The following is a 72,089-nucleotide window of genomic DNA, read 5'->3' on the forward strand; positions in this document are numbered from 1 at the left end:
AGTAGGCAAATTGCAGTGGGTCCAGGTTTTCTGCGTGCCATGACCAGCTTCTTGAAGCACTTCATGGTGGTGGATATCAGAGCCACCGGCTGGTAGTCATTAAGGCACATTACCTTGTTTTTCTTGGGTACTGGGATGATAGTGATCTTCTTAAAGCATTATTCTGAGATTGCTATGCTTGATTATATTCACTGTAATGAGTAGAAAAAAAAGTCTTCCTTGTCACTTGCTGCACCTGCATGCTGGCTTTCAGTGATGTGTGTACATGAACACAAGGTTCAACTTAAATATCAACATTACCCAATTTGTCACCATGTTAAAACTTCTGTTTTTATTATGTGCACTAAAGTTGATAACTTAACATCCTTCCACATTATTTTGCATCTGCAATATTCTTCTCTAATCACCCAACTTGTCCGTATCCCCTTGAAGTCAATTTACATTCTCCTTCCTAGTCACAGTCCCATATCCCATAGCAGACACGGTAGTGTAGCAGTTAGCGTAACGCTATTAATGCGCCAGTGACCCGGGTTCAATTCCGGCCACTGTCCATAAGGAGTTTGTACGTTCTCCCCATGACTGCGTGGGTTTCTTCTGGGTGCTCCAGCTTCCTCCCACATTCTAAAGACATACAGGTTCGGAAGTTCTGGGCATGCCATGTTGGTGCCGGAAGTGTGGCAACACTTGCGGGCTGCTTCCAGAACATTCTACACAAAAGGTGTATTTCACTGGGTGTTTCGATGTACATGTGACTAATAAAGAGATCTTATAGTTCTTATATCATCTGCAAACTTGGCCATATGATACTTGATCCCCTCAGCCTGATCCTCCATATAGGTCATGAATAACTGTGGCTCAAACACCAATTCTCTAATAATCTGAGAAGGGTCTGTTTTGATCCTCCTCTTTGCTTTTTTGTCTGACGACCAAATCTCCACGTACTTCCCAATTGCGTGGACTCTAAACTTGGTGACCAACCTCCGGTGTAAGACTATATAAAAAGACTCATAATACAATGCCTGCCTTAGGTCGTCTTTTTTTCAAGGCCGGGTAAAGAGTTTTTTTTTTTGCAAACGCCTCTATTATTTAACCTTTTCAAGTGTTAGTACATTTAGGTACTCCGCACATAATAGCGACCAGCCCAAGTGTGCCCGCAACACCCGGAGCGGTCATCACACCCCCTGCGTGTCTGATTGACAGGCCGGGGGAGTGGAGGTGAGGACTCTCCCAATCCCAGGGTATGAGGGATGGACAGTTTGGAAGCTCTCGCTCGCCCACTGGTCGCCGCTCAGCAGGGTAGCGGGCATCCTTTTATTTTTGTCATGTTGGAGGAATAGGGCGCGTTTTTGTCTTTGGGTCGTCTCCATACGTGTGTAGGGTCGGTGGTTGATACTTGGTTCTCACTGCTCACCACCCCACCGTCCCCCGGCGGCCGGGACCTCTGACGCTGCTGTCATGGCGCTGGCTGCGGGGGCTGGCGGCAGGAGGAAAGTTTGTTATTACTATGACGGTAAGAGCGGCCGCTCTGGGCCCGGGGGCGCCGGGGAAGGGGAGCGGTTGTCGCTGCTCCGCGGCCCGGCCACGGGGCCAGGGGCAGGCTCGGTGCCGCCGGTCGGTGGTACACGTGTGGAAGCGGAGCGGATGGCGCCGAGCTGAGCCGGTCCCGGGATGGGGGCCGGGCCGGGCCGGGCCGGGCGGGGTGGGGCGGGGCGTGGGGATTCGGGGGCGTGTCTTCCGGGCTGGCCGGGACCGCCGGGCTGGCCGGGGCAGGGACCGGTGAGCCGCTTGCGTTCCGGCGGCGGCCTCCGCTGTCGGAGCCGGGTAGCTGGGTCCCCGAGTCGGCCGCCGAAGCCGGGTGGCATGGTCCCCGTCCCGGATGGCCGGGTCCTGATCCGAGTGAGTTGGGATGGGGGGGGAGGTATCTTGAGTGGGCTGAGTCAGGTGCTAGGAAAATTTCCCAAATTTCGCACAGCCAGTGACAATCATAAATTTGTATTTTCATGAATTTATTCTATTCAGTGACTTTTTTTTTTGTTCTTATGACATCCCCATTGGAAAATCTTTTAACAACTTGCATTAAGAAGTTGCTCTTCACTGTAACACTATCTCCTAAAATGTGTTGCATCTGTCAGCTCGCTGGTACTGCTGCTTACGGGGGCAAATTGCAGAGATACCAAAAAGACATCGTTTATTGAAAGCAATGAACTCCGAACCAACAGTAGTGACTGGTATCAAAATATTTTGAAAGTCATAGCCCATAGTATTCTTAGTTCTTAAAAATGTGTAACCGCCTATCCTACGTTGTTTCTCCTTAAAAACCAATACACCCACAGAAACTGTCAAATATTTACATAAATAAAATGACACCATAAGTTAATAGAATAGATGTTAAATTATGCTATAATTTAATCTCTTGTGTACGGTTGTAAATTAGGATGGCCTAGTGGTGCAGCTAGTAGAGCTGCTGCCTCATGTTCTCTATGTGACCCAGGTGTGTTTCCTTCCACATCCCAAAGATGTGCAGGTTCATAGGTTAATTGACCACTGTAAATTGTCCCTAGTGTAAGTGGCTGATAGTGTTGTTGGGAACGAGGAGAATTAGTGGGGAAATGGGATTGCTGTGTGAGCCAGTGTGGACTCAATGGGCCAAAGGGTCTGTGGAAACCAAGTAAATATGGAAACCATACATGCATTAACTCAGTCTCTTAGTCCTGTCCACTACTCTCTCTCCTCTTGTCCTGTCCAGTCTTCTCTCCTGAGCTATACTTAGCACCTCTAGTCCGGGCAAAAATAATTTCAATGGATCACTTTGCTGGATAGCCTTTTGTATTTATCTGATCTCAATTTTGTATCACAGTTGTTACCTTAATATGGATTTCCCCCAAAAATGAAGCATAACCATAACTACTTTGTGTTTTCTAAACATCAACTGATAATAGAGACCAATAACATTGATTGACTACCACAATTGTACATTGTATTTGGTACATTATTTGGACACCACAAAATGAATTGCTAAAGCTTCCACTTCGGTTGAAGACTTTCCATCTTTGTGCTTCTGCTTTCACTCTGTCTTGTCTGCAGACTTCCACGTAGTTCTACTTGCTGTCCTTTTTTAAGTCAGAGGGTCATTTCCTTTGACTTTTCCCTCCCCTGGATTGTCTCCAATGCTTGTGATTCAGCTTGACTATTTTTAGCTTCTCTTTCTGTGTGCTGGCTATCTACCCAATCTATGGCCCTTGTGATTTTATATAGCTTTATAAGGTCATCTGTCAGCTTCCTTCGCTCCAGGGAAAACAGTCCAGTTTATCCAGTCTCTCCCTATAACTCCAGACCTCCAGTCCCTGCAACATCCTTGTGAATCTTCTCTGAACCATTGCTAGCTTAATCACATCCTTGCTATTGTATGACGACCAGAACTGTACACAATACAGTGCAATTTCACCATTGCCTTGTACAGCTATAACATGACATACTAACTCTTGTACCCCATGTCATATGCCTATTTCACCACCTTATCTACCTGTATCACCACTTTCGGGGAACTATCTACTTGTACTCCTAAGTCTCTCTGTTCAGCAACACTCCCTGGGGCAGTGCCATTCACTGCATATGTCTTCATCTAGTTTAGCTTCCCAAAATGCATCACTTTGCACTTGACTGAGTTAAATTCCATCTGCCATTCGTTTGCCAACCTTCACAGTTGACTTAGATCCTGTTGTAACATTAGATAACCTTCACTGTCCGCCACCAATTTTGGTATCATCTGCAAACAGACATTATGTTGAAACTTCTGTGAACCATCCCTCTTGTATTGTCCAAACTGATTACACACTCTACCCGTGCACTTCTTACTATTGAGGATCACAGATGTTCCCATTGCTTTGGCTTGTTTTGCATCTTTATGTCACTCCACTAGTGATTCAGCAGTGAACACCCTGTTTCCTAGTATCTTGCTGTCATTATTAAAATCAGTTTTAAAGTCAAGGAATGGTTCAACACGGAATGCAGTCACTCAGCCATTGTGAGTTCCTCCTGGCTCAGCTAGTCTCACTCGTGTGCAACAACCAAAGTGCTGGAGGAGCTAAGGAGGTCAGGCAACATCTGTGGAGGAAAATGGACAGTCAACGTTTCGGATTGAGACCCTTCACCAGTCAAGATCTTTCCTAACACTCTTCCTAACATACGACATCCAGGACTAGACACAGTTGTGGTGAAAACAGTGTTTTATAAAAGTTCATTGTTAATTCCTTGAACTTGTTCAGTATATCTTAATTTGCAAAGCTCAGGATTCCATATGCTCTCTCCACATATCTTGCTGTTTCAGTGAACAATGCACCGGTAGCTTGATTTCTCTGTCCTTGTGCCCTTTTAGAATTGCGTCCTCCAGTTTATATCGCCTCTTGTTCTTCGTACCAAGATGTAACACTTCACATTTCCTAGCATTAAGTTTCATCCCCCACCTATCCACCCATCGCACCAGCATGTCTTCATCTCCTTGAAGCCTGTTACTATTCCTCTCCACAGTTCACTATACCTCAAAAATTTTATGTTACTTGCAAATGTGGAAATTACCACCTTTGCGCTCAAGATGATATAATTAATATATACTGAGAAAAGCAGTGGTCCTAGTACTGAATTTTGGAGAACTCCACTGCACAAATCCTCCCAGTTTGAAAAACAGCCTTTCACCACTGCTCTCTATGTCCCACTATTTAGTTAATTTTCTTCCTTTGCTCAATGGTTCAAGATTACTGATAAGCCTATTATGTTATATTTCATAAAAAATCTTTTGGAAGTTCATATGTATCACATCAATCACACTTCCCTCATTGATCTTCTCAATTACATAATCAAAAAACTCTTATTAAGTTAGGTGCAGTTGGTAATGTGGCTGAAAATTGCACAGTAAGTTTATGTTTTAGTCTGCAATTTAAGGAAATTAAAATTTATACACATACAAATGTCATGGAATATTTTAATGTAAAATTTTACTAATACTGCTATAAGTGAGTTTATCGCAAAAAATAAGTTTAATTATTATCTAGCCCACCATCTGTGAGTAACCTAATTTTAAATGATTGAAAATGAGTTCACACAAACTATACGTCCATTTACTCATTACCCTTGAGTATAACACGTTCTTGGCAAATTCATTGTCTCTTAAAACATGCTAATTAGTGGCTTTGCACTAAGTTAGCTTAATATTAAAAGCCTTTTTGGAAGAGCTGCAAATATTACTGGAATCCTTCAATGGTGGTTAATTCAATTAAGGTCTGGTCAGTTTTGTGGATGATATATGCTTCAGGTGCAATGGTTTTTTAAACTGGCGAAAGATCATAGAAGCTTGGAAAATAAATTGCAATTGAAATTCTTGATCTTTGTTTCAGCTTGGTTTACTTTTGGCTAATTGGAATTGAAAATTCTAGTTTGACTCTAGGCTTGTGTATGAAATCTAATCCATAATTGGCTTAAGCACATTTATTTCATGACATGGAAAGTTTTTCATATCTCACCAAGAATAATCATGCAAAACTTCATACTGTACCACCTGATTGGACTTCAGCTTTAACCTCATATCCACTTCATTACCAAAGTTGGTTATTTCCATGTAGCATGGATCCCTGATTGTTACTATGTCCCCTATCCCACATCCCAAGTGCTCCTCTCTAACTTCTCCAGAACTTTGTCTGCACTAGAGTCCACTCAGATATGGCCCAGTATACTGATTTTTTTAAAAAAATTTATTAAGAAATCTCAACATCAAATTATTTGAATAATTTAACAACTTCAAGACCTGCACTACAAATTTTACGCTCTGACCTACACCATTTTGTCATTACAGCCCTATACCCTGGATTATCTTTGAGCTCATTTACCTTGTTATTTCTTCCCATCTTCAAAAATATTTTCTTTAAATCTTTTCTTTGCTGTTGAGTATATGCCTTATCTCATCTTCCAGATTTTAGATCAATGTCCATTGCCCTTTCTCTAATTGTCCCTCCCACTATTGCAGTCTCATATATTAAGGGGCTATGAAAGTGTTAAGTTTATTTTGTTTTCTTTCTTTCACTTGTGGTTCATTCATTTTTCTCAATCACCTTTTGTTCTTTATGTCTTTAGGCTTCAATTTTGTCTTGTTGTTTTATTTAATGTTAGTATATTTTCATTGTTGTTAAATTATTTCTTACAGCATAAGAGGAGGCCATACAGTCCATTGTGTCAATGCCAGTTCTCAGAGCAATCCTCTCAGTTCCATTCCCCCACTTACGCCCTGCAACCTGTTCCCCCTCGCGTTCCAATCAGCTCCCCACTGATTCTTCCACCACCCAGCTAGGCTGGGGCAATTTACAGTAGCCAACGAACCAACCAGCATGTGGTTGAGATGTGGGTGGAAACCGAGCAATCAAAGGAAACCCTTGCAGTCACAGGGAATTATATCTACAGTGCTTTTTGAGCAATCCTTCTGGCTAAAGGTTGAGAAGCTAGATTTGTGCTACTCATAATCCATAATAGAATCTTTGTTTTTTTGTATTTTTATACTCTTTCCTCTGGAAGACTAGTGCAAATTAGTGGAAGAATTCACACACTCTTAACAGCATGACTGAAACATTAACCTGCTTTTCTATAGCAGATCATAAGATCAAAATAGTTTTATTATTGTTTGGTTTAAAATGTCTAGATTCTATTACTAAGGGAATTACTGTATGCTACAAAGCAATTTTCGTTCTACTGTTATCATTATGAAAGGATAGCACATTTCCTCATGTTTCTCCTTTGTGTGGATATCTGAGGATTGAAAAATGTGTGATGCTTGAAGATTAACCTTATCCTTTTAAAACAAATTCAGTAAGATTTGTTTGGTGTGCACGATCCATTTCATACTGATAATTGTTCCAGCTCCCTGTCACCTTTGTATACTTTTTCCAGTTTTGGTTTGATTCCAGACAAGTACAATACATTCTCCAAAGCTACAATTTGAATAAAATATTATCCATCAAAACTCTTGATGGAACAGGAACAAGTCTTTTCAATGTAAACTTCTGATATAAATGAAAAAAAATTGACAGAAGGTTGTTTCATCTATGAATGTTAAAACAGACCGTTGAAAGGTTAGATTAGTGCACGTTTGGATGGAATTGTAAAATTTTAAGTGTAGTATCCATGTGAAGTTCTTGCACCTTTTTGTGCTCCAGAAAGCACTCTTTTTTAGTTCTTGTTAAGCCTTAATTGAAAAGTTGCACCTGACTACAGTCCTGGCTTTAGAAGTAATTGTTCTGCTAATCTCTGAGGGACAGCTCATTTGCTGGCTGTCAGTGACTGTCGGTCCCTTTACCCTAAGATAAGTTAAAGCCCGGTCATTAAATACAGTTCTGGTATACTCAGTTAATTTAAAAGAATATGAAACAAGAATTTCATCCTCTGAAGGGAGAGGTAAAGTACAATTCAGTAGTAGTGGTGGTGTGCTGCTTTTGCCTATCACAATCCACTTCCATGGATCAAATTTTAGAAGTTGAGTATAACATGCAACTATACAATATGCATACAATATGTTTTATGCTGATGATTTTGATGAAAGTGAGCAATGGTCTTCAGTATTGTTTTATTAAACCAAGATAATTATGGATAAGTGAAGGACATTTGCTTATAATGGAATGTTCTGTATGTTCTCTTATACAGTGAGCATGTGAATTGTGTTTTTGGATATGCGTTGTAGTTATATTTTCCCATTCTGAACTTAGAAAGTATAACATTAAGAATGTAGAAGTTTTGAGTTTAGTGGATTTTATTCTTCCAAGCTTTGTTTGTTAGATTATTTTCAAAATAATCTTCTATGTTAAAATCAAAATAAAGGCTGGAAATACTTAAGTATTTCAGCAGCTATGGAAATAGAAATAAAATTAACATTTCAAATTGGTGATCTTTCAGAAGTGCTGTGAATAGTTAGAAGCAGAAATACAGATGGTGGGGTAGAAAATATGAAGAGATTAAATGACAAGACGAGTGATACCACAAGATAACAAAAGTCTAGAAAGACAGATGCAGAATAATTATCGGAAATTACTAAATATGAAAGACAAGCTGGAAAACTAAAATAAAAGTGCTGCAAATGCCCATTATCTGAAAACTATTGAATTCCTGTTGCGTGCAGGAGGCTGTAAAGTGAAGAGAAGGAAAGTGGGGTGCTGTTTCTTGAGGTTAACGTTGTAGGAAACCAAAGACAGTGAGGTCAGAGTGGGACTGAGGAAAATGGTCACTTAATCTGCATTTGGTTTCCCTAATTTAGACAAGACCAATTTATGGGCAGAAAATACAGTACACTAAAGTGGAAGAAATAGAAATGTCAGTGCTTCGCCTGTAAAGCCTTGGAAGGTAGGAAGGGTTGGGGGGTGAGGGGGGGGGGAGGACTCAAAAGAGTAGGTGTGTCATCTCCTGTGTTAACATTGGAAGATATGTTTATTGGTGGATGTGGAGGAGTGAACTACAGCATCCAGAAGAGAAGGAGAGGGGAATATATGTTTGGCAGTGGCATGGCTTTGGAGGTATTGGAAATTATTTAGGATGATCCATTGAATGTGAAGGCTGGTGGAATGAAAAATAAGGATGAGGATTCCTATCCTGGTACTGGGAGTAGGAAAAAAAGTGATCAGAGATAGGTAGGAAATGGAATGGGAAAGGTTAAAGGTCTTGTATGGAAAGTAGTAATGGTGGAACAGATCTGCGGAAGAAACTGGAAAACCAGAATGTATTCCTCAGAAGAAGCAGAGTGGGAGGCATCTGTGGGAATCTGTGAGCATGTAGTGAGTTCTGGCCATGAACATATCCCCTAAAGTGCAGGTAGAGATGTTGAGAAATGGAAGAGTCAGAGATGACAATGTGAAGGTGGGAGGAGTTTGGAATTGGCACTGAAAAGTGGTTAAAACTTTCCGGTTCACAGCGAGAAGAAGTGGCACCAAAACAGTCAGCAATAAACCAATAGAAAAGGTGAGGATGGATATGTGATTTGGAGTGAAAGAGCAAATTCAAAGTTATTTGTTTCAAATTAGTGGAGAGGTCACCATTTTTTATGCAATAAATATGCTTCAGTTAGCAGAAGTAGACAGATATAAAGTCCTAATTTTTCTGAATTTCATGAAGAGATTAATTTTGGAAAAACAATATATGATGTACTCTCAGCTATCTGGCATCTGTGGGAAATGGGGGTTGCTGGTTTCATGAGAATTCCTTAAAAATTAACTATACATCACACTAGTATTGTATGCATAAATCTTTAGATACATTGCCGAACTATATGTCATCTTAATCTTTTTAAGTAACGCATCAATTCTTGATTTAAGGCTAAATAGTACTCGTGTAAAATCTAACAAAGTATTCTTAGAAAATTTTGCCAATTGCATAAGAATTCTAGATGTATAAATACTAGATAAGCAAGAGTTTACTGTACAAGAATTGTGTGTAGAATATTAAAGTACACTTCTTTTCCAATTGCAAAATATGGTGATTTTAAAAAACTGAGATTTCCTGGACATTATTCAATGTTTATATTTAGCCTTAAACATGCATTTTAAAGTGGAATTCTGTTGCAAGTAATAAATTGTTTAACTTTACTGACTGTTATCCTTTTTGTTCTCCACATACCCATAGAGTATTTTACCCTGACTTTACAGTAAGGGGAAGGGAGAAGTAAATATGCAGTACTTATACAAATGATTCTTTCTCTGAATGTATTTCATAACATTCATACATGTATATGGCATTCAAAGTATGCTTTTTCCTTGCACAATGTATCACAACCTGTTTAATTATAATACCATATTGTCTTTAATGTAAATCATTACCAATAATGCCAATCTATTCAAACAGTACCAATTTAATTGCATCATACTAATTGTGTAATAAAAAGATGGATTCTATTTCGGTAATAAATATATTTAAATAGAAGTTAGTTTAGGCTTTTCAATCAAATATTAATGGAAATGTTTATAGTAATATCAGTATGTTTCAGCTTTTGACAAAATGACTGAAGAAGCATTGAAATTTGTGTATGATCTGTGGTTTGAAGCAATATATCTGAATATGGCATGTAGACATATAAATAAACTTAGTTTTTGTTTTCCTTAGCTTGTTGACTCAAGATCCTTTTTCTGAGGTTCTCCATTTTCATAAATAAAAATGCTGAAGACAGCGAGGGGCAGTTCTTTTGGTTCAGGACACTTGCCAGTCTCTCCTTGTTAATCAAAACAATAAGAAAAAAGTTCACATTTTTTTTAAAAAGCACTTTTTTGTTGCCATTTTGTATTTCTTCATGCCAAATAACTTCCAGTGTAAAGTGACTCCCAAAGAAAACAAATTCTGACATTGTTTGCCAATATTTATTTGGTGTAGGTACAGTGTATCATGGAGGGTTTTTATTTGAAATACAGCCACAACTAAATCAATATAATTAGATGTGTGTTGTACATCAACATTATGTATTTTGCATACTGCTTGGGTTTATTATTCTCATAGACTAGCTGAATGGAATGGTGTGAACATATGTTTTCAGAAAAGCTACACCTCAATGTAATCACTATTATGGTTCACTCTTTTCAATACAGTGATTGCTTATTGATTTTTTTTCCTCTCCCATCTATGTACTCTCTATTTAGCTCAAGTAAATTTACATGTGAAAGCAATTCAACTATATTTGGCAATTCCAAGCAACTAAAATAACCTTTTTGAGATTGGAACAAAATCAACTGTGTTTAATTTCCCTTCTTTCTTTTGTAGTCTCTATACATTTACTTCACTGTGAGAACCAGGCAAAGGCATGTTTTGAGGCTTTTGAAAATATTGAACTTAAACTGATTCTAAATTAAATTGCCGGGGTTAGGGCTAGCTCCTTTGGATGAGATTGCAGAAGACAGGTGGATGTCACGGAGGCAGTTGTGATCTCGGGGGAATGGAATTGTTCGGGGAAGAACACAAGCCATTCCTAGAAAGGTGAGATGGGATGTGTATGATGCGGTGCCTGGCAGGCAGCTGGGTGTGAGGTGTGGTCATTGAGGACATCAGCAAGGTAGCTTGGTGGGCAAGGGGGATGTGTTCCTTTCTCATCCAGGCCCATAGATAAAGCTGGAAAGGTGTTTGTTTGTTTCATACAGAAATTCTTAACTTCAACTGTCTGGTTTGCCAATGCCTGGGAGACCCAGCCTGCTAATGATAAAGTTAGGGGACAGATAAAATCTTCCTGCAACACCATTTAAAAAAAAATTAATTAAAATCTGAAAATGTTTTTCGGAAAGCTAAGATTCAGTACTGAAATATATGAATTTATGGCTTCTCGTCTGACCCAAACTTGCTCATTTTGGTGTGATAATTGTCTGTTTTATTTCTATTCCAATTTTGAAAACAATATTTAACTAGGAAAGTAGGAGACTGATGCAGCAGAAGTTGTTCATTCAACTCATGATGTCTATGTCAGTCAAGACTAAGCTACCCAACACTAGATCCATAGCCTGCAGTAATCAACTCAAGGACACATCCAAATACTGTTTAATATGATGAGGATTCCTGCCTCTATCACCCTTTCAAATATGGAGCTGCTCTCACCTGGGTGAAAACATTATTCCTCATTTCCCCTTAAATCCTTCTACCATTTACCACACATCTGTGCCACCAGATTTTTGACCCCTCTGCTGATGAAAATAAGTCCTTCCTATTTATTGCATCTAAGCCACTCATAATTTTATGCACAAGAACATTAGAAAATAGAAGCAGGAGTAGGCCATACAGCCCCTCAAGTCTGTCCCGCCATTCAATATGATCATGGCTGATCTACTCCAGGACTCAACTCAAAATTTATCTCTCTCCACTTCAAAGATTTTTAATGAGCTAGCCTCTGCAACTCTCTGGGGCAATGAATTCCAAAGATTGACCACCCTCTGTGAAAATATATGTCTACGTACCTTGATTTTAAATGTCTGACCCCTTGAAACTCTGTCTGCTTGTTCGAAATTCTTCCACTGGTGAAAACATCTTGATCTATTCTGTCTTGTCCCCAAGGATCTTGTATATTTCAGTAAGTTCATCCCTCATTCTTTTAAACTTCAAAGAATACAGACCCAACCTGTTTAGAATATCTTGATAGGGCAATCCTCTCATCCCAGGATTAGCCTGATGAATTTCTTTTGGACTGCCTGCAACATTATTATATCCTTTCTTGGGTAAAGGGACCAAAGCTATTTACAATACTCTAGGTGTGTTCTTACCTCCACTATGTACTGTATAATCGCAAGAAAGCTTCCCTATTTCTAAATTCCAGCCTCTTGCAATAAAGGTCAATATGCCACTCGCTCTCTTAACTATTTGCTGCATTTGTCGATCTTTTGTGATTCATGCACTCCTCTGTATTTCACTCATTTGCAGTCTTTTTTCCATTTATATAATAATCTGCCTTTAGATTCCTCTTACCAAAGTGAATGACCTCACACTTCCCCATATTAAATTATTGCCAAGTTTTTGCCCAATCAATCTATCTGTATCCCACTGAAGAGTCTCATTATCCTCATAACAACTTGCCCTGCCACCTATTTTCATGTCATCAGCAAACTTGGATGCGTTACGTTCTATCTCCTCAATTAACTCTCCCTTCAGTTTTTTCTATTCCAAAGAAAACAAACCTAGTTTATTCAGTCTTTCCTCAGCAACTTGATTTATCTCTGCATCCTCCTTCATATCCTTCCATTAAGGCGGTGACCAGAAATGTATGCAGTACTCAAATTATGTCTCAATTAATGTATGTTTTATACAATTCCAGCATAAGCTTTGAAAGTGACAAACTGCAGATGCTGTAAATAAAAAACAGAAAATATTGGAAGTTCTAAGCAAGTCAGGCTGTATCTGTGCAGAGAGAAACAGCTCGCATTTCTCGTCCATGTCCCTTCATCGAAATTCTTGTCATCTAGTATTTTCTGTGTTTTTTTTAAGCATATTCTCCCTGCTTTTTCATTCTTTGCCTTGATTAATAAAGGAAAGTATCCCCTATGCTTTATTAACCACCTTAATAAACTTTATTAACCCCTGCCAGTGGGCATTCACTCCCAAGATCTTTCTCTTCCTCCACACCACTCAATATCTTCCTGTTTATATTCATTTGCCTTCTTGCACCTCTCCAAATGCATTACCTCATGCTGGATTAAATTCATTTGCTGTTTTTCTTGCCCATCATCAATATCTTGTTTTCCTCTCTCAGTCAACCACAATCCTAATTTTTGTATCATCTGCAAGCATTTTTATCATTCCCTCTACATTTAAATCAAAATCATTTAATATAAACTATATAAGCAAGGGACCAAATATCGATCCCAGTGAAACCTCGGCCTTCTATTTTTAAAAAAATCTCATCGATCATTACCATTTTCTTCATACCACTGAGGCAGTTTTAGATCCTCTAGATCCTCTTTGCAACTTCCCCAAGAATCCCTGGAGCTTTTATCTTTTCAACTAAATTTTTTGCCATGTTGGACTTTGTCAAAAGGCTACTCAGGCAATAATAATTGCACTGCCTTCATAAGTGCTCCCTATTACTACATCGTAGATTTCAAACGGGTTAGTCAGGTATTACCTTTAACAAATCCATATTGTTAAAGGAAGGGAGTGTCCATATCTTTCTTTATGAAGGTTTGTTCTGTGCCATATTTCAGTCATTTGCCTACCACTGAAAGTAAACAAATTGGCCTGTAATTGCTTGGTTCATCCTTTCTCTTTTCAACAATGTTAGTTGCCCTCATACCCCACCTGAAGCCAAAGAGGACTGAGAAATTCTAAATGCCTCCACAGTCTTCTCCCTCACTTCTTTTAATGGTCTGGCATATTTCATCTGAGCCTGGTGGTTTATCCATTTTAAAGATAATGAACTCCTTAATATTTCCTCTTTTACTTTGATTATCCTATCCAATATTTCACAGTTCATTGTCTTAACTGCAACTTTGGCATCTTTTGAACTGAGGAGCAGAACAATGAATGTCAAACTCTGCTGTCTATAAAGGAAAGTAAGAGCACTGTCTCTATTTTCCCATTTATTTCCAAATTCACTTTCGTAAAGAGTTCCTTCTGAAACTGATAATCACCGGTTTATTTGAGAGAAGAGCAGTAATGAGAATAAATCAGTCATGCAACATTTATTTCTACATGAAGGTAAAACAGTTTATTTAAAGTTATCCAACAGAGTGTACTTCTTTTTCAACTTGGATCCCATGCAAAAGAAAAATGTTATGAATGTTTGTAATTAGAATTGTCATATTGGTAGTTATGGAGGTCCATATTATGACTTCAATAAGTTCTGTATATGTTGAATTATTTATATTTGATTACAATGACGCTATTCAGTATTGTTGAATGTGTATTCCTCACACACTGTTATAACTCCACTTTAAATAATGTTAACAGATGACATAATAGTTGTCCTCTGCGGTGAAACTGGGTTGTTTTGTTTAATCCTCCCCCTTATAAATATGCACTTTATAATTGTGTATAATAAGTTTTAAAATCTCAGTATCCATACTTCCATTTATCCATAAATACAAAATACAGTAAAGACTTTTGGAAGTCTCATCAAACTTGGCATTATTTAGGCACAAATGTTGTTTGATTGATTTATTCAATAGCTGTTTTTTTACTTGAATCAACCAGAGAGAGTGAACTTCAAAAAAAAAACTATATGCTTTGGAATCACAAAAGAACAATTTGCGGATATTTGAATAAATAATCCCATGCAGTCTTTCTGAGAATAATCTATCATTGGGTACTGTTTTCAAGATTTGTTCTTTTATCCTCTGTACTGTCTGTGTGTTTAAAAAGTGTGATTAAATTTCTGGGGAAATACTGAAAAATCATTCTTCAACCAATTTTTATGTTACCCCTTTGAAACTTGTTGAGTTTCATGTATATTGATTAATGAATAACTTCTGCTTTTCTCCCCACGTGGTAAATATGTTATTTTGTTTTTAAACATTAAGAATTTTAAGATAGTATTTTGCATTTTTATTGAGCCCTAAAATGTAGGGTAGGATACAGTTCTAAATTTTCTCCTTGTAGAACTCAACTACAGTGCAACCTTGATATAAAGCAGGTGTCAGGGGAACAACTTTAACACCTGGATTGTAAGCTATCTATATTAAAGGTGAAACTAACATTAATTTCCCTAATTTTGGAACCCTTGTTCTTTAAATATAGAATAATACAAATGCAGACAGTTTGAATAAATTTCCCCATTGTTCATCCTCATTCTCTTCACTCAATCTTTACTGCTGTATTGCACAGCTATGGTTTGTATAACAAATCCCCAGCAGTAAATTGCTGATCCTTTTTCCAGAATATGTTACTCCCTCTTTGGTACTGTTGTTATCAGTGGGACTTCTATAAAGGTCTGGAATATTACTGCTTCTTGTGACCTTGTAATAAAATTCGGGGGCATGGTAATACCTGCAGTATGTCCTAGGCTACAATAAAACGAGGTCCATTATATTGAGGTTGCATTTACTGAAGTACTGCTGAACTATTGACGGCAACAATTTATACTTTATTTATTGATGCAATTATTTGTTTATTTTGTAATTTATGGTAACTTCATGTCTTTGCACTATACTTTTGCCACAAAACAACAAATTTCACGACATACAAGTCAGTGATAATAAATCTGAATCTGAACGGTGATGTTCATTTAGTTCATTAAGTCCATTCAGTGGGAAGAAGCATCCCAACCTGCTGCTGAAGAAGAAAGGAATGGAACTCTTCATTGAGGTGAACTAAGGCCTAATTGAAGAGAATTTTTGAAGAGTTTTCCTGAAAAAGAGAAGCATGAAGGTGAAGTGTCAGGCTCTGCCATCAGTTGTAAAGTTAGGGGGGTGATGTGCAGATGGTCAGAAGAAAAACAAATTGACAGAGAAAAGAATGTAAGGCCAAAGGATTTTGCAGAGATAGGATAAGAAAAAGCCATGGTTTATACATGAATGTTCATGCATAATGCAAGAAGATCCATATAAGAAATAGTAAAATTTAATGGGAGGAATGAACAAAAAGCGTTCAATGAAGTTAGGATGCAGGAAACAGAGTTCTGAGTGATTTGACTTTGGGTAGCTGACAAGGAGGGTTGCTAGCAATTTTTATGCAGTATTGATTTATGTGAAGTTTTTCAAAACATATTGCATCAGTCTTTCAGTAGTTCAAGAGGGTTCAGAGCTTCAAGTTCCTGGGAGTGAGCATCACCAACAGCCTATCCTGGTCAAATCACGTAGATGCCACAGCCAAGAAAGCTCACCAGCTCCTCTACTTCCTCAGGAGGTTGGAAGAAATTCGGCTTGTCCCCTTTGACACTCACCAAACTTTATCGATGCACCATAGAAAGCATCCTATCTGGATGCATCACGGCTAGGTACGGCAACTGCTCTGCCCAGGACTGCAGGAAACTGCAGAGAGTTGTGGACGCAGCCCAGTACATCACAGAAACCAGCCTCCCCTCCTTGGACTCTGTCTTTACCTCTCGCTGTCTTGGTGAAGCAGCCAGCATAAGCAAAGACCCCACCAACCCAGGACATTCTCTCTTCTCTCCTCATCCATCCGGTAGAAGATACAGGAGCCTGAGGGCACGTACCACCAGACTTGAGGACAGCTTCTGCCCCACTGTGATAAGACTATTGAACGGTTCCCTTATACGATGAGATGGACTTTGACCTCACGATCTACCTTGTTGTGACCTTGCACCTTATTGCACTGCACTTTCTCTGTAACTGTGACACTTTACTGTTATTGTTTTTTATCTGTACTACATCAGTGCCTCTGTACTAACCCATTGTAACTGCACTGTGTAATGAATTGACCTATACAATCGGTATGCAAGACAAGTTTTTCACTATACCTCGGTACAAGTGACAACAATAAACTAATACCAACAAATTACAGTCATTTGTAATTCAGTGTTTTACTTGTTTCTGATATGTTCCGACATAATGTAAACTACTTATAGATTTGATTCACTCCAATGACATTCTGGAATTTCCAGCCAAGATGATGCTGGATCATGGTAGTGTATACTTCCTATTGGATACAAATATCCCAGTTTCCAGAATTAATATTTTATGTGAACCAAGTTGAAATTTAAATGAAGCAGTTGAAGCATTCAATCTGACAATTTTTGTTATCTTGAAGTAATTTTTGTTTGAAGTAAGCTAGAGTTCAAAATGCATTTGTGTTGAACATCATGAAAAGAATATTAATGGATTATGTTAAATATATTTAGTTATTTCCATTGTGCACATGAAAAAATGTATGCAATGATATGGTGTGATATATTTAACAAAATTAAGGTGGAATATTTGAGCTATTTTGAAATTCACGTTCAGTTTTGTAACATTGTAGACACTGCTTTGACCATTTTAACTATTGTTTATCAAAATTGTAGCTGGATGGGCAAATATAACATTATTTAACTGGTTACCTGTTGCTGATTGTGAGCATGTTATCCATTTCTTTAGAAAACTATCATTATTTGAGTAGAAAAATCATTGTTTCTGTAGAAGTGTGTGAATATTACTTTGTTTATTGGAGTCATAATATAATTTGAGGGAGAAGAAAAGGAAGTAGTTGTGCATTACATTAGCATGAAAAGATGACAAAACAAACTCTATGATATATGTGTTGCTACTTTGAAGCTGACTGATGAACGTGAGAGATAATTTGACTGGGGTGTGGTTGATGGATTTTAATGTGCCTTGGATGTAAAATCATAAGAACAATGAAGGGATATCTATTGATGAAGGCAGAAATATGTTAGATATAATAATCTTTCATTGAAAATTTCTGGTTTATCTTATATTTCCTACTGGATAAACAAATACTAGTTTGGCTATTATGCCAAAATAAATACGTCAGTTGTGTATGTGTGTTACTTTTATAGTCTGCTAACATAATCTTGTTATTCAGTATTCAATTGGTCATGGCTGGGTGAAGATTTTTTATAAATTCAAACTGAAGAGCTGAAGTTGCCTTCAGTGGAAGTAAAGATAAAAAGGAAGAGGATTTTTTTTTAAAAAAAAGAACTCTGATATATTATATCTCCAAGCAGGTTATTTAATTTGTATTATGGTTGCAAAACAAGGTTATAAAAGTATAAAGTGAATGAATTTCAAGGAAGTTTTCCCATATAGTGTAGAAGTAGACACAGCAAAAGTTGATTAACATAATCAAAATGGGTAGATATGATAATAAACTGGGAAAAGAGACATATGGAAAGCTGATATTGGAATACAAATGTTCATGAACCATTGTGAATGAATAATAAACTAGGCAATGGTGGATGATGTTTCATTAAGAGACTTTTGAGAGGATACGGAATCTACAGAATCTTGTGTCAGAATTGAGTGGAACCCATGGTAACCAGGTTTTACATTTCTTTGAGATCCTTTGTACTTTGATCTTTCTTACAGTCCATTGAATTTTGGATGATGATACCACCATTGCAGATTTCAGTTTGCCAGGCTCCACAGGTGGATTATATTCTCAATATAAATATTCCCAATATATTGTTCTTGGAAGGGCCCTACTGACTATGTGCTCTTTCCTTCCTTTCTTAGTAGAAATTAGTTAACTCAGTTGAGCAATAGGATAAAGTTGCTTTTTAATCATTCTGTTGTGAGGAATTCAGTACTTAAAAGGATTGAACATCTGAATCTTTGGAGTTCAAGAAACATTTTCTTGGAGGTTTTGCCTTTAAGATATCTTGAATTTTTATTAGTCACATGTACATCGAAACACACAGTGAAATGCATCTTTTGCGTAGAGTGTTCTGGGGGCAGACAGCAAGTGTCACCATGCTTCTGGTGCCAACATAGCATGCCCACAACTCCTAATGTGTATGTCTTTGGAATGTGGGAGGAAACCGGAGCACCCAGAGAAAAACCCACGAAGACACGGGGAGAACGTACAAATTTCTTACAGACAGCGGCTGGAATTGAACCCAGGTCGCTGGCACTGTAATAGCGTAATGCTAAACGCCACGCTACCGTGCCGCCCCTTAGATTTGGTGAGTTGCAACAGCATGTAATAAAAAAAATGCTGGAAAAACTCAGTGGGTCAAGTAGTATCAGTGAAGACAAAAGGTGTAAGTCAATGTTTCGGGTTGAGACCTTGCATCAGGACTGAGAAGGAAGAGGAAGGATTGCTAGTATATAGCAGTATGAAGGAGGGGTGGGGCAGAGGCTGGTAGATGATAGGTGGTATCAGATGGGGAGGGAGGATGGGCAGATGGAGCCAGGTGAGGGAGGGATGGGAGCCTGTCACCTGCACCATTTGCCTCCACAGATGCTGTTTGACCTGCTGAGTTCTTCCAGCATTCTGATTTCTTTTTTGTTCCAGATTCTAACATTTGCAGTCTGTTTTGTCTTCAACAGCCTGTAATGGTATGGACTGTTTGGTAAAAAGGACTGGTTGAACAAGGAGAAGGATAATTTATTTTTATGTATTTCTAAGTAGGAAGCCATTGAAAACTAAACAATGAAAGTTCTTTTTTTCTCTTCAGCAGATTTTGGAATAAAGGATTTTAATCAAAGTAGAATCTATCGGATGATTTTTCTTATAATGTGGAACCAGTGTTGTCTCTTAAACTTAATTTTGACAGCGAAGATAGATTTGGTTTTAAATGAAAAATCAACTATTTGGTCATTCAATGTGATCTTTTCGGCTTTGTTTTGGAGCTGAGTATTCATGACATGGACTGGAAACTTCATTATCTAATTACTAAACTTTGACACTGGTCATGTCCTTTGGTCTCATATTAGTATAACAATAGTTCTTGTTTTTGGTATTGTCAAAGTACCCTTAAGTTCCTTTCTCCCATAGTATATTTTGAGAAGTGCCACATGTGTGACTTGCTATTGATATATTGGACCCTCAATAAATATATTAAATAATTTTTTAATAGTATTCTTTGGTACTGACACTTGCATTACTTGGCTGTAGGACTCAATTGATGAACAATATAGGAAATCTGGTTAAATGGCAGAGAATTAATAATGCTTGCACAACTGAAATTTTCATTCTTGAATACTTGTAACATTTTCATTTTTACTAGGTGACATTGGAAACTACTATTACGGCCAGGGACATCCCATGAAACCACATCGAATCCGTATGACTCATAATCTATTGCTGAATTATGGCTTATACCGAAAGATGGAAATTTATGTAAGTTCGCACTTGTATTTTTTTTAACCTGATTAGTTAAGGAGTAAAGAAGAATTGACAGTAATACAACCTGCTTATTCTTTTTATTTTTCCACTAGCGGCCACATAAGGCTATAACTGAGGAGATGACAAAGTACCATAGCGATGACTACGTCAAATTTCTGCGGTCAATACGACCAGATAACATGTCGGAGTACAGCAAACAGATGCAAAGATGTAAGAATACAATTTAAATTGCTTTGTACAATTCAATTTTATGACTAATTGTGGAGGATTTTTTTTAATGGTCCACAGATAAATAATCCCAAGCCAAGGAATTCATAATTTTCTTTCCAAAATTGCACGTAGCATCTAATATTTGGTAGAAAAGTTCAACATTGTTCTGTCACTTCTTTCTCTATCTCTCTCTCTCTCTATCTCTCTCTATCTATCTCGACCTCTCGCTCGCTCTCTCTCTCTTTAACTTCAATTTGGTTTCTGGTTGGTAAGAAAAAATAATTGTATTTTTTTTCTCTGATTCCATAATGAAGCATGGTATGGGAAATAGAAATGTAATCCTGTGGAGTTGTACAATGAAGTTGAGCAGCGTAAAGGAATCAACGTTTCTCAAAATTATGTAGAAAAATTCTTTGCAGTAAATTAATTGAACGTCGGAGGAGGCCTTAATTTAAAATGCCACCCAAAAGTTGGTGCCTCAGTATTGGAAAGGCATATCTGTCTATGTTACATGCTCAAAACCATTTAAACCTTCAACTTTCTGATTTGAAAGCAGTATCAGTTGAATTATTGTTATGCTGAAATGGTATTAGCAGTAGGTATCCTGATAAATTCATGATACCATACATTTCACCACTGATTTTAGGGCTGCTTCTACGATGTTTCTACTGATACTTCTGTTCTGAATAAACCCAATGAAATGTTCTGCCTATTTAAAAATAAGCAACAAAAAAGTAATTATTCATTTAAATGTTTTCTTTGATTGCAATCAATATTTTTTAAAATTGTTTTTATTTCTGCAGTTAATGTTGGAGAAGATTGTCCTGTATTTGACGGAATGTTTGAATTTTGTCAGTTATCAACAGGAGGTTCAGTCGGTGAGATTTTGCAAAGTTTCTGGGATACACTTTAGCATTGAAAGCTATTAAATTGACATCACATTTTAGTGAACTATTTCAAATTTTATTGCAAATAAAATTTATTGCAAATTTTATTGCAAGTAAAATTTCTACCATGTCAAAGAAATTTTAATTCTCCTCTTCTACATAGCTGCAGCAGTAAAACTCAATAGGCAACAGACTGACATTGCAATCAACTGGGCTGGAGGCCTTCATCATGCCAAGAAATCTGAGGCATCAGGTTTTTGTTATGTCAATGATATTGTTCTCGCCATCCTTGAATTGCTGAAGTAAGTAAATTAGTTACTGTCTTTTTGAGGACAATAACTGACCTTATTTGGCTTATTCTATAGATGCACAGTATAGTCCAGCTGTATAAATATTCAGTAGAATTTTCAATGCACTAAAATTGCTAAATTGATTAAATACTAAATTCCCAAAGGAAGTACCCATGCAGTATTCTGTACTTTTAAAGTTGATAGGTGTTGGCATTAAATTATATAGAAATATGGCATGAAATGGATCATTTGGCGCACCCAGTTTATGCTGAACTCTTATCTTAGATATGAGCTGCTTTTCTTATTCACAAGCATGGGTTTGTCTTTTACCCATGTCCCCTAATTCATTGCTATTTCTTTGCAGCTTCCTTTGGTCTTTTTATTCAATTATTTAGTGTGCTACCTTTTCAGCAGTATCTGTAAGTCTGGGTACCACTCTCTTCTGCCCAATTTCTGAATCACTGATATGTGCTGAATTTATGCCAGAACTGTATCCTGTGTACCATGTGACTGACTTGTAAACATTTTGAAAAGCCTAATTGTGTCCTTCTCTCTAACCAGTTTTTAATTCAATTTGTTCCCTTTTGTCAGTTCTGTGTTTCAGTTTTCTTTGTGGTAGCTTGTTGAAACTTCCCTAAAAATCTGTGCTCAATATGTCGCCTGGATTTCTCCCATTCACAATATTCTTTTCAAAAGAACTTTTGCCTTTTTTAAGCATCACCTGTTTGAAAATCACATTGCTGTTTTTTTTCTTCATCTAGATATTTAATGCTTTCTTTAATTCAAGATTCCTGTATTTTCCCTATCTCCTTTCTTTGAATTAGTTCTGTAATTACTCAGCTCTTCTGTAATTACTGTAATTGCTCCCTTTTTAAACTGGGTGTTTTATTGGCCATTCTCAATACAGCCTCTAGAACTCCTAAGTTTTCCATTTCCTTTCCCCTTTGAACCCCTCTGCCTCCAACCCCACCCCAACCAATTTCTACAACCTCCCTATGAATCTGGTACTTATTTTGCTTTCAACTTGCCAACATCTCCAGTATTTTTCCTTCTGATCTCTTATCACTATCCTAAAGATTTAACTTTTTTCTTTAGTGAATGCCAAATCAAACTATTTGCTCTGCCTATTTGTCGTCCCTCAGAACCCACATCATATTTAACAATCCTCCTTTAATTAGTAAAATACTATTTGTTACAATATAGTGAAAAATTCCTCACCATTTTCCCCCTCCTTCTCCTCTTATCTTAACCTCTTCCTTTGTAAGTACAGGAATTAGTGAATATGAAAAGATTAAATCCATATGCCCTTTCAATTTTTTTCTCTCTAGCATCATTATTTATTAGCCTGAAATTTGAAGTCATTTGTTTTAATGGTGTGTATTTGCTCTGCATCTTGTCAATCTTTTTAAAGCTATCCCATTATTAAATTGGTTTTCTTGGGGTCATTCTTTATTTTCATCTCACTTTGGCAAGCTTTCTTTTCATTTCTCTAAAAGTCTGCTCTATTTCTGTTCTTGGTACCTCTAATTTTCCTTATTGTTACCATTGAGTCAGTAAATAGCATCATATTAGCATCATTAATCTAAAAACGTTCACCTGCATCAAATTATTTACCCAACCAATGTTCTGTTATTCATAATTAAAATTTGCAATGCTTCTGCATTTGTTAGCCAATGAGCATAGAAAATATCTGACACACACTTTAGAAATTCTATTCCATTTTCTCCCTCTATTCCAATTACCATGCCCTTTAGTTCTAGACTCACGAGCCAGAAGAAGCAACCTCTTGACATCTATCCCATCAATCCCTATTAGAAACTAGTTTCGAAAAGATCATGCCTCTCTTCTAAACTCCAGTGAATGTAGGATAATCTAGCTCAATCTCTGTTCATAGGAAAACCTCCTCGCCTCAGGAGTCAGTTTAGGATATCAGTACCTTACCTGCACCATTTTTACAATTGGTAACAAACCTATTTCAGCTGCTCAGTTAAACCAATCATACAAAAGATTAACAAACACTAAACAACACTGATGATCACTAGTTGCCTATTAAATGCTAGTTTCCTACCCATAGGGTAATTAGATGTAAAGTTCCATCAAAAAGGAAAGAAAGGACAATGGGTAAAATCGGGATTGAAATTTATGCAGAATGGTCTAGTGGATGTTTAAAACTGTTTAAATTTACTTTCCATTGATTTCGCTGGAAGGGAAGATAAGTGGGGGTATAGCAAGTTGCTGATTTGCTTCTGTCTGTTTTGTCCCCTTATTGAAGTTTAAATTTTACCCACAGGATATTCTGACAATTTAGCACTGAAGTTCCATTTGAGGTGAAAATCCGATTGGGAGTATAATTCCATCCTATTCCAATAGCGACTCATTAGTGTATTTTTTTTCTTGACTTGGCAGTTTGGTCTACATATAGGTATAACAAAATCCTGTTCATTACTGTCAATAAAAATAATCTGAGAAGAATTACAAGGGAGTTCTGCACTTAATGTGTCCACAGTAATTGTGTTATTTTCCAGTATAAGAATCCTGATAAATCAATAACGTGTCAAATGAAACCATACTTTCACCTGATATCACTTCTGCCTCAGCTCATCCTCATCCATGTCTTTGTTACTTACAGACTTGATTAATCCAAAGGAATCCTAGTCAGTTTCCCTAGTTTGACTCTCTAGTTATGGCATCCAAATATCTGCTTCCTAAGTCTTAACTCTCGTGAAGTTCAACTCACCTATTAGCTGGGTTCTTGCTGGCCTGTATTAGCTCTTAGTTAAACCAGAACACAATTTTAAAATAATCCTGCTTGTTTTCAAATGAGTGCATCATCTTACAATCTGTATCTTTGTGATCTTCTTTAGTTCTATAATTGAGGTATCTGTAGTCCTCAAATTCCGGCCTCTTGATCAACCCCCACATTTAATGGTTTCACCTTTAGAATCTATGTCTTCAATTATCATGGCACAAGCTTCAACTTTCCTCAATAAATTTCTTCGTATTTCCACTTTGCTTTCTTCCTTTATTACACTCATTAAGATCTGTTATACAGTGGCATGCAGAAGTTTGGGCACCCATGGTCAAAATTTCTGTTGCTGTGAATAGCTAAGCGAGTAAAAGGTGACCTGATTTCCAAAAGGCATAAAGTTAAAGATGACACGTTTCTTTAATATTTTAAGCAAGGTTACTCTTTTATTTCCATCTTTTACATTTTCAAAATAACAAAAAAGGAAAAGGGCCGAAGCAAAAGTTTGGGCACCCTGCATGGTCCATACTTAGTAGCACCCCCTTTGGCAAGTATCACGGCTTGTAAACGCTTTCTGTAGCCAGCTAAAAGTCTTTCAATTCTTGTTTAGGGGATTTTCGTCCATTTTTTCCTTGCAAAAGGCTTCTAGTTCTGTGAGATTCTTGGGCCATCTTGCATGCACTGCTCTTTTGAGGATATCCACAGATTTTCGATGGTGCTTAGGTCGGGGGACTGTGAGGGCCATGGCAAAACCTTCAGCTTGTGCCTCTTGAGGTAGTCCATTGTGGATTTTGAGGTGTGTTTCGGATTGTTATCCTGTTGTAGAAGCCATCCACTTTTCATCTTCAGCTTTTTTGTTTTACAGATGGTGTGATGTTTGTTTCCTGAATATGCTGGTATTTAATTGAATTCATTCTTCCCTCTTCCAGTGAAATGTTCCCCGTGCCGCTGGTTGCAACGCAAGCCCAAAGCATGATCGATGCACCCCCGTGCTTAACAGTTAGAGAGGTGTTCTTTTCATGAAATTCTGCACCCTTTTTTTCTCCAAACATACCTTTGCTCATTGTGGCCAAAAAGTTCTATTTTAATTTCATCAGTCCACAGGACTTGTTTCCAAAATGCATCAGGCTTGTTTAGATGTTCCTTTGCAAACTTCTGATGCTGAATTTTGTGAGGACGCAGGAAAGGTTTTCTTCCGATGACTTTCCATGAAGGTCATATTTGTGCAGGTGTCGCTGCACATTAGGACAGTGCACCACCACTCCAGAGTCTGCTAAATCTTCCTGAAGGTCTTTTGCAGTCAAACGGGGGTTTTGATTTGCCTTTCTAGCAATCCTACAAGCAATTCTCGGAACGCTTTCTTGGTCTTGCAGACCTCAACTTGACCTCGTCCGTTCCTGTTAACTGCCATTTCTTAATTACGTTACAAACTGAGGAAACGGCTACCTGAAGACGCTTTGCTATCTTCTTATAGCCTTCTCCTGCTTTGTGGGCATCATTTATTTTAATTTTCAGAGTGCTAGGCAGCTGCTTAGAGGAGCCCGTGGCTGCTGATTGTTGGAACAAGGTTTGAGGAGTCGGTATTTATAAAGCTTTGAAATTTGCATCACCTGGCCCTTCCAAATGATGACTGTGAACAACCCATAGCCCTAACCAGCTAATGAAGGTCTGAGACCTTGGTAAAAGTTATCTGAGAGCTCAAATCTCTTGGGGTGCCCAAACTTTTGCATGGTGCTCCTTTCCTTTTTTCACTCTAAAATTGTACAAAACAAAAATAAGACACTAATCTTGCTTAAAATGTTGAAAAGAATGTTTCATCTTTAACTTTATGACTTTTGGAGATCAGTTCATCTTCTACTCACTTAACTATTCACAGTAACAGAAATTTTGACTGGGGTGCCCAAACTTTTGCATGCCACTGTATGCTAATTTGACCAAACATTCGGTTATTTGCCCTAACTTCCTTATGCTTACATCATTTTTGTTTGATGATGCTACTTTCAAGAACCTTAGGACTCTTCTGTGATGTAGATACTATATAAGTAAAAGTTGCTGTTATTCAAAAACCTCTTTGAAATGGCTGCAAATTTATTGGGATCACAATGTTCCATTTGAGCACTTTGTTTATAGAACAATCTACAGAGAATATTTTCTATTTTTGCAGATACCATCAGAGAGTTTTGTATATTGACATTGATATCCACCATGGAGATGGTGTGGAAGAGGCCTTTTATACAACAGACCGTGTAATGACTGTATCATTCCATAAATATGGTGAATATTTCCCTGGCACAGGCGATCTTCGGGTAAGTGCAAACAAAAATTCTGGAGATGCTGAAAATCTGAAGTAAAATCAGAAACTCTTAGAAGTACACAGCAGGTCAGGCAGCAACTGTGGAGAAAGAAACAGGTAATATTTCAGGTTAATGGCCTTAAATCAGAACTGAGGTAAAGTTAGAAATTGTACATCTTTCAAGTTGTAAAGAAGGAAGGGTTGGAGACAACAAAGAGAACATCTGTGATAAGGTGGAGATCGTGAGAGGTTTAGTAACACAAAAGTTGTTGGTACCAACTGTGAGAGGATGGTGAATGATTGTTAATCATTATTAATTTATCTGGAGAAGATATAAATGGAAGGAGATGAATGCAGGCAGAGGAGAGAGAAACAAAAACAATGTTGGAACTGTAGAATGCAAAACACTGCAGTTGCTGGAAATCTAAAATTAAAAAGAATACTGGACATGCACATCAGGATTGACAGGAGAGAGGAAAACTGAATTAGTGTTACTGGTTAATGACATTTCATCGGAACAAACCAGGACACAAACTGGAAAGGTTAGTCATCTGAAATTCTTGAATTCACTGTGAATCCTGAGGTCTGTAATGTGTCTTGACAGAAGATGATATGCTGTTCCTCAAATTTGCATTGAGATTGGTTAGAGCAGTGTAAGACATCAAATACAGAGATGTCAAAGAGAATTAAAGTGCCAGGCATTTGAAACCTCATGGTTACCCTGGTAGACTGAACCCAGGTATTCTGCATAGCGGTCACCCAATCTGTGCAAGGCTTCTCCATTGGAGAGGAGATTATGTGTATCAAATGCACTGTAGGTTGGAAGAAGTGGAAGTGAATTGCTGAATCACCTGAAGAAGTGTTTGAATCCCTCAGTGGGAAGGGAAGAGGTAAAAGAGCAGATGTTGCATCTCCTGCAGTTACATGGAGAGTAACAGAAAGTGACCCAGAGAGTTACAGGGAGAACATTCCCTTCAGAATGGTGAAAGGAAAGGGGAAGATGTTTCTAGTAGTGGCACAAGTTCAAGATGGTGTAAATTATGGAGGATGATCTGATGAATACAGATGCTGTTAGGGTGGAAGAAGAGGAAAAGTGGAAATGCGGCCTTTAAACTGTCTGAGAGAGAAAAGGTGAGGGTAGAAGTGCAGGAAATGGACAGACGAGGTTGAGAGCATGGCTAACAGTGGTAAGAAGAGAGCCACTCTTTAGGGAAGTAAAAGGCATCTCCGAATACTAATGTGGAAAGTGTCAACATCAGAACAGATGCAACAGATTTGGAAACCCTGTGAGAATTGAATGGAGTCATTATAGTAGACAGTGTGGAGGAGGTGTAGTCAAAATTTTTTAATTAGGCTTTTATAAATTATTTAAAACTATTTGAATTGTTTTTAATCAGATTCATTTTAAAGCAGTTCACAGGACCTTGACAGCAGTGAGCTTTGTTTTGGAAAAGGACAGATGGATGCAGGTTGAATTCAGTTTGCCTCCATTTTGTAAGAGGTTAGTTTGGACAGGGAGGCTTTGCAGCAGTGCCACTTCCAGCATGATCTGGCATAGTAAATTGAGACTCAAAGAAATCAAAAGAAATGCAGAAGAGCTAATTTTAAAAATGCGCTACCCACTTAGCTCTGATTTTGCATGGGAAAGCTTCCCCTTCACTCTGTGTGACTTTGAAGTCTTGAATTGGGTGTCATAGAGATCATGACAATTCTGTTACAATCTGCAGACTCTCATGATGGCTCAGCAGGTTATGTTGTAGTGATGTAATCTGCCATATGGTAAGACAGTACAGCAGCTGGCATCTTTAAAAAAAAATCCATTTGATTGTCTGAGGATGCATTCATACTGATGGTTTGGAATTGTTTTGAATTTGTGTTCAAAACCTGAAAGGTATAATTCTAATCTACTGTGCTACCCAAACCTTTTATTATTAAAACTGCAACCCTTTAAAAGAATGTAAAGAAAAAAGATAATATAGGAATGTCCTTGAAGGCAAAGAGCACCTGTTGACTTGATCACCTGTTGACTTGACTTGTAAGTGATTGACATTGTCCAAATTTATTGTGTAGAACCTAACAATCAACAGAAGAGTTATAAGAGATGTAACTTCTGTTTGGAATTTCAGTGATACAGAGTCAAAATAGTTTAGAATAAATGTAAGGAAACATTGTGACAATATAAATAGCTAAATGTATCTGAAGATACTAGTTTGATGTACAGATACTCCATTCATGAAAAGTGATTGAATAGCATCATTAATGACTGCCTGAAATTGTGACTGATTTCAGATTTTGTTTGTCTTTTACCTTTAGGACGTAGGGGCAGGGAAAGGTAAATATTATGCTGTTAACTTCCCATTGCGAGACGGAATTGATGATGAATCTTATGAACAGATATTCAAGCCAGTAAGTTTCTTGAATATTCTTCTGCCATATTAACTTTCCTGGGATTGACTATACATCATGAATTATACAATTTAGTACAAAGAGCTGACAGTTGTATTACATTGTATATAATTGTATGAAAATAATGCTGTTTTACCTGTTTTACTTTTTAATGCAGATTTTGACCAAGGTAATGGAAATGTATCAGCCCAGTGCTATTGTACTGCAGTGTGGAGCTGATTCATTGTCAGGAGACAGACTTGGATGTTTCAATCTCACACTAAAGGGTATGTGCAGGTGTACCATTATATATTACAATGAATACTCATGTATTGAAGAACACAACATGTTCTTGTGGTTTTTAGAGGGGACCAATGCTGATTATTACTATTTGTTGAAATAGGTCATGCTAAATGTGTGGAATTCATAAAGACTTTCAACTTGCCCCTGCTGATGCTCGGAGGTGGAGGATATACAATCCGCAATGTTGCTCGCTGTTGGACGTATGAGACTGCTGTAGCACTGGATACTGAAATTCCAAATGGTAATTATTACATACAAAATAATTTTATTAGATCTAACTCAAGCTGGTAAACTTTAAGCAAAAAACTCACTTATTTACTTAATGATCTCGGTAGGTTTCCTTCTTGGTTCAACTGATAATTTTGAACACATTGATACAAAATTTACATTAGTTTCAGTTATAAATTCTGTAGATCGTCTTAAGCTAGTTTAATCAGAAGCTAATACTTTTTTGTCTGCAGGATAAAATTTAAGTATGTTCACAATTTATTGGCCCTTAGACTCCCCCAGAAGTGGAAGTACCTTTGATGACCTTCATAATTTAAAGGCTTTATCAGATCAGTGCTCAAATTTTGTTTGGAAAGAAGAGCCCAAGACTATTTATTCTTTAATAATACTCTCCCAGTTTTGGCATCACCCTTGTGAATTTGTTTTTGCACATTTTCTTCTACATCGATATCCTTCTTAGAATTTGGAGACCATAGATGTTTATATTGCTCTTAGTTATATTTGATTTCTAATGTAAGGTCAATATTTAAAACGGAGACATGAGAGAGAGTGCAGATACTGTAAATCTGGAGCAACAAACACAACATTCTGGAGGAACTCAGCAGGTCAGGCTGCACCTATGGGAGGAAAGGAACAGTCAACTTTTCAGGCCAAGACCCTTCATCAGGACATGAATGAGAGTCCTGATGAAGGGTCTTGGCCCGAAAAGTTGACTCTGACTCTCCTTCATGAGTCCTGATGAAGAGTCTCAGCCTAAAACGTCGACTGTTCATTTCCCTCCATGGATGCTGCCTGACCTGCTGAGTTCCTGCAGCATTTTGTGTTTGTTGCTCGTTAATTTAAAATGTTCTCTCTATTCCTTTCTTCACAATGCTCTATGACCTGCTCAGTGTGTCTGGCATTTTCTGTTTTTAGTTCAGATTTCCAGCATCCACAATATTTTTACTTTTGTTTTTCAAATCAAATTTAACACAGCTTATTTGCTTTTCAATTATATTCCTGCAATACCCTGCAGTATAAAAGAATTTCTTCTTTACCTGTGTTATTAAATAATCACATGAAGATTGGATTAGTAATGTTGTCATGTATTTTTGATGCTCTCATGATCTAAAATTTATATTCTCATTTCTCTAAATTAGAATTACCATACAATGACTATTTTGAGTACTTTGGGCCAGACTTCAAACTGCACATCAGTCCTTCCAATATGATGAACCAGAACACACTGGAATATATGGAAAAAATTAAGTAAGTACTGTAAACTTTCTATAGGTCAGAAGCATGAGAGATGAATCCTAACTTCCGAAATTGGCGGGATTGGTTTCAGGTGAGAGCCTCTCCCGAAGCTCCCCACATCCCCATTCTTCAAACTACAGTCCCCACCTCCTTTACACCCAAACCCTCCAAGCTTTTAGATTAGCTAGATTTTTGGGCAGGGAACCTGTCAAGCCTCAGATATACATGCTGTAAAATCAAAACTCCAAGGTATACAGGGTAATGCAGGCTGTCATGAGACAACAAGCCCCTGACACAGTACCAGTTAACGTAAAAAGCTTCTCATAATAGGCACCAAATAATGGCTCATAAAATGGGAAACAGTTACTTGTAGATCATAACCTACATATCCAATCACTTTGCAGATTGATGTTTTTTTTGCATTGTTTGGGACAATGGTATTTCAGATTTAGTAGGCATTCAGACTTGTGGGTCTGTCCTTACTACTTTCACTTTGATTTACTATTTATTAATGATTATGACTCTTGTATCAACCTTAAGTGCATACAGTAAAATATTAGTTTTGAATATCTTTTAAAAAAAATAATGCAAGCAATTTCCTTGAATTATTTGGTAAAATGGGAGGAAATTAAGCCTTGTGTATCTAAAGGTACTTTTTCTAAGTTTATGTTTTGCTGTAGAAGACTCCTTGAGCACACTGGTACCACTAGTACTCTGAGCAACCTGCGTGCCTGAATGGTCAAAAATAAAATTCTGTATAACTGGTATTCCTTTCTGATCCAAGCTAGAAATTTGATTATTTGCCAAGTAGACTACTTCTGAATCTTCTTTTTAAAAAAAAATGAACTGAAAAGATACTTGCTGTGGCACTCCCGGGTATTAATCATTATGTTTAGTGTTGCTTACTTCAGTTAGTCAACTTGCCTTTGCATAATACAAGTTAATGAACGCTATATTTTTTCTACTTTGCAAGCAGTAAGTTGCTGACCATTCCTACTTGACTTAACGTAACTTCTGAGTATGTACGTTCTAATCTAGACTACATCTCAATTCTTTTCCAAAAAACTGATACAATAAATGCTCATGTTCCTACTATCTCTGTTTACAAGTATAAGGGCAGAACTTCATGCATTCTGGTCAGTGCCTGGCACTAAACCTATGTGAATACAACAGACATCATGTTTGTTTATTGACATATGGTAATGAACTGTTTATTGATTTTCAGTCTCCGGAGAAACATGTTCAACACTAAGCACATCAGCATTTTAACTAACTTTCATCTCCACTTTTGTTTCAGTGTATGAATTCTTCCTTTAAAACCTTAATAATTAAATGAACACCATTCCAAATATTCTCTTTGAAAACATTTTTAAAGGTCCTATAACATGGCATTGTTGAAAAGATGAGTTAGCAGAATTGAAATAGCCAAGTAGGCTGACACTTGGATGCATTACTGTAGCCCTACTGCACTGCCTGAAGTGTATGAATTTTCAGATGAGATGTTAAAATAGGGCCACATCTCTCTCAGATGAGTGTAAAACAAAAAATTCACATGGCACTATTTCAAAAGAAGAGCAGGGGAGTTAACTTTGGTGCTCTGACTGATATTTGATAGAATCACAGACAGACAGCACAGAAAGAATCTGCACTAACCGTCAACCATCCATTTATACTAATCCTGCGTTAATCCCATTTTATTATCCCTACATTCCCATCAGCTCTCCCCAGATTCCTACCACTCATCTACACATTATGAGTAATCTACATTGGTCTATTAACCTACCAATCCACATGTCTTTGGGATGTGGGAGGAAATTAGAGCACCCAAAGGAAACCCACATGGTCACAGGGGGAACATGCAAACTCCACACACACAACACCCGAGGTTAGGATTGAACCCATCTCTTTGGCACTGTGGGCAGCAGCTCTGCTAGCTGCGCCACTATGCTGTTCCTATTTATCCCTCACTCAAAATAATTTTTTAAATATTCTGTTTGTGGAAGATGGCTATGTCCAAATTGTCTGTATGTTTCCTTCAAATCAACAGTGACTACACTTCATAAGTAGTTAATTAACTGTAAAGTAGACTTGAAGGGGATATCAAATATACCACATTGCATCTTTAACATAGTAAAAAATTTATTGGCATTTTGATCAAAATTTGATCTAAGAGAGATGTTTTAATGTAGCTTTTTAAGAATGAAAGATAGAGCAATTGAAAGGTTTATAGAAGGAATTCCAGAGTTTAGGGCCTTGTCAGCTGAAGGGATGGCCATGATTGATGAAGCTCTGAAGATTAGAAATGTGCATCCAGCCAGGAAATGGCAAAATAATACATTAGCCACTGGATTGGTAATCCAAAGGGACAGAATAAATATCTGGAGCCATAACTTCACATCCCACTTTGGCATCTGGGGAATTAAAGATTTGATTATTTGAATAATCTTTTTTAAAAGCTGGGATCAGTAATTGTGACCATGAAACCACCAGAAATCTGCCACCCTAAGCTGATCCAGACTACATATAACTCCAAGCCAGAGCAGTTTATTTGGCTCTTGACTGCATTATGAAATGCTCTGGCAAGCCTCTCAGTTGTGTCAAAACATCATAATGAAACTAGGTGAACCGCCTGGCTGGGACTTAGCAAAGCACGTTCAGTCAGCTTGACCTTGTTAGCGTAACGCTATTACAGCGCCAGTGACCCATGTTCAATTCCGGTCACTGTCTGTAAGGAGTTTGTACATTCTTCCCGTGTCCGCCTGGGTTTCCTCTGGGTGCTCCGGTTTCCTCCCACATTCTAAAGATGTCAGGGTTAGGAGCTGTGAGCATGCTATGTTGGCGCCAGAAGTATGGCAACACTTGCAGGCTGCCCCCAGAACACTACGCAAAAGCTGTATTTCGCTGTGTGTTTCAATGTACATTTGACTAATAAAGAAATCTTATCTCATCAAATCCACCTCCTGAACATCTGGAGCCTGGTGTCTAAATTAAGAGAGCATCTCAAAGCTCATTCAACCAACAAACTGTTGCTATCAGCTCAGAATTGTAGTGATAGCCAACATCTTGCACTTCTCCCTCACAATCCCTTGGTATGTCCTTTCCCATGGCAAACAATTGTAGCTTCTGGCCTTGCCTTTCTTCAAAATTAACTCAAGATAACAGTACTTGAACATCAGATGAAACGTGGGCAAGGAAAGCCCATGCTGAGTACAATATGCTGCCTTCCTTTCATGAATCACTACTTTCCCATGTTGAACACCACTTGGAAGAAACAGAAGAATATTAAGGGGTAGAATGCACTGGATGGGGTGGTGGGAATTGACTCTTGTGTTCATCACTGATAACTAACTTGGCCAAATACTGAAGGACATTGTTGCCAGACTGGATCCAGGACAGATGGTGAGTGAACCAACTCTAAGGTTAAACTTAAGTGATGTCATCTTCATCATTCTTCCTTTGGAAAATAAATCTGTCAATGACAGTATTGTACAACTGACTAGCACAATTCTCATCATGAAGAAGTCTTCATTATGAGGATATCCTTCATCGTGTTGTGTGGCATTTTATGTGTCAAATAAAATGGATTCAGAACAGATCTGCCAGCTTCAAGCTGGGCATCCATGAGGTACTGTGGCCATGAGTAGCAACAGACTTCTATCCTACCATAAAAGTATAGTCTCATGTCCTTGCATACTGTCACACCACTCCACTTATTATCAAGCCAGGAAACCAACACTGCTTCAAACAGATGTGTGAGAAAGTGTGCCTGGAGCAGCAGCAGGTACACCTAAAAATATCACGCTAATCTAGTGAAGTTTTTTTAAGAGGACTATATGTGTGCTAAACTATGAAAATAGCATAGTAATCGCGGAACTATTGAATCAGGTCAAAGACTCATCCAGTCGGGCATGATTCAAAAAATAAAAAGAGAAAGCTCTGAGAATGCCCACATTCTCAGTGACTCAGTATGCAAGTGCCAAAGACAACACTAAAGTCGTTGCGATTCTCATCCAGGTGTGTCAAATGGATGATTCGGCTCAGGTCTCCTTCAGTCTTCACCATCATAAAAGCTGGTTTGTACCAAGTTCCATTCACTACATATGAAGCAATGACTGAAGGCATAAAAAAAACAGCAATGTCTATAGAATTTAACCGTTCTTTCAATCCAGCCAAGGTGCAACAGTAGGGCAATAACTTTTGACATTACCTGAAAATAAACCAGGTATTTCCTGTAAACAAAAAAACTGATCAAATCCCATCAGTCTATTCTGAAGTATCAGAAGAGTAATTGAAGGTGTCATTGACTGTTCTTACTCACCAGTAATTTACTTATTGATGCTCATTTTAGATTGTGCTATGATCATTTGGTTGCTGATCTAATTACACTCTGAATTCAAATATAAACAAAGGAATCAGAATCAGGTATCACTGACATTATCATCACTGACATATGTCATGAAATTTGTTGTTTTGCGGCTTATCCTCCACTCTTCTGGTACTTCACCAGTGGCTAGCAAAAATGCAAAAATCTCTGTTGGGGCCCCAGCTCTCTCCTCCCTTTCTTCCAATAGTGTCCTGTGAAAGATCTCATCTGGCCCTGGGGATTTATCAACTCTTATGCTTTGCATGATATCTAACAGCTCCTCCTTAATATTGACATGCTCCAGACCATCAACGTACCCCTCCCTGAACTCACTATCTTTATCGTCCTTCTCCTTGGTGAATACAGATGAGAAGTATTCATTTAAGACCTCGCCCACATCCCTGGCTCCATCTTTCCCCTAGTTATACTCTTGCTCCTAACATATTTGGAGAATATTCTTACTTGCAAAGGATATGTCATGGCCCCTTTTTGCCCTCCTAATTTCTTTCCTCAGTTCTCCATCACCCTCTATATTTCTCAAGAGACTCACACAATTTCAGTTGCTTATACCTGTCATGCTTCCTTTTATTTCTGAACGATGTCTTTTATCATCCAAAGTTCCCTGATGTTGTCATCTTTACCTTTCAACCTTAATGGAACATGTTGGCCATGAACTCTTACTAACTCTCTTTTTAAAATACTTCCCCCAAATTTAGGACTTTAATTTGAGAACCAGCCTTATCCCTTTCTATAACTACTTTGTTTCTCTTCTATGGATGCCATGGTATTAAGTGGTAGTTGTTTCTGTTGCCTTTAAAATTGTTCATTTATTCTTGAAGCAATTTTGTGTGTAATTTGTCTTGTCTCTTCACAGACTGCGTTTGTTTGAAAACCTACGCATGCTACCACATGCTCCTGGTGTTCAGATGCAGGCAATCCCAGAAGATGCTATTCAAGAAAATAGCAGAGAAGAGGAACAGGAAGATCCTGACAAACGAATTTCAAGTTAGTGGTAGTCCACCTATATTTTACAATAGTAACATTATAAGTATCTAGAGAATCAAAAAACAAAGAAGATCCAAAGTTGAGATGTTGAGGGATTACAAAAAAGATTTTTTAAAATTCCTTTGAAGAGAGGGAACTGGAAAGGCAGTACCCTCTAGCAAGGAACCTGAATTGTTGAAAGTACAACCTCCTTCAGGTTGGAGTGATTGGAGAACATACAAAAGAGAAGAGTTCTCCCAAGAGATCTACAGCACCCAGAAATATTCTTTTTCCCAACTCCTGTTCATACAAGTTGTCGTACATGTATACAACTGTTGTATGCTGTTCTTTTGTTTCCAGAAGTGGATAGTTAAAACCAGTGTATACTGCAACAATATTTACAATGTACATGAGGTATCCAGCAGGAGTAAAAGATATATTTTGGTTTCGTGTGTTAGGAATTTGATTACTGTTTATTAACTTCAAGGTGCTGAAAAGCAAACCACTATAGTATTTTCCCCAAAATAAAATGCTTTGTATGGCTTAGTACTGATTTCTACACACTGGAAAGGCATTTGTTTTTGCTTGAAGTGACCTTTGCCTGAGATGCTCCAATTGGCCAACTGGAGTACAGAGAGGAAAAGTTATTTAAAGTCCTATTTTTTCATTCATTTTTGTTGAAGAATAAGATGCATTACAAGAATGAAGACCCATTTTATAAAAAGTGACAAAAATCTGTGACAGGCACACAAAAGGCATCGTTCTTTTTATTAACAATTTTTAAACCAGTGACACACCCTGATTTTCTTATTTGGGATAAGATGTACAAATTCATGAATTATTTGATCAAGGGTAAATTATGATGGTGCACCTGGCAGGATACTGAAAATATGTGTCAACCAACTGACTGGAATGTTCAAGGACATCTTCAACCTCTCACTGCTACAGTTGGAGGTTCCCACCTGCTTCAGATGGGCATCAATCATACCGGTGCCTGAGAAGAGCAGGGTGAGCTGCCTCAACGACTATTGCCTGGTAGCTCTCACATCTACTGTGATGAAGTGCTTTTCGAGAGGTTGGTCATGGCTAGAATTAACTTCTGTCTGAGCAAGGACCTGGGCCCACTGCAGTTTGCCTACCACCACAACAAGTCTACAGTGAATGCAATCTCACTAGCTCTTCACTCAGCTTTGGAGCACCTAGACTCCAGCAATACATATGTCAGGCTGCCGTTTATTGATTACAGCTTGGCATTCAACACCATCGTCCCCTCGGTTCTATCAACAAGCTTCAAAACCTGGGCCTCTGTACCTCCCTCTGCAGCTGGATCCTTGACTTCCTTATCGGGAGACCGCAGTCAGTGCAGATTGGTAATAACATCTCCTCCTCGCTGACAATCAACACAGGCACACCTCAAGGATGCATGTTTAGTCCACTGCTCTACTCTCTCTACACTCATGACTATGTGGCTAGGCCCAACTCAAATGCCATCCATAAATTCACCAATGACACCACTGTTGTTGGCAGAATCTCAGATGGCGATGAGGAGGCGTACAGGAGTGAGAAAGTTCGGCTGGTTGAATGGTATCACAACAGCAACCTCACACTCAACCTCAGCAAGACCAAGGAATGGATTGTGGACTTAAGGAAGGGGAAGTTGGGAGAATGCATAGCAGTATTCATTGAGGGGTCAGTGATGGAAATGTGAGCAGCTTCAAGTTCCTGGCCGTCAACGTCTCAGAGGATCTATCCTGGGCCCAGCACATTGATACAGATATGAAGAAGGCACGCAGCGGCTCTACTTCATTAGGAGTTTGAGGAGATTTGATATGTCACCAGAGACTCTTGCAACTTTCTACAGATGTACAGTGGAGAGCATTTTGGCTGGTTGCATCACTGCCTGGTATGGAGGCTGCAATGTGTAGGATCGAAAGAGGCTGCAGAGGATTGTAGACTCCACTACCTCCATGGGCACAACCCTCCCCACCATCGAGGACATTTTCAAGAGGTGGTGCCTCAAGAAGGCGGCATCCATCATTAAGGACCCTCACCATTTGGGACATGTCCTCTCCTCATTACTACTATTGGGGAGGAGGTACAGGAGCCTGAAGACACAGACTCAACGTTTTAGGAGCAGCTTCTTCCCTTCTGCCATCAGATTTCTGAATGGTCCATGAACCTGTGTACACTCCTCACTATTCCTCTTTTGTACTATTTATGTATTTGTAACTTACAGTGATTTTTATGTCTTACACTCTACTGCTGCTGCAAAATAACGAATTTCACAACAAATGTCAGTGATAATAAACGTGGTTCTAATTATTGCTAGTCAGAATGATAAGTATACAATAAAACCATCACATCAGCTGCACTGAAGAATTTGGGTTAGTTGTAAATACAAGTACCTTCTATTTTAAATTGATGCTTTGTTTTAATTATTAAACTACTTCTTAACTGACAACAAAAGGAAGAATAGTTTTCAACCATGACAGGCTGTGCAAGGATATCGGAAGATTTTTTGTGCAAAATGTGTGATTGGAACAAGTTGAAGTGAACTTAGAAATGATTGTTTACAGAATAACTTTTAGTGTACAAAAAGTGCTTTGGGCTGTGCTGAATTTGTGAAAGGGGTGACATAAATGTATTTTTTTTCTTTTTTTACATGTACTGTATATTTAAATATTTATTTGAAAGAATCCTAAATATATGCATATAGAACTGGGGCCTTGGCAGTTAATCCTATTTGTTCTATTGCAGTCCGAGCATCTGATAAGCGAATAGCACGTGATGAGGAATTTTCAGACTCTGAAGATGAAGGAGAAGGAGGCAGAAGAAATATTACACACCACAAGAAATGTACAAAGCGAGCCAGAATTGAAGAAAAGAAAGAACCAGAAGAGAGAAAACTTGGTGAGTACTCAAGGATAAAAACAACCCTGAAGTGTAGAAATCAAATGTATGTCTATTGGAAATATTTCTCACCCCCGTGCCCTCACCTTCAGACTTTAATGAACCATCTTGTAAATAAGGCAAAATAATTATTTTCAATACAAAATGCTGCAGGACTGAGAAAGAGCAATTGTAGCAAACGATCAAAGACACCATGGGTTGGATGACCTCATTCTGTGCAGTGAAATAGAGTACATGAAGGAAAATGTATAAATTGCATAATCACAGTCATAAGTGTAGACTGTACAGGTGAACTTATGGTGGGAAAGTCAACAGTACCTTTGTCAAACAATGTTATATGGCAAAGAGATTTGTTTTACGCAGATGATTCCTAGTCCTTATTCTCACAGCACAAATCTCCACAAAGTGCATGTTGTTCATAATTTGGGATTTAAAAGTGCAGATTTTTCATCGATCGTACAATTCCTTAGCACAACATCAGTCACCAGCACTCGCGCTTTGTCAGTTAGTGAAAAACAAATTTATAATAAGAGCTTGTGCCTTTTGAGTGCAGGGGGAAAACCTACCCTGCGTTTGTAGCAGCTGTTCCCTGCATCAACCTCTAAATCCTAAACAATGGATGATACTTATTGTGCCAATGTTTGGTATTGTTCAATAATATAAAAATCTAGGAATCATCTGTTTAAAGACAATGCAAATGTAGTAGTATTCTGCACAATTTCATCATAGGCTAAAATAGATTAAAACAATTTGTATTGAGTAACAGTGGTGCAGCAGGGTCTGTGTAGTTTTCAGTGTAGATGAGTGTAATGGATGTAGTGGGCCAAGAGGCCTGTTTCTGTGCTGTCCAACTCTGTGACTATTACTGGTGCCTCCCAACTCCAGCGACCCAGGTTCAATCCCGACCTCAGGTGCTGCACATGTCGAGTTTGTACATTCTCCATGACCTTGTGGGTTTCCTCCAGTGGTTCCAGTTTCCTCCCATTGTATAGCTTGTGTTCTGTGTGTTGCCTGTGATGCTGCTGCAAGATTTTCACTGTATTTGTGCACACGGCAACGGACTCGACTTGACTTCCATTTCCCAAAGACCTACTGTTCAGTAGGTTAGCTGGTTATGATAAATTACCCTTGTAGTAGGAGAAGCTGGGTGGTTTATGGGCATGTGAGAAAAAACATGTTACAAGGAAATAGATGGGATTGGGGGGAGGGAAGGAAATTGCTCTGAGAGTCAGCATTGACTTGATAGGTCAAATGGCTGTCTCCTATGATGTGCAAAATAGCTAATCGGTAATTAATTTATAAAAAAGTGATGTTGTGCTTTACAAATGGTAGTTCTACTCCTGCACTACTGTTATTTTGAAGCAGAAATCTGTAGGGCCAGGAGAAAAAGAGCAATTCAAGCAAACTGTCAATGACCCTTAAATACACCATGGGTTGAACAACATCGTTCTGTGCAGTACAATAGAATATGTGAAGAAAAATATATAAGTAGCTTAATCACACTAATAAGTGTAGCTTCAGCATTGCACAGGGGAACTTATGATGGGAAAGTCAACATAACCTTTGTAAAACAATGTTATATGGTGAAGGGATTCTATTGTATTATTCTAAAGTTCTTGGAATTTTTTTGAGCAGTTCAGTGTGTGCTATGGTCATTATCAGGTATTAACCTTCCCTCCTCTAAGCCAAACTGTGGGAAAAGATTCTGGAGAAAGCCAGTAGCTGTCTGCGATCTAGCCCATGGAAAAAAAGCTGGAGGGGAAATCAGTTGAGACCATGTGGACTAAATGACAACCAGTTAACCTTAGATCAATGACATTGAGCACAGCAATTCAGGGAAGTGTAATTATTACAGGTGATGATATCAGACAAAAAATTATATGCATAGAGTACATCCAAGATTAGAAAATCCAGCTAGACTAGGAATCATACCATGTACCTCATCAAGGACAACCTATTTAGCAATTAGAGGGATGGATTTTTAAAACTACAAAGAAAAAATAAATCATGCCTAGTCCTACAAGCAATATTGGAGATTTTTACACAATTACTCTGGCAGTACTAACATGTTCATAGCATGGGTTATAAATATACTAATTGCACTCAAGCTGAGTAATATTTTATTGGTAAAAATGGTCAACATTTGCTCTATACAAAGATATGAAAACCAACTACTTAACACTCCACCAAGTCCCAATAGATCACGCTACCATTAATCAACAAAGCAACGGCACAGTTTCACACACACGCACACAGACCATTCACTTTGTACAAGTCCTTAAAGTTTGTATTCGGGAAGGAGAATCAAACACCAAACACGTAGCTACAGTGTGTTGGTACGAGTACAAAGTTATGTCATTAGTTCATTTTCACAAAAAACACACCATCAGCCATTACAGGTTCCTCTACAGAACTGGAGGTTAAGCCTGAGAATGTGTTGTGATGTTCAGAATTTTATTGTAGAAATTATCTCTTCATCAAAGCTTTATTTTTTGGTTGTTTTGTGGATTAGTGCCATTCTCTGCAAGAAAGAAAGTTCATGGTCATGCAAAGATATGATTTAATTTACATTTTTTTTACAGGAAACCATTAGAATCTAAAACATGCTATCTAGAAGTATAATCTCAGCTACCAAAATGGAATGCAGTTAGATGAAGGTATTAAGAACATGGTCATTCTCAAAAAAGAAACAAAGTGTTGTGCCATATTTCCTGTCAATTAAAAGTTTATATGAAATTATTGTTTGAAATAAATCACCCAAGGTCTAAGTATTGTGAGGAATCAGCAAGAATTGCTGCCAACAATACACTTTCAGTCACTTGGCAAATTTAATTGATCATGGGTATATGGAACGAGCTGTCAGAGGAAGTGGTAGAGGTGGGTACAATTACAATACTTTGTAAAGGTACATGAAGAAGAAAGGTTTAGAGGCATATGGGCTAAATGCAAGCAAATGGAACTAGCTCAGGAAGACACTTTGGTCAGAATGGACGAGTTGGGCCGAAGGGCCTGTTTCCATGCTGTATACTCTACGACTCTTTCCATGAGCCCAAAGTAGACTGCAAGGCAGAGCATACTGTAAGACCAGGCGCCAGGCAGTGAAACCTGAGGTCCCACCCTCAGGACAGCTCTGATGGCCTCTGACTGCTGAGACAGCCATGTTTCACTGTTTTTAACTATCTCTAAAGAGCAGTTTAAATGCATTTTAATAATTATACGACTAGTAATTGTTTAATTAGCTTTTGAATATATATATATATGAACCTACTGCTAATTAATTAATAATATAAAGTAAAATAAAAATACACAGAAAATTTAATTGGACTGACTTTAAATTAAGGTTGGTAAACGATTCAAATAAATAGAGGGGCTAGATGTGAAATATGCCCAGCCTCTCCTCCCTTTACCTTCTGGAACTGCCTCTGGAATCATTGGGGAGTCCAGCAGCAGAGCATGAGGTCAGATGCATTGTCATGTGACCTGTGGCACAATTCTGACGTCACTGTGTAGTGCACAGGTGCAGAAGTTAAGACGATGCTAAATATTGGAAGGCCAACTATGACAGCTCCCCATTGAAGTGCTACCCCGGCAGACTTAATTTGGCCCATTATTGTCTGTTTAAATGGGCATTGGACAATTACTAGAAAAGAAGGAATGAAAAAAGATACAAAGAAGGTACAGGTAACTGGAGTTGAAATATATTGATCCAGTTAATGAGTCTGTGTAAGCATGATTGCTGAATAGCGACCTGTGCTTTAAGTGTCATGATTTGTTGTCAGAATTGATTTTTGTTTTTAATATCTACTTAGAAAATAAATTAAGTGTGGGAGAGTGAAAATGCAGAATAAGTTAGATCTGTCATATTGGGCTAAATTGATGCATTACTGCCGTGGTTACTTTCCGGATTTATTTTGCATATTTTCATGCAACCTTGGTAGACCATTCAGTCCATGGAGTTTACAACAGTTGTGATAAACTAAAATCTTCCTTGTTCTTTCATGTGAATGTCAAAAGGCCCATAATAATAAACAATCTGCTGGAGGAACTCAGCAGGTCCAGCAGTATCTGTAGGGGAAGCAGTTGTTGATGTTTCTGTTCGAAACCCTGCATCAGGACTTAGAGGGGAGATGGCCAGTATTTGACACGAGAGATTCCAGCATCTCCAGTCTCTTGTGTCTCATAATAATAGTTTGAAGAGCAGGTTTCTCACCAATGTCCTGATAATATTTGTTCCTCAAATAACATCACTAAAAGAAAATATCACCTCATTAAAGCTCAGGGATTTATTTCTGAGAATTATAATCTCAAATACACAAGTACCTAAATGGAATAGTGATTGTTTTGAAATTTTACACATTATTAAGCGAATGACCTTATCCAGTGCCAGGAAATCATTAGGCACACTGTTCTTCAAATATTATCAGTAGAGACAAAGAACACAAGTGCAGGGAAGTTATGCTGACTCTTGATAAAACACTGGTCTAGCTTCATCTGGAGAATTGTGTCATTCTGGTCACCACGTTATAGAAAGGATGTGAAGACAACAAAGAGAATTCAGTAAAGATGTATAAGAATGTTTCTTGATCAACAATTACATGTCTAAATTAGATCGGCTAGGATGGTTTCCTATGGAAAAAGGAAGGCTGAGGGGAGATTTGATAGATGTACAGTGGCATGCAAAAGTTTGGGCACCCCTGGTCAGAATTTCTGTTACTATGAATAGTTAAGTGAGTAAAAGATGAACTGATCTCCAAAAGTCATAAAGTTAAAGATGAAACATTCTTTTCAACATGTTAAGCAAGATTAGTGTCTTATTTTTGTTTTGTACAATTTTAGAGTGAAAAAAGGAAAGGAGCACCATGCAAAAGTTTGGGCACCCCAAGAAATTTGAGCTCTCAGATAACTTTTACCAAGGTCTCAGACCTTCATTAGCTGGTTAGGGCTGTGGCTTGTTCACAGTCATCATTTGGAAGGGCCAGGTGATGCAAATTTCAAAGCTTTATAAATACCCTAACTCCTCAAACCTTGTCCCAACAATCAGCAGCCATGAGCTCCTCTAAGCAGCTGCCTAGCACTCTGATAATTAAAATAAATGATGCCTACAAAGCAGCAGAGGCTATAAGAAGAAAACAAAGCGTTTTCAGGTAGCTGTTTCCTCAGTTCGTAACGTAATTAAGAAATGGCAGTTAACAGGAACGGAGGAGGTCAAGTTGAGGTCTGGAAGACCAAGAAAACGTTCCGAGAATTGCTTGTAGGATTGCTAGAAAGGCAAATCAAAACCCCCGTTTGACTGCAAAAGACCTTCAGGAAGATTTAGCAGACTCTGGAGTGGTGGTGCACTGTTCTACTGTGCAGCGACACCTGCACAAGTATGACCTTCATGGAAGAATCATCAGAAGAAAACCTTTCCTGCATCCTCACCACATCATTCAGCATCAGAAGTTTGCAAAGAAAATTTTGGAAACAAGTCCTGTGGACTGATGAAGTTAAAATAGAACTTTTTGGCCACAATGAGCAAAAGGTATGTTTGGAGAAAAAAGGGTGCAGAATTTCATGAAAAGAACACCTCTCCAACTGTTAAGCATGGGGATGGATCGATCGTGCTTTGGGCTTGTGTTGCAGCCAGTGGCATGGAGAACACTTCACTGGTAGAGGGAGGAATGAATTCAATTAAATACCAGCAAATTCTGGAAGCAAACATCACACCATCTGTAAAACAAAAAAGCTGAAGATGAAAAGTGGATGGCTTCTACAACAGGATAACGATCCTAAACACACCTCAAAATCCACAATGGACTACTTCAAGAGGTACAAGCTTGAAGGTTTTGCCATGGCCTTCACAGTCCCCCGACCTAAACGTCATCGAAAATCTGTGGATAGACCTCAAAAGAGCAGTGCATGCAAGACGGCCAAAGAATGTCACAGAACTAGAAGCCTTTTGCAAGGAAGAATGGGTGAAAATCCCCCAAACAAGAATTGAAAGACTCTTAGTTGGCTACAGAAAGCGTTTACAAGCCGTGATACTTGCCAAAGGGGGTGTTACTAAGTACTGACCATGCAGGGTGCCCAAACTTTAGCTTTGGGCCCTTTCCCTTTTCCTATTTTGAAACTGTAAAAGATGGAAATAAAAAAAAAGTAATCTTACTTAAAATATTAAAGAAATGTGTCATCTTTAACTTTATGCCTTTTGGAAATCAGGTCATCTTTTACTCACTTAGCTATTCATAGTAACAGAAATTTTGACCATGGGTGCCCAAACTTTTGCATGCCACTGTATATGCAATAATGAGGGTCGGGACAGAGTGGATAGTGGGAGGCTGTTCCCTTTGGTGGGGGGGATTGAGAATTAGAGGTTACAGGTATAAGATAAAGGGGAAGAGAATTAAGAGTGGTTTAAGGAACACCTTTTTTAATGTAACATACAATTGGTATCTGGGATGCACTACATACCTGTATATGGTGCAGACAAGTTCATTGTGATTTTCAAGGGAATTGGATAAATATGCACTGGAGAAAAATTTTCAAGGTAGCAGAGAAAGGGCTGCTGGTTGGAACTAGAATATTGCTCTGGTAGAGAACCATCAAAGACAAATGGGCTGAATTCCTCCCAAATGCTCTAACAATTTTGTGATTCTATGTTACACAGTACGATATCAGAAGATATTCCAGTAGTAAGTTGTTCAGGTGGTACTTTGCTTCTGTGATCATTTTTATTCTTTCAGCTTCTGAGGTAGATCATCTCTGCCTCTTGCAATGTAAATCATTTGTATTACAATTCATTTGTTTTCTTTGGGGTGAGGAAAATTTTCTCAATTGATTTATGCTATGAAGAACAATGGCAAAATTCAATTTTCATAACAGATTGAGGAATGTAATTTCTGTGCAAAGAAAGTTAGTCTTTTTTTTGAAAAGACATTATTTGATCGCACTTTGGATAGAGATTAAGAAAGTCGTTGTTGGTACCAATTAAGGTAACACATCACCATCAAGGGCATATTTAGATTGCCTTTCTCAATTTCACTTTATTCTACAGAATCTAATAATGTTTGAACTGTTTGCAGATACCAAAGAGGAAGACAGATCTAAAGATAGCAGTACAGACATAACTGACGAAAAGGGGTAAGCTAAATTGCTGTGTGCATAATGTTTTAAATTAATAATGTACATTGGAAATAACATGACTCAAGTGACAAAGCAAAGGGACAAAACTCTCAAACTGAATTTTATCTGGGCCCGGATGCCATATATTTGGTACTTCACCTGACCAGACTTGAATAATTGGAAATTAATTTTAAATCTCTTCATTGCTTTTAAAGTTGAAATCACATACTAATTGGAGTGTTAGAACTGCAGGGAGGAAGATAAGGGTCACATCCAGGGCTTCTGGTTTCTGTCCTCTTTACAGTGTCCTCCACTAGATGCTATACTGTTTTGACATTGTGGAAGAACAATGGTTGAGCAATTGCCAGTTGATGCTCATTATCCAGACCTATACATAAATCACAGTCACTTGAGTATGGTACCAGAGGTCATACCCTAGTAAGAGTCATAGGGGTATCACAAAATTGGATAAAAGCATTATATGTATAAAATAATAATGTTTCTGGGTTTTACTTCACCTACAACATTTCAGAAGCAGGTTACAAAGCACATAGTTTGTTCTGTTGCTTGCGTTAACCCTTGCAGCTGAGTATTTAGTTCTATGCTTTTGTCTGTAAGCAAATAGAGTTTGAAGGGAAATATGTTTCCATGTTCATTCCCTTCTGTATTTAAATGACTTTAGTATCATACAGTGTTTGCATTCATACTACTATAAGCATGGTATCAAAATTGGCTAATACTATGCTTTTCCTTTCAGGATCAAGTCTGAGCAAACCATCAAATAGAATGAGAAAATGCTGTAAATATTCTCCAGGTTAGGTAGCATCTGTGAAGAAAGAAACAGAGCTATTACTTCAGATCAGTGTTCTTTCATCAGAGCCTATGAACATTGGAGCCCGCTTAGTGTAGCAAATGGAGATCATATCTCAAAGAAACATTTCTGCTTTTGAAGACTCAAAACTTTTTGTACTTTTTCAAGTGGACCACGTATTTATTTCAAAACCGGGCATTTATGTTGGTCAGTTTTTTTTTTCTTGACATTCTGAGAAACAAGTACAAACAGTCCTAATTATGAAATTGAAAGAAAGGTGTAGTTTTGACAAGCATCCTACCCATGTTGCAAATGATAACATTTGTAATTAATGTTTCATAACCAAACAATTTTGCTTTTAATCGACCTATTTGTTACTTTGTTGAAAACTCCTTTTACTATCTTTTACACACATTTGTAATTAAATGGTGTTACATAACTAAATAGTGCAGGAGTGTATGTGATATTGAAAGACATTTACACAATGGTAAATATTAAGTACCACCATGATTTCTCTCTTTGCAATTTAATGGCATTTTCAATACTAGATTATTAGGGTTTTTACTTAGTATAACAATACAAGAAAAACATTATGTTTGTAAGCATCAATTTCAAGCTAAAAAGCCATCTACTTGATCAACGCAATGTTTTTAGGTATTTTAAGGATTAAAGCGAAATTCAGAATTGTGAGTGGAAGGACTGATGGAACTCTGTTTTGTATGTTCCTGAAGCGACTAGTGCTGGTACAGAGAAACTGTCAGCTATCTGTGTGGGCAAAATCACTTGACAAGAAGAATATTAGTTTTCCTGGTCATTTATTTTCCAACCAGTTATTTTGCTGCTATGATATGGGGGGTGGGGGGGAATGTAATCTAAGGTTCAAAGCATTTAATACCATTTGATTGTCCTTTCCTCATAATCTAACATCTCTTGTCACTTAAATCTTCACTTCCTTTTGGCTCCCCTCTCAGAATCTCTCAATATCAAACTTAAGTGGGTTCCAAGGCCTTTCAGTATCATGCCATTTTACTTTTGGTCTAGTAACAGTGGGCAGATTTGCACTTCAGTATAGTTCAATAATGTAGTGATTTTTGTTGTGAATTATATATGATCTCATTTAGCAGTGCCTCAGTGTTTTGCTCTTGAAAAGCTGGAGGCTAGAATATGATCCTTGCTGTTTATATGATGCACATGCAAAGTTAGTGGAAGTCCAGAAGTTGCTGTCTGAAGTATCTTGTTCCTCCAGAAATTGACTCACCAATCAAATGCATTGATTGCTATGAACTTACTGACTTGCCTCAGAAAAAGGTTGATAATTGTCCACCTGCTGAACCAGGTGTCTTAATTGCTGTAAAACAATATCTTTGGTATTGCAAATTACCTTTTACAAGTTTGGAGTCTTATTTGTTCTGTTAATGGAGTTTTTAAAAAGGTAAAAAAACTTTTCTGTTTACTTTCCAATTTTATTTTTCATGTCTCTCTCAATTCAATCTCATCTCTTATGCTTTCTGTACCAAATTTGTCATTACATTAAATATTCTAACTGATATTAAGCTCAGTTTCTGCACTTCTCATTAATCTTCAGTCTATTTAAGGAAATGCACAGAGGTCCTGGATGTCCTGTTGAGACCACAGTGCTTTCAAGATGGTTTGTTGACAGCAATATGCCCTTTAGAAAGTCAATAGGCAAGTTCATGGCTAACGAGTGGCATTGCTGTTTATTTTATGTTTAAAAAAAAATCAATCTTATGTTTTTGGAGCCTTTAGAATTAGTACAGCTGTTGCTATCAGAATTAGTACTGTAGAAATGTTTACAGGTTTGCATATTTCTTGCACTATTTGGGTTTGTTGAAGACTGGTTGGTCCCATATTTTTTGCATTAGAACTTTACTAAAGCATGAAAAGGTTGCCAGATATAAATCCCATTGATAGGAATGGAAATTACTACTCCTATGTTTTTCAGTTTGATGTTTCAAAATCATACTTTTTTTTTACCCCCGACAAAAAAAATATGTGAGCAATTCATCCTGAGCGAAGAAGTAAAGAACATTTGTTTGCATGTTTGTTTTTTTTTTAAATTGTACCTGCAAAATTTTTTTGTCTGAAATGTCCTGTTCCTCCAGAAATCGACTCACTTAGCAAACAACTGAAGCTCCTATATTTAATTAATATTGGAACATATTTGAAAATGATCTTAAATATTAAAAATGCAGAGGTATGTTGTAAAGATTGAGGTGTATTTTCATGGTAAGATAGGAAATGTACATTTCTAATATCTGGCATAATGCAGTGCTCCACTAATAATGTTTTTTTTCAAGTAGTCTCATCAAGTGCAGATGAAACACGACCAGGGTCTCAGGTTCAAGTACAGATTATCCAAATGGGAATTTAGTATTAAGATTCCTACTACCTAAAATCTCGATCTTAACAATAATTCTGTATGCTTCAGAATTCTAAATATCATCTCTGCTGTTATTAAAAATGGTTGGGATAAACAAAATTCATTTAGCATTCCAGTTGTGTTGCATGTGCCAACACTGCAAAGATCTATAGCCCCTTGAGGATATAGAATGTGATTACCAGAGAACAAGGAGCACAAGCAGTGTGGGTCATTAATATTGTAGTGACTAGACGGAATGCCTTCAGTATATTCTCATTATATCTACATTATACTGTGAAAATACCTCACTGTACACAGACATAAGAAATAAAATTCACTTTTTCTCTTGCTGGTTCCAATTAAAGTGATTGATTTCTGACCCACGTCTTTCAAATGACTTATACTTCAGTGAAGAGGCCATTTGGTTTTGTGTTAAGGAATATCCACAGCGTGCAAAATTGAATAGTGCAACAGAAATTTATGTTCAACAAAAAAGCTTTTGAAACAACCTTCAGTGACTAAGTGATGTGGCCAGGTTTAATATTTCCCAGAATGCTATATAGATGTTCTGTATTTCTTGAAAATTGTTCCAAGATTCAGTGAAAATAACTAAAAAAATTTTAATGCCATGCAGAAGGAGGAATAATGGTAACACTTTACTCTGGATGATAAATACTAGTTGCTATCAGACCATTATCATTGTGTCTGGATGCAATTTTAGAATTTATTTGGAATTGGTTCTGAATATGTGGATCTGAAGTTACTTTAAGTCTTGACTGAAGTGAATCAACATGCAAGATAAATGTTAAGTTTTTATTATTGGTCATCTGAAGTGTGGAGACTCATTGACATAGTTAAATATCTTCAAGCAAAATGATGGAAAATCTATAAATGCAAACTGGGATAAGATTTAACTTTTATGGGCAAAAGGGGCAGAGTTTCTTAGATTGCCTCCAGTATATTATTTTTCCTGTTTTTGTACTGAGCGCAAAGTTCGCAAGGGTTGTTTTACCTGAGAAGGAGGTGTTTGTATAAATCAATGGATTGCTAGGCCATGCCAGATTGCACTAAGATTTCATGGATTTGTATCATAAGTAGCTTTGTTTATATGGTGAACTTTCTTGCTTTGTGTCCACATTGAATAGTTTCACATGTTGCAATGGCTAATGCAAATGGGTTGGAGCTGCCTGTTCAACAGCACTCAAGTAGAGCACCAGTGGAATGGCTATTCAAAAGATTAATTCATAGTATATCAGATAAAATCAGCAAACAGGTTTGACTTAAACAAATTAACACTGAAATAAATTGGAGTAAAGAAGACATACAAATTCTACAGGGAAAGAGATTCAATAGGACAAACGTAGGAACGTGCAAAAGCACATTAAAAGGCTGATCAGAAAGCCCAAGAGGGACAAGAAAAATGCATAGGTGCTGACGCAAAGGGAAACAATTAAAAATGTTCAGTACTAAACGTGAGAGGGTAACTGAAACAGAGATGAGAGCCATAATTGTTGTAAATTTGCTCAAAGCTAATGAAAAACAAAGGAATTTAAATTTATATATAACCTTTCCAGGTATCTCCACATGCTTTATAGTCAAAGAAATTTATGTCTAGTCATTGTGGTAAACATAGAAACCCATCCGATTTGTGCAAAGTAAGATTCCACAGGCTGTGAAATAACCACCAGATGTTTTAATGAGGATGATTGAGGGATAAATGTCTGTAAAGTGAGGAAAACCTCATTTTCAGATCTTTTACATTCATTTGTGAGGGGTTCTGTTTAATATTTCAACTGGAAAAACAATACTGCCATTGGTACAGCACAATCCATGTTGCATTTTAGTGAAGCTCAGACTTTGTGCTTAAGTCACAAATGAAATCACAAAACAAATATTATGAATTATTACTCATTGCAAATCTTCATTGGAGAACACTGCAAGCCTTCACTGAACAGTTAACTCAGACAAAATTAATTATTTTAATATAAATAAGACAATTTGTAGACTGGTCTCAAAGGCAGCACAATAAAATGGACACAGTGAAGGAGATTTATGAGGTACTGACCATCATTGTGTGGCTGCTGATACAGTACAATGGTTTCTGTAGTTTGGAAACATACTAATATTTAAAATGGGTATCAAAACCTGACAGCCAATATATAAAAGTACAATACATAGACATTTCTATTTCACCATTTGACATTCTACTGTAAGCAATGTCAGTTCTCCTTTTCGTACAGGACAAGCTTATCACTTCCAAAAAAATATGTATTCCTTTGGCCTCTGTGTAATAAATTTAAACAGTTCAAATTTACATCTGCTTTGATTTATTCAAAAAAGGGTAAAGAGCATCCCCTTGTGGAAAATAACTATCACAGATATCTTAGTGTGATTAAGAGCAAAATTTTCATTTCTCGAGTGCTTTAACACTTCAGTGCATTATTTTAAGGGACTTCACCAACTGTTCTACTACACCCTAATGAAATTTACAGAAGGACAATCTGACAAAATGGATTGTAAGACACAGAAGGGGAAGGTAGTCTTTGCAAAGATACTTGGGTCAAAATTGAATAGTAAGGACGCAAGTGAGAACAGTTTGACTTAAATGTACAATGGAAGAGATCAGTGCGATTGTTCATATCAATGAGCAATAAAGATGTATTTGCTGATTCAAAAACTGTTAGCTCTGTTTCAAATTACAAATTGGCGATTTGTTTTAGTAATGCTTTCAACAGTTTTTGCTGCATGCAAATGATTTTGTTTCAAATATGTAGCTTTTACGAAGGATCTTAGAGAGAAATGGAGAATAGACTGAATGATGTTCTAAAATATAATCCTTGACAGCCTTAGATGGGGTTTCAATCATGGGATGCAAATGAGGTTTCAGTTGAGAAACAATATTCCATAAATGGGGTTGTTGGGAGGAGGCAGTGTAAGTTATAACAGGATGGGAGTTAGTGGGACAGGGAAGAAAAAGGCAAAGAAAGGATTTCAAGAGAAACTAATGGAAACACTCAACAAGTCAGGCAGAAGGGTCTGACCAGAAACATCTCATTGACAGATGCTGCCTGACTTGCTGAATGCTTCCAGCATACATTTTTATTTCAAATTTCCAGCATCTGCAGATTTTCTTTATTTTCTTGGGAAACAAGATCCCATCCTTACCCAAAACCCACACACCTTCTAGCACAGGTGACAGGACAACAATTGGAAGTGTGAATCCTGGCTAATTTTCCCCGTTCTATACTGGGTGGTCCAAAGCCATGCAGCCATGCGTAATGTACAACTATTATCTTGCCTGACATGAGATTTCCAGACATGATCTTACATTAGTTTATTCTATTTTGGAATCTGCCATTATCCACAAGCTAACCTTTTTTAAGGAGCTTTTCTTTATTGTAATTTAGCACCTAAGCAATTTGAAAAAGAACTACTGCTGTCATTTATGGATAAGTTTTACAAGGGTATAGACTCCAATACCAGTAATTAATTTTCCCTCCATAACTTTCCATAATGAGATGGCTTCCTAATAGGAAGATTTCATCTGATCTTTTCAATTTTAATAGAGGACATTAAATTAATGGTATTCAGTGGTAGCAATTATGTCCTGTATCTGGTCGTTTGTGCAGATGTCAGCTTGCATCAGGAAAATTGTTACATTTAGATTGTCAGGTTTAACATTGGTTTATAATGTGGCATGGCAGAAGAGATTGCATAATAAAAAATTAAAAATCCTCAACCTTTTTTGTTACTATGTATGAATGATGGCTGACCCACTGTGCATTTTCAGCAATTTTCTGTTTGATTCGATGCATTGTGGCCATTTTCTTTTAAGATTACATTTTTACATTAAAAATAATGCTGTTCACTCACTGCCTATTGGGGGTCACAATGGTCTTGTTAGATTGGAAACAAACAAACAAATTACAACTCAGCATAATGTGTCAAGGAATGATAGTTTGTGGATGCTAATAGGTCCCAGCAGGTTGAGACTAATTTTAAATCTATGTGATGGTATAAGACAGGTAACAGTAAGTTGAAAGTCCCTTTACAGCTCTCTTGATTTTGGTTTCCATTACTTCAAGTAAACTTCATTTAGGATGCTATGGTAGCCTTTGAAAAGTGGCAAATGAAAGTTGAGCAGTTAAAATATTTTGTCTAAAAATATACCTCTTGTGTGGGAAGTAGAAGAGTACTCCCTGACTCCAATGATAGCAGTTTCCCACCTTAACCACCCATGGCTAAGGGTTGCTATCAGAGTTACAGTGACCAAGTTAATTTTCACTTTGCCACAGAGCTATTTGAGATTGCTCTCGATATTTGCAGATTAGAAATTTTTTAAAAGCTACTATACCCTCTTTTTCGGTACCTTAAAACTGAAATTACGGAAAAATTTTTAGATCTTAATCCTTATCAGAAGAGCTTGATAGCAATAATCTATGATTTAATTATGAAAATACATCCAGAATCACTGGACAAAATCAAGAATGAATGGGGAAAGTGAACTCCAGACATCTTTACCTACAGAGACTTGGAAGAAAATTTTTCATTTAGTTAATACATCTTCAATGTGTGCCAGACACTTTGATACAGTTTAAGGTAGTTCACAGGACCCATATGTCAAAAGATGAGCTAGCTCGTTTTTATCACCATATAAATCCTATATGTGATAGATGTAAATCTAATGTGGCTTCTCTGACACACATGTTTTGGTCCTGTCCTCTTTTGGAAAAATATTGGAAAGACATTTTTAACATTATTTCAAATGTATTGAAGATTGATTTACAATCTCACCCTATCACTGCAATTTTTGGATTACCAAGGATAGAGTCTGGCCATTTATCTGCTTCCGCTAACTGTATGATTGCCTTTGTTACATTAATGGCCAAACGATCCATTTTGCTTAACTGGAATGATCCAATACCCCCTACTACTTTTCAATGGTTGTCTCAAACTATATCATGTTTAAACTTGGAAAAAATTAGGAGTGGTATTGTTGATCCTTTGCTTAAATTTGAAGATATTGGAGTCTATTATTCAATATTTTCACATGATATAGATCCCCTTTCAATAACTTTCCAACTTAGAGGAATGGAGTTGACGACATAATATTGCTCTGTTTCCACTGAGAAATTTTAGTCCAGTCTTTTTTTTGTTTGTTTTTTTTTGAAATTTTTCTGTTTAGCTTAGTTTGGTTTGATATATTTATAATTTTTCTTATTGATTTGGGGATTTTTTCTTTTTTTATTTATATAATAAATCTTTTTCTTTCCTTTCTTTTATATTATATTCATTTACTAAGAGATTGTTGGATTTACAGATTTTTTTATATTTTGTTCTTTATGATTATCTAGGCCATGATTGTTCTCCTGATCTCTTTGTATTACATATACAAACATTGATGTTATGTATTAATCTGTATTAATTTGAAAACTAATAAAAAGATTGAAAAAGGGATTGCTCAGCAAGTGGCCACAGCTTGCTGGTGTAATTTAAATGAAGCAGGATAATTCCCTGCACCCAATGTGCTTTCACAAGCCGACACTATCCAATTTACATACCTCACTTGCAGTAACATATCTGATCCAGTAGTTCCTGAAACATTGAATTCTGCACAGCTCTGCAAATCTAACAGGGGAAAAGGTGAGAAAATAACCCACATATGCACAAGGACAAAATGTGCTTCCTCTATTAAACTCTATGTTATGAAGAGCACAACATGTAGCGTTTGAGTTTCTGGACCAGCAGATAGAGATCCAGATGAGTGAGAATACATTCTACCTTGGCAGCTGGGGGTATTTAAATTTAAGTACATAGATCATAGAACATTACAGCACAGTACAAGCCCTTCGGCTCACGATGTTGTTCTGACATTTTATCCTGCTCTAAGATCTACCTAAGCCTTTGCTCCCACATAGCCCTCCATTTCTCTATCATTTATATGGCTATCTAAGAACCTATCCAAAGAGAAAAGCCCTAGCTAGTAGATAAATAAATCTGAGATTCTTTTAAAAACCAATCTCAATAAAGATAACCAGGAGACTATTAGATTGTTGTGAAAATCCACCAATTTCTCCAGTGTCCTTCAGAGAAGGATCTCTTCCACCTTTATCCCATCTGACTCTGCACCCATATCCCGTGAACAAATAGAAAACAAAAAGTCAAATCATAGCAAAACAAGAATGGCGCCAAGATAAATTACAGCTTATTAATCAAGCAACTAAAATAATAATTGTATTGGAATCACTGGTACTATTGTTCAAAAATCTATTTGTTACTTAAAATAACCATGTACTTGGACCATTAAATAAAAGAAAAAAAGTATTCTAAAGCTATGGAGACATATGATTTCCACAAATTCATCAACTTGTTGTCCTCATCAGAAGAAAAGTAGTATTTATTTATTTTAAAAATCAATTATATTCTGTATATGTTTTCATTTCAATAATTTTAATTAAAGATGCTGTTCTTTATTACATTTTAATTAAACTTTGACATGGGGTAAGGTAGATCCATTTTTAATTAAAATTGTAGCTTTTACATTAACTCTTTTAATTAAAGGGTTTGTTATCAGGAACACACAAAACACAGCAGCTCCTAATTTATGTTAAATACTTTAGTGTAATTGGTACAGTTAAGTGTCATGATTAATTGATTGTGAGTGATTAATAAGCTGCAGTTTATCACTGCTCTATTCTCATTTCACTATTATTTTTCAAACTGAAGTCTGCAAAAACTAAGTGTATGTTAAGTTAAAAATATAAGGAATAAGTCAGAAAATGCAAGGTAGAATCTAATAAAAAGAAGATACATAGCTGGAAATAAAAGATGCATTCAAGTTTTTTAAAATTCTGGTATGTAAATTATGTCAATATTTTTTTGACATGAAATATTAGCTTGCAAAAAATGTCAATGTTATTCCCATGTCTGGAGCTGGTGGTGTGTAGGTGGTGCGTAATTTGAAAACTTAAGGCCATGAAATTAATCTCTTTTTCAATTCTATAGGCACTGATTTATTTCCTGTTTTGATTACAAAACACAAGGACGCATTTTAGGCTGACTTACGTGACTAAGCAAATTGGAAAGCACGTGTGATGTCCACATGTCAGAGGTATACATTAATGATGGCAGCATTGTCAAATGGAGACACAAAATTCAGCTGATGCCATGTGAGAACTGTGTGTAAGAAACATTCCATTTACTAACACAAAGAACTTTGCCTCTTTTGGCTTGCTTTAAAGGATCCTGAATTAGCTGCATGTTTGTTTGGGGATGAATGGAGGATGCAGAAGGCAAGACATCTGTTGCCAATTCTTCTGATCGTGCAGTGTAAAGCCTCGATTTTTTTGCGGAAGAAGTTGATGTGTAGCTGTCCATTTCACTGGGGGGAAGAAGAGGGGAGGGTCTAAAAACCAGAGCAAATTGCCAAGAGGTTTAGGAGTAGTAGTCTGGGCAGAAATAATACTCTGAGAATGGAGGTACCACCTGAACTTCCTGAGCAGTAATGTGGAGACTCCAAAGAGATAATCCCTGACTGCTGTTGCATCCAGTGCTGTAGTTGCAGAGCCATACTTGGACTGCTTTGCCTGGGGCAGTTAAGGTCATAGTGATCCCCGTTTTGTTTTTGTTTTGGACTATTTTCAGCAAGAAGGGCATAGACATCAGTCATGTCTTCCAATTTACAGCAAAGCACTGTACAAGAGAGGTAACAGAAGACCATACTAAAGGAGAGGTGAATTCATCTCCTCTGGAAAGCAGCTGCAACTCAGACATGTGATGTTTCCAACATTGTGGGTTTCCCCGTGGAACTAGCAGTGATTGACTGCATGCATGCATAGCAAGTATCTGATCCACCCTGGACTGTGTTGATTTATCCAGTCAGAGTCAACGTAGAACTGTTTATTGGCCTCAGTGCCTTAATTGTGGGAAAGACAACTTGGTCAGTGCTCCTATGCTGGAACTGCAACTCAGTGGACACTAAAACAAAAAACAGACATTACTGAAAACACTCAGAGGTCAGGCAGAATCTGTGGGAAATGATACAGAATTAATGTTTCAGGTCAGAGACCCTTCATCAAAACTAGGAAAGAGAGAAAAAAATTAGCTTTAAGTAGCAGAGAAGATGAAAGTTGGAGAATAAATTTAAAGCTTCCAATAACTCACCTGCTGTCCATTTTAGAATAGGTTATTTCTGCTGTCAGTCAAATGTCTAGCTCAGTTTTTTCCCCCTTTCCATTTACACAATCTGACCTGTGATTTCTAACACATCTTTTTCATCTTCTAACTGACCTATGAACCTATCACAGAAGTTCCCTTTGTCCTATCCACACCTATCCACACGCACGGTAGTGTAGCGGTTGGCGTAACGCTATTACAGCACCAGCCACCCGGATTTGATTCCGGCCACTGTCTGTAAGGAGTTTGTACATTCTCCCTGTGTCTGCATGGGTTTCCTCTGGGTGCTCCGGTTTCCTCCCACATTCCAAAGGCATATGGGTTAGGAAGTTGAGGGCATGCTATTTTGGTGCCGGAAGCGTGGCGACACTTGCAGGCTGCCCTCAGAACACTCTACGCAACAGATCATTTCACTGTGTCTTTCGAAGTACATGTGACTAATAAAGATATCTTATCTTCTCTGCAACTTAAAATTATTTTTTCCTCTCTTTCCCATTTCTGACAAATGAACTTCAACCTGAAACGCTAACTCTGCTTCTCTTTTCACAGATGCAGTCTGACTAAATGAGTGTTTCCAGCATTTTTTTTTGCTTCAGGTTTCTGGCATTTGTAGTTTTTATTTATTTTTATGTGTGGACAAATAGATGGATATATAGGAGGCTTATCTGTGATAGCCCACACTTAAGAACCTCACCAAGTCTCACATATAAGTAATGATCATTTAGGCAAAGTACAAAAGGATTCTGGAGCCATTGGAAATGATATTTATGGAAGTTGAGAAAGAAGAGAGAAGGAAGAATTGTCAAAGCAAAGAATTTGCTGCCGTGGAGATATTTTATTGATGCAATACTATTGCCTGCCAGCAGACAGTGGTGCTGCACTATTAATAGCAATCTGTAAGCTAGTTCTTCACAGTACAAGAGCACCACCTGTCTACTCTTTTTGTTAAAAAGAAATATTATGCATCTTTCATTTTAACTATGTGCAATGAAGGAATTAAATAAATGATTACATCCAACCAATAAGTGTCTTCTTCCCCAATCAGGAAGGTTTTCTTTGTTACTTGATGTATTTTACTTCACCTTTCCCTACACAATTATTAAAAGGTTGATGCTTGGTTTGTGTGTAAGTTAAGTGACACGTGAAAGGACTGTCTTGGTAAATGTACATAAGAATTAACTATTAATACACAATGGAGCTCCTTCAACAAATAAGTGATGCAGAAATACTTAAAACTTCTACAATATTTAAAATTAGCATTGTATCTTAAACATAGGATTCTCACAAAATAACTCAGAAACTGGTTTCTCCTCACATAGAAATATTTCATTGATTTGTATAACATAGAAGGAAGGCAAATAAAATACAAAAAAATAGTGGAAATACTCACCAGATCAGATAGCATCTGTGGGGAGAGATAGCATTTCAGATCAATAACATTTAATTGGAACTAGGAAACATTACTGGCCAGTTCTGATGAGAGGGCAACAACCTGTAATGTTAATTTAGCTTTACTTTCTCCACTGTTACTAAATGCCTCAAATGCCAAATCCCGCTGAATTCCTGAATTTTTCAAAATTTTTTCTACCTGCTCTTCTAATGATCTGTTCTCCACAGCATTCTGGGGTAGAGAACTCCAGAGATTCACCACTCTCCATGAGAAGAAATACCTACACACCTCAGTTATAAGTACAGCCCTCTTATTTTGTAACTATGTCTGTATGTTTGAAACTCTTAAACTAATGGAAAAGTAGAGATAGAGAGATATATCACAGAAATAGGGCCTTTAGCCCAGTAAGTCTGTTCCAACCATCAGCCACGTATTTTTACACGAATCTTACCCTAACCCCACATTCCCATCAACTCCCTCCAGGTTCTATTACTTACCTACGCACGAGAGGCAATTTAGAGCGGTCAGTTAACCTACCAACCTGCATGTTTTTGGGCTGTGGGAGGAAACTGGGTCACAGGGAGAACTTGCAAACTCCACACAGATGGTGCTGGCGGTCAGGATTGAACCTGGGTCACTGCAGCTGTGAGGGAGCAGTTCTACCACCTCTGCCACCGAGCCCCCTAACACCTTGACATTTACCCTGTCATGCCCCCCCCCCCTTAGGATCTTATATGTTTCAATAAGATCATCCCTCATTCTTTTAAATTTCAAAGAAAACAGATCCAAAATAAATTAGTGCACTGCTCTTAAACTCACAGTAGGTGGCATATGTGGCTTAGTTTTTGAGATAAGGTCAGTGTGGAATTAATACGTATTAGAATAATGAAACTGAATGTAATCAAGATGTCAAATTGGTACAATCCAGGAGGATCCCCAAGATGTGTGGTGATGTTATTGCAAGAAAACATTTTAATCTGTCAGGTAAGCAGGAAACTTATTGGTTGCTGAATAATTTTTCTCTTTGCTGCATTGATACTGATCTGAACTGCCAGAGGAAGCAGGTGAGGCAAATACAATTACAACTTTTAAAAGACAGTTGGACAGATACATGGATAGGAGAGGTTTGCAAGGTTATAGGCCAAATGCTGGCAAGTGGGACTAGCTTGAATGGGAATCTTGGTTGCCATGGACCAGTTGGGCTGAAGGGCCTTTTTCCATGGTGTGTGATTCTGTGACTCTATGACTCAATGATGCTGGCATTTGGATGTTTACCCAAACACACCTCGTAATGGATTATATTAGAAATGAAACAAATCTATAAAGAAATAACTCAATTTTAGCTCTCGTCGAACGCCTCATTCATCTCTGCATGTTGATGATATAAGGCTGGGGTCAAGACCTACTTAAATGAAGTCCCACCTGAATCCTGCATTCCTTACACGGTGCTGGGTGGTGAGCACAGCAGAAGGACATGGTTAGAGACACCATTTCCTGCAGAACCACTGACAGCAAATGCAAAGGGAATTCCAGAGCCAGCCATGGGAGGGGATTGGAAGGCTGGAGGTTTCTTGTGAGCCAGTGAGCATTTCTGTTCCTCCTGTCCCATTAGGGAAATAGAATTTGAGGGCAGAATGCAAGGTTAATGGTATTGGTATTGGTTTATTATTGTCACTTGTACCGAGGTACAGTGAAAAACTTGTCTTGCATACTGATTGTACAGGTCAATTCATTACACAGTGTATTGAGGTAGTACAGGGTAAAAACCATAAGAGAATACAGAGTAAAGTGTCACAGCTACAGAGGAAATGCATTGCAGGTAGGCAATAAGATGCAAGGTCATAACAAGGTAGATTATGAGGTCAAGAGTCCACCTCATCGTATAAGGGAACCATTCAATAGTCTTATCACCATGGGATAAAAGCTGCCCTTGAGCCTGGTGGTATGTGCCCTCTGGCTCCTGTATCTTCTGCCTGATGGGAGAGGAGAGAAGAGAAGCAAGAATGACCTAGGTAGGTGGGATCTTTGATTATACTGGCTGCTTCACCAAGGCAGCAAGAGGTATAGACAGAGTCCATGGAGGGGAGGCTGGTTTCTGTGACATGCTGGGCTCTGTCCACAACTCTCTGCAGTTTGCTGTGGTCCTGGGTGGAGCAGTTGCCTTACCAACCTGTGATGCATCCAGATAGGATGCTTTCTATGGCGCATCGATAAAAGTTGGTGAGTGTCAAAGAGGGCATGCCAAATTTCTTTAGCCTCCTGTGGAAGTAGAGGCACTGGTGGGCTTTCTTGGCCTTGGCACTCCTAGGAACTTGAAGCTCTCAACCCTCTCAACCTCAGCACTGTTGATGTAGACAGGTGCATGTACGCTGCCCCCTTTCCTGAAGTCAATGACCAGCTCTTTTGCTTTGCTGACATTGAGGGAAAGGTTGTTGTCATGACACCATGTCACTAAGCTCTCTATCTCCTTCCTGTACTCTGACTCATCGTTATTTAAGATACAGCCTACTACGGTGGTATCATCTGCAAACTTGTAGATGCAGTTAGAGCAGAATCTGGCCACACAGTCATGAGCATACAGGGAGTAGAGTAGAGGGCTGAGGATGCAGCTTTGTGGGGCACCAGTGTTGAGAATAATCGTGCTGGAGGTGTTGCTGCCTATCCTCACTGGTTGCAGTCTGTTGGTCAGAAAGTCAAGAATCCAGTTGCAGAGGGAGGTGTCGAGTCCCAGGTGTCGGAGTTTGGTGATGAGTTTACTTGGAATTATGGTATTGAAGGTGAAGCTGTGGTCAATAAACAATAGTCTATCATAGGTGTCTATACTGTCCAGATGCTCCAGAGATGAGTGTAGGGCCAGGGAGATGCCGTCCACTGTGGACCTGTTTCAGCAGTAGGTGAAATGCAGTGGGTCAAGGTTGTTTGGGAGGCTGGAGTTGATGTGTGCCATGACCAGCCTCTCAAAGCATTTCATGATGGTGGATGTCAGAGCCACTGGTCAGTAGTCATTAAGGCATGTTACCTTGTTTTTCTTAGGTACCGAGATGATAGTGGTTTTCTTAAAGCAGATGGGAACCTCAGATTGAAGCAGGGAGAGGTTAAACATGTCTGCAAATACCCCGCCTGCTGATCAGCACAATATGTGAGGACATGGCCAGGGACACCATCCGGGCCAGGTACTTTCCTCTGGTTCACTCTCCAGAAGACTGATCTTACATCCTCGATGGTGACCACAGGTTCAGTTGCATTGGAGGCTGTCAGAGTGGGTGGTGACAATTCACTTCCCCTCTGTTCAAGACGCACATAGAATGCGTTAAGCTCATCAGGAACACGCCGTTGTTGACTGTGCTGCTCGACCATTTTGTAGCCCATTATAGCGTATAAGCCCTGCTACAACTGACGGCTGGTCTTGGACTCTATTTTGAACAGGTATTGTCTCTTGGCATTCCTGATAGCTTTCCGGAGGTCATATCTCAATTTCTTGTAAAGGTCAGGGTCACCTGATTTGAAAGCAGCAGTCTTCGACTTCAGTAAGGAGTGGATCTCCCGGTTCATCCATTGTTTCCTGTTTGGGAACACCTGCATTGACCTCTTTGGCACACAGTCCTCAACACACTTGCTTATAAAGTCCGTGATGGTGATGACGTACTCATCTCGGCTGGCAGCCGAGTCTTTGAACTTGGACAAGTCCACTGACTCAGAGCAGTCATGTAGAAGCTCAACTATTTCCTCAGACCAGCACTGAACGACTCTCTGTACTGGATCCTCCCATTTCAGTTTCAGTTTGTATGCAGGGAGGAGGAGCACAGCCTGGTGGTCCGATTTAACAAAGTGAGGGCGAGGGGTGGCTCAGAAGGCACCTTTGATGGTTGTATAGCAATGGGCTCTTAGCAGTGTGGAGGAACAGAGGGATCTTGGGGTCCACATAGATCCCTCAAGGTTGCCGTGCGGGTCGATAGAGTTGTTAAGAAGGCGTATGGTGTGTTGGCCTTCATTAATTGGGGTATTGAGTTTGAGAGCTGTGAGGTAATTTTGCAGCTTTATAGAACACTGGTTAGACCACACTTGGAGTACTGTGTTCAGTTCTGGTCACCTCATTACAGGAAGGATGTGGAAGCTTTAGAGAGGGTGCAGAGGAGATTTACCAGGATGATGCCTGGATTGGAGAGCATGTCTTATTAGGATAGGCTGAGTGATCTAGGGCTTTTCTCTTTGGAGAGAAGGAGAATGAGAGGCGACTTGATAGATGTGTACAAGATGATAAGAGGCATTGATCGAGTGGACAGTCAGAGACTTATTCCCAGGGCGAAAATGGCTAACATGAGGAATCATAATTTTAAGGTGATTGGAGGAAGGTATAAGGGGGATGTCAGAGGTAAGTTTGTTCACACAGAGAGTGGTGGGTGCGTGGAACACACTGCCGGCAGAGGTGGTGGAGGCAGATACATTAGGGACATTTAAGAGACTCTTAAATAGGCACATGAATGATAGAAAATTAGAGGGCTATGTGTGAGGGAAGGGTTAGATAGATCTTAGAGCAGGATAAAATGTCGGCACAACATCGTGAGCGGAAGGGCCTGTAATGTGCCGTAACGTTCTATGATTCTACGATAAAGTCTGCTTATCTTGGTCCTCTTCTAGGCATGTTGATCTGTGGATCTGGGAAAGGCATACATCATTAAAGCAGAATTGGAGTTTGATCCTATCATCAGAAATCATTGAATCATGGAAGTTTATGGCATGGAGGGAGGCTATTAGGTTGATTGTGTCCATTTCAGAATCAGAATAAGGCCTTCATTTGTTTGCAGTGATGTTCTTATTGAGTCGGCAAAACACATCAACCAACATGGTGTACAGTACAAGGTTTAAGGTTGCCACCATTTTAATCTTCACACAATCCATGTTCTCTTCAGGAGCAGAGCGTTAGCATTGTGATTAAGTTCTTGGAAGCACTGTGTAGCTGATCACTGTGGGTCATGATTCTGTGGCCTGCCACTCTATGCCTTAAGTGTAATATGTGGTATTAAGTGTTCATCAATATAAATAAAATTATAGGCTGGGTGTAGACAAACAAGATTCCAACTATTTTGCTTGTTATATACAAGTGCAAGATAGCAGGTATACAGGTTTTATAAAAACCAAAGTCTCTTGATGTATTTCGGTTTCTTTATTTCATTCTGACAACTTTCTCCTCATCCACATTGCAAAAAAAGTGGCATCTTCCACTGATTGAGGAAAGTGTTGTTCAGGTCACAATTTAAAGCCCACATTATTTTAAAACACATCTCTAAATCACAGCAACCCATTATTTGAAGGGTCATTTGAATTTTAATCAGCTCATGCCAACTTTTTTACACACTGATTTTTAGGGCTTCAGTGATGTGTATTTTGAACACCTGAACTAAGATTTAAAGAGTATCCATAATTGGTCAGTTACTTCTACTGAGCAATGTTAATTTCTGAGGCAACAAGAAACAATGAAAAAAAGCTATTAATCGGAAAGAGTGTTATTTTTAAATTGCACGCTTGTCAGTTAAAATGTCAAATTTTTTTGCTCTGATTTAGTTTTACTTGGATAATTTGTGGCCCGTAAGAGTACTGTAGGACTCTGAATGTTACAGTGCTGGTACTGTGGTTAAATGACTGGACTAATTTTCCAGAGGCCTGGACCAATGATCCAGAAATCAACTTATCTTGGCAGAGGCAGAGGTAAAATCCCACCATAGTAACAGCCCTTCTTCATGGCATGTTGCTTCAGGAAGGCTTATAGTATCATTAAAGATGCCTACCATCCTGGCCATTCCCTTTTCTCTCTTCTATCTTCTGGGAGAAGGTGCAGGAGCTCGAAAGCCTAGATGACAGCTTCTTCCCCACCGCTATCAGACTTCTGAACCAATCACCTCTTTCACACCACCTTCCCAATGGTGCTGCCACATTTTTGTTCTATTAACTCAACCTCTCTTGGTTATTCCATTATTGTCACTTTAGCATTTCTTTTTGCAATTCTTCATATTGCACTATTCTGTTGTTCTGTGCTTGTCGCTACATTTAATGTTGCAAATATCTGGAATTCACAAAAAATAGTCACCAGTAACGCTGACTGCACAAAATAGACTGCTGGATTGTTGTAAAAACCCAAATGGTTCACTAATTCCCTTCAGAGGAAGAAGGCTGCCATCCTGACCTGATATGACCAATGTGGTTGACTCTTAGATGCCCTTTGAAATTACTTTGCAAGTTGCTCCGTTTAAGGATGATTCAGGATGGGTAATAAATGCTAGCCTCACCAATCACAGCCAGATCCTGGAAAAATCAAATAATAAATAAATTAATTGGCTCATGCATGGTGGTGCTGATTTCCTGATTGGGTGCTTTCCCAGGAAGAATTGGCATTTGTGAAATGCATTGGGTGGGAGATATTCCTAAGACTGATAGTTTAGGGACCAAAATTAAATGACAGCAAAAGCTAAACAAGAACTGGAAAAGCCACAGGTTATACATTCCCCAACTGACATTTCACTGTGTTCATCTTCTTTCACCTATTCTTGCACACTGGCTGAAGTTGACTATCTCCCCTCGGATATTTTTAGGGTCCCTCTTTTACGATCAGCACTCCATACAGGTACTGCTGCCTACTGGGACCACTCGATGTGGTACCTGAACTTGCAAATTCTCTAAACAGCACTGAACAGGGCTCACTAGCTATCATGGAAGACCAGAAAGGGATCACATTATAAACCTGTGAGTCTCGTCTCAATTTTGCTGAGTTGTTGGAAACTATGATCAATCATGATACAAAGGAGCTTCTTGAGGTTTTAAGTTTTAGAAGACACAAGACATGTTTAACAAAGTTATATGAGAAGATTCCAAATCTAGTGGCTAAATATTAGACATGGATATTATACATCTGGATTTAAGTGGGACGTTATTATATTATGTTTATCTCAGGAAGTAGACAAAAATTCTTTTTACAGCACTAGAATTTTGTTGGTTGATAGCACGTCAGTCTAAATGGAGGTTTATGGAGTCAGGTTATTGCTAATAGTGTCTCATATAGGTTGGTGTCAGGCTTGTTATCATTTGTATTTCTATAACTGAGTTGGAAGATGGAATCTTGATCCAGGATGTATGAATGATCAGATTTATTGCTGTAAATTATTAAAGACTAGAATATGACTTGAAATTATAAGGGGAACATGATAAAAGTATTTAATTAAAAAGCAAACAGTTTAAAAGAAATCAAGTGCTGTGTTTACGTAAATTTTCAAACCGTCTTTGATGAAACACCAAAATAAGAGGGTTGCCAAAAATAATGACAATGTAATTAAGAGGAATGCATGTAGACAGATAGTTGGGCACAAAATGATGAATCGTGATGTAAGAAATCCTCTCAGAATGATAAGTAAACCTGCACATCCTTTTTGGGGCTGCACTTATTGACATATGAATAAATGAACTGCACTCATTGTATTGAAGAAATAATACCAAAGTATTTTGAAGGCATAACTGGAAAAATAAGGTAAATTGCAAATGTCTATCTATGGCTAAAGCTAGAAAGAAAGGCAGGTAGCTGGTAAATGCAATTTCCATGATTCTGTGATAAATAAATGTATGAAAAGTTGAACAGAGATCTTTCTTGGCCATAACCTCTCTTGCCTCATTTTCTTTTACATTCTTATCCCTGGATTGTTCTGTCATATGTCAGCATTTATTTGTGTAACTGTCAACATTTCCCCAAGTAACTGTATGCAACTTTAGATTTTCATGCAAAAGCAGATATTCCAGCAGTCAGCCACTTACCATTGTTTTCCAATGCATTCAATTGCTGGAAACCTCATGTAAACTGCTGCAATTCCACACTGTCTTTGGTGGAGAAATTCGCATGAACATACAGCTTCCCCATTTATTTCAACAATGAGAAAGCAATGAGAGCTAAGGTGTTTTTGTTCACTTGACATGTTGTACAATCCATGTTTATTGGAGGGCAGGTTGTATAGTCACCAGTAACATGCCCATGCTTGACTCTGACTTTCAAACAAAGTTCATGCTTACCAAGTGCAATATTCCCCTAGTCAGACCTTGCATCGGGAAGTCAGCCCAATCCTCAATTGCAAGGCCCTTCATGTGTTGGCAGGGAGGCTTTGCTGATTGGGTTCCACATATGGGAGAAAAAAACTTTGACAGCTGGCTGATCCACATCCACTGACAAAGCTATTGACTATTTAAGACACATTTAAAATCTATTAATTAAAAAAATAAAACTCTAAATATGTAAAAGCCCTTGAAAACATTTGAAAACAATTTTTCAAAACAATTAGATCACATCAAAGAGGCCCCATTAATGTGCCTCTGAGGAGTGGGACGACTTCTCAATACAAATTCCCACTAGGCTATACTGCATAAGGCTAACTATGAACTTTGTTTGAAAGCCATTGACAAGCATGAGCAGGTTGCTGTTGACTGTAATAAGCATTGATTGTGCATTGAGTCTTTGTGGAATTTTGCATCATGTCAATTGAGTAATAACATGAAAGAGCTATACATTTGAGATCTTTTTTCAAGTTTTTCTATTACCAAGATGCAGCTAACATCACTTCATTGAGGTATGTCAGTGAGCAAACACTGTTTCTGAGGGAAATCAACCTATGGGTGCCAACACTGTTTGGCAGTGATGGGCTCACAGTTAAGCTCAATTCTGCACCTACTTTATGTCCACTGCTACAAAACAATCAAGGGTATGAACCCTGGCTGATTTTTCCCTTCCCTGCCTCAAGGTCTGCTCATTAATATTTACATTGAATCTCTCTTTAAAAATTGCATTGGGTTCAACTCATCCTTGAATTGCCTTGGGACAGCTGGACTACAAATGTATTAAAGATAAAAGATATATTTAACAAAGCAGCTTTGTCAAATCAGCTGATCTTGTTTTTTTGGCAAATCCAGTTAGATTATTGAGACAGCTCTTTACCAGTGTCTCTGAAGTTTATCAGATTCTGACTTTCAAACTGCTGAAATCTAAAAAGAAATTCAGTGAAAGATGTTACAGTTACATTTACAGTTAATTTAATTGCTGATTTGATGTATGATATATACCAAGAATAACAAGTGGAAATGTTTAAAATTATATTAAATATTCAACACAAATCTACAAGCACAAATTAAATTCAATGTTATTTAGAATTACTTCTACATTATGCACACTGAACCCATGTGATGCTGCATGATATTTGCATATCTTTTATTGAACTAACTAATCTGGCCTTGCTTCTACTGCTGTGAAACTTAATAATTACAAGAATCAGATCTGTGTTAATGAATTTATGAAATGACAATTTAGAAAATCAGGAGCTTACTTACACTCAATTCATTATTTCAATGCCATCACATAAATGAATTTATATTGTTAATTTTTCCATAAGTCAAATGTAAATAGGAAAAAATGGGAATTAAATGAATCCTTTGGATTTCACTTTAGAAATGGAAGAAGAATTAATGCTGAACTTCTGTAGATGTGGACCCCATCTCCCATCATTGTTACCATTTCTCCAGGGTCCACTGACCTCTGCCAATATCAGGGATTTACAGAAGCCCTTCCCTGGAAGAAATCAGGTCCATAATGTATAAACCAAAAAATACAAGTTGTCATGAAGGATATGTTGGTAAATGAAAAGTCCGTGAACAAGAGAGGCAAAGAGGCCAGGAAAATCCCAGATTTAAATAGTAACTGTAAAGTCTTCATTTAAGGCAATAGTTGATGTTACAAAATTAGGATCAGTGGATTGGAAAGCCAGTCAACATTCCCACAACAAGGACAGCTTCAATCCTGCTGTTAAAAGCATACAGTCCCCTAATACAATAAAATGGACTCTTGACCTCATAATCTACCTCGTTATGGCCTTGCACTTTATTGTCTGCCTGCACTGCACTTTGTCTGTAACTGTAATACTTCATTCTGCATTCCATTATTGTTTTCCCTTGTATTACCTTAATGCACTGTTGTAATTATATGATCTGTATGGATGGCATACAAAACAAAGTTTTTCACTGTACCTCAGTAAAAGTGACAATAATAAACCAATTTACCAATTTAAATTTACATCTAACCACAATTATTCACTGCTTCAAAATGCATATGCACATAGACATCAGAAAAGCGCCACAATCAGACTCTGTTGAACATGCTCATTGCAGGCGAATAACCTACTGATTCAGACCAGTGTCTTTCAGGAGAGTACAGCAAGGAAAAGGAAACATTGCACTTACTACAAATTACTTTAGAATACAGTGGTAGTCATTTGGTAGGCAAATAAGACAGCACTTTGCATTGTTAGACCCCACAAACTGAAATAAGTGATATTTTGGGGGCAGAGCATCAGTTGAAGAATGAAATGCTGGGGTGATTCTTTGTCCTTCTACAAGCAGTGAGAATGGATATTTAATAGCTGTCTGAGCCACCAGAAAGGATCTCAATTTAATGCCTCATTGAAAGATAAAAGTTTCAACAATGCAGCATACCCTGTATATAACATTAGCGTGTCAGTCTCAATTACATGCACAAGTCTGGAATGATTATTTTATGGAAAAAATATGATTTAGGATCTTTGAAATTTCTGATACTTGCAATTGTTTTGCAGAAAATGCCATTTTTGTATACTATTAAGAACATTAATAGGTATTTAACTTGTATCAGTATCAGGAGATTAAGGAGTGTTGAGAGTTGGAATAGTTCTTCTTACTCTGGGATTTAAGTATAGCCCAGCTGGATGGAATGTGAACCTCTCTCTTCTGGTTCTGAGTTCTCTGAAGAATTAATTGCAATCCAGTTCCTAATTAGCATGAGTCTATATCACAACATTTTATAGATTAAGACTTAATAATAAAGGCTGATGTGAAAAACAGGCCCCACCATTTGTGTCAGTGGGAAAAATGTTAGGATTATAGTCTAGCCAGACTGGTAATACAGATACTTGTTCTAGGTCTGCCCCATAGGACCCTTGAAAATAGACAGCATAGCACTGTTTTTTAAGTATTACCTGACTGAAAATGTACAATAACGACTATACCCGAGTGGTTTCATGTCACTCTGGAAGTTCCCGGTGTGCATACTGCTTGTGTGGACTTCTGCACCAAGTGTGCACTGGATGAGATCGCCTCCCCCACCATGTACAGTACTTCTTTTGGAGCATTGTGAGGGAAATTAGATCAGATTGTCCCAGGAGCGGTCCACCACCAAGCAACTAAGTTTTTATATTCAGCTCTAGATAGGAACCCCACAAAGGTGGAGAACTCCCACCCACCAATTTCCCACAATGTTCCTCTTGGCATGATCCCCAATATCACCCATGCTACAATCTCCCTTCCAAGCCTCCAGTCAGACTAAGCCTCCTGTGCCACCCCATGCACCTCCCTGACCATCCACTCCTCCTTGATCCTCTGATTGGCTCTGTCTCCATGATCTCGCTGCCTAATCCATTTGCTGCCTGAGCTTCTGATTAGTCCAGGCCCCTAAGCCAGCAAAGCTGCCCTCATTCCCAGCTTTAACCTCTGTCTCCTGCTACTTCCCTGACTGCCAGCCTGACCTGACCCAGATCATCCAATAGTCACCAGTCCTTTCCCATTCTCCCCTCCTCATCCCCAACCCCAGAGTCCTGGCCTTAAGACCTGGCCACAATCATTCAGTCCTGCAGCTTGCAGCCAGTCCAGATCAGGACACAAAAGTCTCAGTTGTGAGTGCTGAAGGAAGGGTCAGATCATGATGGCCTGCTATCCTCACAATGAATTGTCGTCCACGATTTATTTCCAACTGCATTACTAGGGCCAGATACAGATGGCCTAATTGACTGGCCTTCCACATTCAAGAGTGCAATGGTGTGGTCTGGATGGTATGGTGATAGACAGTGTGGGCCATGCAGAGAGGAGGTCCATCTCCCAAAGCACCACCGAGAGTCTTTAACAGCTGGCAAACACAGGCAAATAGAACTAGCTTAGATGGACATTTTGGTCGGCAGAGAGGAGTTGGGCTGAAGGGCCTGTTTACATGCCGTAACCTGCAGAGACATACAGAAATATTAAACTAAACACATATAAGTAGTTAAAACATCAAACTGAAGCAAAATAATTTTTAACAAAGTCACTTAATCTTTTCCTCTGCCTTCTAAGTTTTTGCCCTGAAGTTCTGAAGTCACTGTGGTCTCAGCTCTTGCACTAGATATGACTACTCGTAGATGTGAAAGGTGAGATACCAGTGCAACCCTGTGAAATGTCAGCAAGACTGGCTTCATTGCAGGACACCAAGAGGTATCCGTTGGCAGAGTGAACTGACAGATTTGGCCCCTGAATCTGTCAGCAAGTCCCAGACTTCCACGTTTGACAGTGAGTGCACGCTAGTCTGAGACTTACTTCACTTTCAACAGCTGAATGCCAGCATTTCCCATTGAACAATTGGCAAAACTCAGCACAGGCTAGCTCAGGATCTCTTACGGGGTTACTAGAAACACTCATTCAGTATTCATTAAGTAATCAGATCCTTACATGCATACATTTTATTAAAACCACAAAACAATCTCAACCAGTTAATTCTGAGGAATATTATTTACAGTGACTTTTGGCCTTTCTGTATTATTTCCCCAAATCATTGATTTGCTGTGTTTCTGTGCAGTACTAACAAAACATGTCAGTACTTAATTAAATGTCCTTCTGAGGTTGGGGATGGTAGCAGGATAGAATGTTACAAATTGGGGGAGGGAAGTGGTTCAGATATCCTGCATTAAAAAAAAAGTTAATAAAATTTTCTTCCAGTATGTTGGGAAAATTTACATGGCTTTTTCCCTGACTCAGAACTTAAGATCATCTCATTTTCTGTCTGGTTCCACTCAAATGAGGGGGTGGGTTTGTAATCCATAGCAGCAAGAGAAATAGACATTGTAAACTTAACAGACACAAAAGATTTCCCTGATAGGTTAAACATACAGCTTGGAACTGAACAGTGCAGGCCAGATTCAACCGACAGTCTGCAGTGAGTGAGCTGATCTTAGCCAGGGTGGTGATATGAGCCACCAGTGGGCTTCAATCCCCCCTGGGTTGGGGAGTGGAAAAGATCTGCCAGGTTTTCCACTCCTGATTGTTATCCAGAGGTCCCACTGGAAAGTGCAATTGCGCAAACATCAGTTGAGTG

At 38.1% G+C, this 72,089-nt stretch overlaps 1 protein-coding gene across 3 annotated transcripts; it reads left to right on the forward strand.

Annotated features, from left to right (window-relative positions):
• The first annotated feature begins 1,271 nt into the window (after positions 1-1,271).
• Positions 1,272-49,880, forward strand: LOC127574942 (histone deacetylase 2-like). 3 transcript variants are annotated; one of them, XM_052024475.1, is made up of 14 exons: positions 1,272-1,296; positions 20,108-20,220; positions 20,319-20,436; positions 21,240-21,314; positions 21,487-21,625; positions 26,524-26,665; positions 28,966-29,058; positions 29,216-29,324; positions 29,441-29,581; positions 30,708-30,816; positions 36,042-36,172; positions 38,909-39,061; positions 46,123-46,180; positions 46,920-49,880. In XM_052024475.1, the coding sequence occupies exons 2-14, from the start codon at positions 20,146-20,148 to the stop codon at positions 46,945-46,947; spliced, it is 1,371 nt and encodes a 456-aa protein (XP_051880435.1). In that variant the 5' UTR covers positions 1,272-1,296; positions 20,108-20,145; the 3' UTR covers positions 46,948-49,880. The 3 variants fall into 3 exon arrangements, with proteins under 3 accessions (XP_051880435.1, XP_051880433.1, XP_051880434.1); XM_052024473.1 differs by lacking the exon at positions 1,272-1,296 and adding an exon at positions 1,307-1,510; XM_052024474.1 differs by lacking the exon at positions 1,272-1,296 and adding an exon at positions 8,332-8,373.
• The last annotated feature ends 22,209 nt before the right edge of the window (positions 49,881-72,089 follow it).

Source organism: Pristis pectinata, chromosome 10 (genome assembly GCF_009764475.1).
Source record: "Pristis pectinata isolate sPriPec2 chromosome 10, sPriPec2.1.pri, whole genome shotgun sequence".
Classification (NCBI taxonomy): Eukaryota; Metazoa; Chordata; class Chondrichthyes; order Rhinopristiformes; family Pristidae; genus Pristis; species Pristis pectinata.

Excerpts from the sequence above, each read along its gene's own strand:
- LOC127574942 (XM_052024473.1), top strand. The coding sequence starts at position 1,456 with ATGGCGCTGGCTGCGGGGGCTGGCGGCAGGAGGAAAGTTTGTTATTAC. Across the intron at positions 20,437-21,239 it reads CAGCAAACAGATGCAAAGAT|TTAATGTTGGAGAAGATTGT; the intron begins GTAAGAATACAA and ends TTATTTCTGCAG. Across the intron at positions 39,062-46,122 it reads ACCAGAAGAGAGAAAACTTG|ATACCAAAGAGGAAGACAGA; the intron begins GTGAGTACTCAA and ends AACTGTTTGCAG.